Raw genomic sequence first — 72089 nt, 5'->3', positions numbered from 1 at the left:
AATCACTCTGTCACAGATAACATAGCGATCTTCCAGACAATTTTAGATAAATACACACTGGGGAAAAAACAACCTATCTATACAGCGTTCATTGACTATTCGACGGCCTTTGACCGAGTCGACAGACCGACACTGTGGTCTAAACTAAGAAGGATGGGCATTTCTGAATCACTACTACAACTCATAGTGAACTTACACAGCAATACCTGGTGTCGGGTTCAAATGGGGCGCGATAAGGGCCTGACGAAGAAAATATTGACTTTTAATGGCCTGAAGCAAGGGTGTCTTTTGGCTCCTATTTTATTCTCTCTGTATATAAGTGATCTTCCTGCCGAACTCCAACTAGGACGATGCACTCCTCCAAAGATTGCCAATGAGTGCATACACACATTGATGTATGCGGATGATATTGTCCTCTTTGACCTCACTCCGTTTGGACTCCAGAATCTCATAGATATCTTACACAATTACTCAAGGAAAAATTACCTTATCCCAAATATAAATAAAACCAAAGTGGTTGTATTTTCAAAAAAGAAGAAATGTGTAAGGTACGAATGGAAGCTAGGAGGAAAAAAATTAGAACAGGTAAACGAGTATACATACCTTGGGAGAATTTTTTCAAATAATATGAACAACACCAAACAAATAGAACATCTTAAAAGGAAGGCGGATCTGCATGCTGGGGCCCTGTCACGTTTATACTCAGCCGCTGGGAACAGACATTTCTTTGCACTATTGCAAGTCTACAAAGCGAAGATTCCACCACTTATGTCTTATGCCTCAGAATATATCCTTACAAAACAATGGGTATATATGGACCAACAAGAAGGCAAAATATTAAAAAAACTAATGAAAGTTCCCACATCTACACCGGTACAGGCATTGAGAATTGAATGCTCCATCACGAGTGCATATGCCACTTCAATAACAAGCATCATCAGGTGGGCTTATAATTTACTACATTCAAAAGAAGGAACTTTGAGATACTTGTTAAAAGCTGAAACATTTAAAAAAGATTCTGCTCACTTTACCTTTTTTAAAAATATGGAAGTTGCATTCCAGCTTGCGAAAACTAGTCTGGAAATTCTGTCAACCTGGACGCCGGCACAACTAAAACTCTTCTTAAAAAACTTCTCGCCCAAATTGAGCTATGAGCTAGACCATAACCATTGTAAAAAACTATCTGTGTATAGGACCTATGCTGACTCTCAGGAATACAAACAAAAACAGTTGTATTTAGGATACACTCTGGCACATGGTGCAAGGCGAGCGATCTTGATGCTGCGCCTAGGTATACTCCCAGTATTAACTTTTTGTTCTTCGTGGAGTCCGGATAGAGCTGTGATATGCACCCTCTGTCAAGGGGGCATACAGGATTTGGCACACCTTCTTTTTATCTGTCCTAACGAGAAAATTGTAAATGCAAGGTTATCATGTATAGAACCCATCTTCAGATCTTGTAGGATTGTTAACACTAAGGACTTCTTAACACTATGTAAAAATCCACCTAATGAATACGTTTGTTATAGAATTTTTAAGTTTTTGAAAATTTCGTTGAAAATGTATTAATTGTATGAATTTTTATTGTATTTTTATATTTTAACAAATTTGTGGTCCTCAATAGAGTACCGTAACAAATAAAACTTTTTGACTTTGACTTTGTAGACAGACATCCTGGCAACTGAGGAACTAGCAGTTATCTTTTGACAAAACCGTGTTTAACATGGTTGCAGTTCTATTAGATGGTTTGTAGAAAAAACGTTTCAAATTGCCTAAAGGTAACTCAGCAAGTAAGCCGACTACAAAATACAGGTGTTTCACATTTAAATCTGACACAAATGCGGTTGTATAACAGTACAATGCGGGCTATTACCACGCGTGCCATTACAACGCTGTTTTTACAACGCGATTCGTTACAACGACTTGCGATGTAAGTGCTGGATAGTAGAATAGTTTAATTTTCTATTCCAACTCCAGCCCACGTTACAGTAGGGAAGGTGTTGGAATAGAAAATTAAACTATTCCTTATCCAACAGCGCCCTCCAGCGCAAGTCGTTGAAACGACTTGCTTTGTAAAAGCAGCGTAGTAATGGCAGCGCGTGATAATGCCCGCGTTGTAAAGGCTGTTCCCCCACAAATGCTGTTTTATTGGTGATAGGTGTGTGCTATGCCCACACGTGTGCAATGTAGTCAAAGCAAACCTGCTTAGGTTTGACTTGTCTACAAGTTGTCTGATCCTACTGATTGTCATGTCCAGTTTGTCAGTTGTTTAGTTTGCTTGAGAAACACTTCTTCCTCTTTAAAAAAAAATGACATTCTTGTGCCATACCTTTCCGACTTCTGCCTCATTGTTTATTTGACTGCAGGATGTTGACAAATTAAGTACTGTGCCACTTGCATACATGTGTCGGTCATAAAACAGGAATTTTCGCTTAAGGCAAAACAACATTTAATATGCAGAGAGAGTGAAGCAAAGAAAGTGAACATTATAGCCCCAAGCTGACACATAGTAAACATGAAGACGAGCAGGAGGTAATACAGAGCTTGGGTGGTGTGATTCACAAGGGAAATCCTTCAATGTTCCCTCATGCCCCCCCATGCCAATTAAAGGCAAAAAGTGCATGTTGCCATCAGCAGATACGTACATATACATGGTTTATGCCACTTTTTTTCTTCATTGGTAGTAGTTACAAAAACATGTTTAACCATAGCCAGAGCTCAACGGGTAAAACCCAAGCAGAGATAAATTCAAAATAACTAAGCACAGTCAAATTTTGCTTCAGCAAAACAATTGCGGAATAGAATCCGTGAGGCGTAAATCTGGATTTTCTTAAAACGGTGGCGATAACACATTTACACTGTAGTGATAACAGAATAAATCTGTTTATTAGTACACATGTATCCATTAATCTGGCAGATGCATCAACGTAGCCTTTTGCTATTCCTAAATCGCGATTTTTAAGGAATCGCTATTTAGGAATAGCAAAAGCCTATGCATGTAGGAATCGCTATTCAAATAGCGATTCCTAAACATTCCTTAATTGCTACTCGCAAATTACTAGTCGCAATTAAGGAATGCTGTCCCATTCATTCCTATGGGCCTGTAGGCCCATAGGAATGAATTGGAGATTGCATGAGCAATTTGCGAGTACCAGTAGGTACTCACAAATTGCTCATGCAATTTCAAGGGTGCAAGGGTGTCAAAATGACACCCTGTTGAACCCCTGAAATTGATCTCTGCACATATGTTGCACACGCACATGCCCTAAGGGCATGTGTGAGCGCAACATGAAACTTTGAAAAATGCAAAAAAGTGCTTTTTTCAAAGTTTTAGCAAATTACCATGAAGTTCAACTTCATGGTAATTTGCTACTTCTATTAGCGAATTCGCTATTTTTTTGACTTTCATGCATTGCATTTAAGGAATCTCAATTTGGGATTCCTTAAATGCAATCGCAATTTAAGGAATCTCAATTTAGAGATTTCTTAAATTGCGATTTTTGCATTTGGGATGATGCATCCCAAATGCAAAATACCGGTCGCAAATGGGCAGATTCTGAGAATCTGCCCATTTGCGACCGGTATTTACTTTGATGCATATGCCTGAATATCTTTTATTATAGCGCTCTGCAAAGAGGTCGGAGGAAGTGGGAGAAGCTGTGGGCCATTAGTAAAGACAGCCAGCTAGCTAAGAGTCCACCGACAAAACAGGGGGTGCAGTTCGGGGGAGGCCCTAATGGGTAGAGAAAGGCAGGGTACCTGACAATCACCAGTGTACTGTCGGCTTAACAAAGGCAAGCATGAAGGAGGATCACCAGTGCTGCATCGCAGGTGGGGGGAGGGGGCTCAGAAGTTGCTACACTGGTTCCAAGACTTGTTAAAAAAATCTGTAGGAATGTCAAATAATGTTTTATAATGCGTGGCGTTTGACATTTCCTTCCATTGTAGCCACTTTATGTTTCGAGTGTGAATCCATTTCTTCATTTCCATTCGTTAGAATAAGAACATATGTACTACTACAGTAGCGGGTGTTCTAGATCCCACTAGCGGATTGGTTTTCTTAATTACAGCTCTGACAGGCAACATTAATGTGTATCGAAACATACCAAAAACACCACGATAAAGACCACTGGCCCCAAATGCCACTTCTTATGGAGAGTACTAAAAATGTCGGTTGATAAAATACACAAGATATCTATTTTCAGGATGTGTAAAACAGAGCAAAGGCTGTGTTCCGTTATAAAAAAAACTAATAAAGCATCTCTCTGCGGGCCAAAGTTCAGAGAGTGGTTTCACATGCAAAGCTGTAGACCACAGCTTTCCAAACTTTCCACGTCGGTGACACACCTTTTCGACAATCTTCATCTTGTGACACGGTAATGCGAGCGAGCGCAGCGAGCGAGCCGAACCTCCTACAGGGGGTTCTCTCTCCTCTCCGTCTCCCTCTCACTCCTCTCCCTCCTCTCCCTCTCCCTCCTCTCCATCTCCCTCTCACTCCTCTCCCTCTCCCTCTCCCTCTCCCTCTGTCGCTCCTTTCCCTTTCTCCCTCCTCTCCCTCTCTCACTCCTCTCCCTCCTCTCCCTCCTCTCCTTCTCCCTCTCCCTCTCTCCCTCCTCTCCCTCTCCCTCCTCTCCTCCCTCTCCATCTCCCTCTCCCTCTCTGTCTCCCTCTCCCTCCTCTTCCTCTCCCTCCTCTCCCTCTCCCTCTCCCTCTCCCTCTCCCTCTCTCCATCCCTCTCCCTCTCCGTCTCCCTCTCACTCCTCTTCCTCTCCCTCCTCTCCCTCTGTCTCCTCTCCCTCTCCCTCCTCTCCCTCTCTCTCCCTTCCTCCTCTTCCTCTCCCTCTCTCCCTCCTCTTCCTCACCCTCTCTCTCCCTCCTCTTCGTCTCACTCCTCTCCCTCTCCCTCCTCTCCCTCTTCCTCTCCCTCCTCTCCCTCTCTCTCTCCCTCCTCTCCGTCTCACTCCTCTCCGTCTCACTCTCACTCCTCTTCCTCTCCCTCTCTCCCTCCTCTCCCTGTCCCTGCAGTCTCTCTCTCTGCCCCTCTCTTTCTCTCTCTCTCTCTCTGGCTCTCTCCCTCGTTATCTCTCTCGCCCTCTCTCTCCATCCTTCAGTCTCTCTCCCCCTCTCTAGCCCCCCTCTCTATCCATCCTCTCTCTTTATCTCTCTTTATCTCTCTCTCTCCATCCTTCAGTCTCTCTCCCTCTCGCTCTCTCTGTGTTTCTCTCCATCGGTATGTCTCTCGCCCCGTCTCTCCATCCTTCAGTATCTCTCTCTCTCTCTCTGTCTCTCCATGCTCTCTCGCTCTCTCCCTCTCTATCACTCCCTCTATCTCTCTCACCCTCTCTCTCCATCCTTCAGTCTCTCTCCCCCTCTCTAGCCCTCATCTCTCTTTATCTCTCTCTCTCTCTCTCTCCATCCTTCAGTCTCTCTCCCTCTCTCCCTCTCGCTCTCTCTGTGTTTCTCTCCATCGGTATGTCTCTCGCCCCCTCTCTCCATCCTTCAGTATCTCTCTCTCTCTCTGTCTCTCCATGCTCTCTCGCTCTCTCCCTCTCTATCACTCCCTCTATCTCTGCTGCCCCCCCCCCATATCTCTGTGGCACCCTTTCGCCGTTCCCCTTCTCTCAGGAACTTCTCGCGTGAGCCGCCCCTGGAAAAGCATTGCCTCTGCTGTTTGTGCATTACAGGGAGCCGTTGGTTGTGATATTATTATTAAATACAACTACTGAGAAATAAATTCAACAAAATAGACAAATACAATGACGTAATGTTTATAAATAAATGCGGAGGTCATAAGATAAAAAGCCCATGGACCTGAGGCTGGACAGAGTCCCCACCTCTCTGCTAACGCCTGAGTTTTCTAATTAATAAGATGCAGCGCCTTGAACCAGTGCGCCAAGCAGAGACTCCTTTCGAAACTGCTCGGAAGCTGCCACTGCCAGGTGTACGACAAGGTCAAGGAGCAGGAATCATGTTCGCAGCAGCCGGTGCCCCTGGCTAAGGCTGGTGCTTGACAGGCAAGACTGGTGCCTGCTGGGCCCAGGGTGGAGGGAGGCGCTACAGAGCATATTAACAGCAGCAGACACCCCCCAGCGCAGAGGCGCAACTAGAGCCACATTTCAGGGGGGGGGCTGAAACATTTAGCAGTAGGTAGGGTGGCGCTGCAGGGGCTCTTAGAAGGGGTGAAACATCAACAACGCCTCTTTAACAAGCGCACGGTCTTTTAATGACCTGTGAAGTGCTCGGATGCGGCTGTGTGTGCGCCAGGGAGCTGTCAGAGCCCGGGCTGCCACACACGAGGGGGGGGGGTCATTGTCACGCGACACACCCACAGAGTGGAGGCGACACAGTAAGGTGTTGCGGCACACACTTTGGAAAGCTCTGCTGTAGACCCTGTAAATTCGAGTCAAAAACAGACTGGTAAGTGGGTAAACTAGAGGTCAAGAGGCGAGAGGCGGGCAGAGATAACAAGGAGCTGAAACTTCCCCTTATTTTACAACGAGCTAAAACATTTTGAGGGCCGTAGCAGGAGATGCCGGTGTGTCACGGAGACTTTGATGAGTTACTGCAAGAAGTATGCGATTTGTACAGAACAGTACATTTCCTCGCCACATTCCTGTAATACTTCCAATGACAGACGTAATCCATTTTATTAGCACAGAAATATGGCAAACAGGGATCCTGACCCTCTCCAACGGTCCCATGCAGTGGACGAGGGGAGACAGCTCCGAGCTCTTCGACAAACAAGCACTGGCCCGGGCACTGTCAAAAACCGCCTGTGAAGGAATCCTCAGCCGGTGCTGGCTACAGCCATGACGGCGATCTGGCAGTGAAAGAATACACAAAACTATGCAATGCTTCCAAGAAATGCAAGCCAGAACCGTATGTCCTGCTGAGACGTTCAATCGACTATCTGGAGAATGCGGCAGGGCTGCAGCAGTCCTGTCGATACTGTGAATGCTTCCGACAACCACCCTCCAGCCCCTATCCACCACACAGACTTGTTACTGTTTAGAACAGGGGTCTCCAACCAGTAGCTCGTGAGCTACTGTAGCTCTTGAGCTAACTCTGAGTAGCTCACCTGTGTGCAGCCCAGTTTATTAAATTAGAAAGGTTTTGCTTGGTTGAATTAATATACATATAAAGAAAGTTAAATTATACTGCACTAATAATATTAGTAGCTGTTAATGTGTTTTATTAAACATAAGTAGCTCTCAGTACAGAAAAATTTGGAGACCCCTGGTTTAGAACCTGAAGCATGTCAGTCAAGGGTCTCCCATGCAAGCAGGCCTCATTCCTCAGAATTCTGCTAAATGAGGGGCGGAATTAATGTATATCACACAAAGGCTTTGGGAGCGGTGGTTCGTGCAAGGCGAGTTTAGTGCCAGGAGTCCTTTCCGTACTGGGAGCGCACAAAGCGGGAGATAAGTGTGCGGCCGCCATGAATACAAAGATTGGCGTGCTGCCCTTTATAAAAAACATATACATTTTAAAACAAAAGCATTTTGGCGACACGCGCGATAATAAAGTTGCGCGGCCGCCGTATTCGCTTTATAACACAAGCTGTCCCCATTGCCAAAGCAGAAAGAAACTAGCGCTGCTGCAGGGATACTGAAGGAGCAGGGAACTGGCAGGGAAGCGGGTCTGTGACGTCGCCGGTGTGAAAAATATAGTGCGTCCGTGTCTCCCACCGTGAGTAAAGCATCCATTCCCCGCATGCACATCTTCTGTCCTGTCCATCAGCGTGCACATCTGGAATCCGTATTGATTCCAAAAGGCTCTCGCCATGCGCGCTGCTAACACCAGGCGAGACCTAAAAAAAAACATTTACAGCGCCATCAGCTCTAACTTTCATAAATGTGAAACTGATTGAATTGCAAATGCTTGTTCTAATTGTTGTACCAGCAGGAACATTGAAATACCAGTCATGTGTTTATAAAACCGGCCAGGTGGCAACCCTAGACGAGTCACTTGGTGTACAAGAAAATCACAGATGATTAATTTCTATTTAAAATAATTATTTTCAAACTATGATTATCTAATACTAGCAGTAATGAAAATTATCCACAGTCTCAGGTGCTGTACTTGTAAAATCTATATCTCCGGATCCTTCTGGTGGATCTTTTTTGTTTTGGTGTCCAAAAATTCATAATATGTTATTTTTATAAATTTGTGTTGGATTTCTTGAGTATCAAGTTTCTTGCTTCTTCAATTGTGTAGGTGCTGTTTAAATGCTTTACCCATGTTCCTTTGTTGAAGCCTGACTGCTCGAAGCCACAGCTTCACTGGGCTAAGCTAAGGTTTGACAAAGAAACCTGACTGGTTCTAGAAGGACTGGTAGTGTATTACACGGTGAGATCTCACAACCACACCTTATAGTTAAGGTTCCCAGTTTTCCGTTTTTACTGATTTTTACAGGAGAAGTGTGGCTCACTGGTTAGAGCAGGCAGACCCTGAAGCAGAGTTCAGACCCGGGACCAGGGTTCAATTCCCGACGCGGCAGGGTCTCGAGCTCAAATGTCCACGGACTCGATAATTCTCGCTTCGGTGCCTGACCTAATCATGGGTTCACACTCTGCAACTCTGGGCATTAAGCTTGCTTAATCTCCACAACTGCCCCCCGCGGCGGGATGCCTGGCTTTCACCTTGGGGATGCCCTGAAGGGGCTATCTCACAGGGAAAAGCCAGGACGGGTTCCCAAGGCAAAGCGCTTAGAGACCCCTGGGTTATAAGCGCTATATAAATCCAAACATACATACATACATACATACAGATAAATACATACAGAAAAAAATTGTTTTCTGTCTGTATTAATTTTTAAAAGTGAAATACAGAAAATTATGCTTTTTGTGGGTGACTCCATGCTACTTTTGTGCTTTCCAGTACAACAGCTGAGCAGATAGACAGCATGGGAAGTTAAAAAACAGGTTCAGATTTCCCTAAATACAGGCATATGTTAACATATATGTGTATTATAATGCTGATATTTACCTGTGGGTGTAATGTTTTGCTATATTTGGCTGCTTAATTTGCTAAAATTGAACAGGTTGCAAATTATGACTGCATGTTTATCAGTTAAATAAATGTGGAAATATACCATTTTACGACTCCATTTATTCTCAAAACACAAAATAAATATGGATAAATACCTATAAGGTGGGCAAAAAATAAATATGGATAAATACAGACGGAAATGTTAAAAAAATAAATACCATGAAACCAGGAGCCCTACTTATAGTACACCCCATTTCTTCACACATATTGTCCCTGACAGTTGGAACTTCTACTGACTTCTAGTTCTGGATATTATGCCTGTCTCTTTACTCTTGCTTGATATCAGGTAGCCTGGTGTGTGCTAATCACTTCATTATTAATCTTCATCCCTAATCACAAGCTATTAGTTTAGGAAATACATGAATTGTGAAGCTAACCCCCAAAAAATTGAATAAAACACCTGGGGTAACCATGATGATTTTTATTTTTTAGCCAGTTCGGTATGATAAACCCACCCTCTGCTCTCTGTTTGCAATTGTCAACAGAGTTAGAATTGCAACGTAAGTGTGCAGCAGAGTTACAGTGGACAATCTTTGTACACAGCTACCTTGTCAAACAATCTACAGATATCTATGATTATTAACTAACAACAAATAGACGCTGTCTCCCAATAAGTTTCTATTACGCCAGATTGTAGCGAATCTGCCCTTTCTGTGTGGTCATCCTATATTTTTTACCCTTTGCTGGACCCTATATTTTTCCTGGTTTTAGAACTCTGTGCACTTTAACCCTGCTAGCCAGGGGGTAAAGTGCTTGTGTTCTCCCTTTAAACGTGGTTGATCTGCAAATTCCTTATTAGTATATTTATCTTACCTATAAGTCCCTAGTATATGGCGCAAATGTTACCCAAGTCCTGTAAGTTAAATGTCACTAGTGGGCTGCAGCACATATTGTGAAATCCAATACAATGGGAAAAGAACTACAGTGACAGTGCAAAACACGGCTTCAGGCCTACCATTGTAGCCTGACTGTGGCAGTTTAAACACTGCAATCCAACCAGTCAAAATGAACCCTTTTGACAAGGTCTAAACCTCGCTTTTAAATATTAATAATTCACCTCCTGTAGGCTTTGTAATTTACCATGTAGGGTCCATGATATTTAAATGTAGGACATGTAGAAATTGAATGTAAATTAGTCCTTTCAGTGACTGACACCCACAAACCATATTTAACTATGGCAGGCCTAGATGTCCTTTATCGAAAACCACAATACAGATTAAAAATCCCAATGCTGTGTCTTGGAAATGAGACTAACTAGAAAAAGAATTAAAAAATAGTTTTTGATAGCTATTAAATATCCAGTTCAGTGGTGAAGTCAGATTTGTAATGAAGATTAAGGAAAAGTAGTTTTTAGAAAGCTACCTTTTCCTGCCCAAATTTCCTGGATGCTAATCTGAATTTGATTTTAAACTTCTCCCAGCCACAGATCAACATTTGAACAGGTATTAAAAAAGTGTGAAAGGCCCAACCCTGAACAAAGAATAAGCTGACGTAAAGGGGCGGAGGTGAGTCCTCTGAACCTCCCACAGTATGCATAATGTATCTGGGAGCATCCTTTTTGACATTGAGTGTCAAAACCTGATTGAAGGGTCTGCAGGACTTATATGCACCACTTTGGGACACACTTGAAAGGCAGAGAACAGGAGCCAGGACAATTCTTGTATATCCACTGTCTGATTGCTGAAAAACCCTACCTTTGTTCTATCAGATATCTGTCTCTAGGTTTATTGTGGGAACAGTGGCTTCCCATACTGGGTTTTAGTGTTAGATATGAGAAAGCACTAGGATTACTGTTAGAAAAGACCATCTTTTGCGTAGTGTTCCACCAGATTTTTTTGTTGACCATAGGAGTCTTCATATATTAGTCCTGCTAAACAGTGGTAAAGTGCCTGTCCTCTCGCTTTAAATACAGTAAGATTGGCATATTCCTAATTGACACATTTAATTTGCTTGTACGTTCCTAGCATCTGGTACTACCTATACACAGGTTTTGTAAATGAAATCTTACTAGTGGGCTGCAACACTCATTGTGCCACCAATTAAAGTAGCACTATAAAACATGTTTCCTGGTCAGGAAATCTCTCTGACCTTGTCAGTGAACTTCTTCCCTTCCCGCACAGCTCCACCTGGTAGCTGCTGCCCCTGACCCTTGCAGGTCCATGCGTTCAAGGCCCTCCCTGGTGGTCCAGAGTGGAACGCTGCCCTCTGTCTCTCTGCCCCTTTCCCTCTTTTTTCCTCTGATCACTTCTTTACCTTCTTTTCATCTTTTCTACCTTTGTCACTTTCTTTCACTTTTGTCACTTTATGCACCATTTCCTCTCTTTGTCCCTGCCGCTGCCTGGCCCTCGCGGCCCGCCCCACTCCAGCGACGCTTTCCCGCCTCCCAGCTGACCTGCCCTCCGCCTCATGCTCTCTCATTAGCCTCTCTCGTTAGTCTTTAACAGACTCACCACATCTACAGGAGTTATCGATCTCAAACTACAGATCGACACCCACAACAACGGCATCAAGAAGAGCAGTGTTATCCAAACAGAGCTTTATTGAGAGGGCCAACCGAAGCAATTGGCGAGACATTGAATACCTTGAAAACACCACTGTAGGAACTATGCAGCTAGGAAATGTCAAGAAATCTTTATCCACTGAGGAAAAGGGTAGGAGACAAAGGAGTGGTGTGTCCCTTTATTGCGAAAAGGCAGGACATTTTGTAAGAGATTGTCCACAGTTGATGGGAAACTCCAAGTCTCTGCCATGAAGTATGAATCCCATTTGAGTCCCCTTAAAGTTCAGAGGTTCGTCCCAATTGTCGAAGAATATAGAAAGGAATATTTCCAGCTATTCTCTACAACATACAAAGTCTAAAGCACCCTTAACCATATTAACTCTGATTGTGGGGTGTCAGGTTGTTTTATGGACCAAATGTTTCATAACCATCATTATCTGCATAAACCACCCAAGGAAACACCTGCTATTATGGGTATGGATGGTAAACTGCTTTTCTTGGGAAATGTTGTGGGGAAACTAATAAAAAAGGCAAAACCAGGTTTACCTTCGTGGCAGGGAGAGTAGCTATCTCCACACAGGCATACTGCTGGTTTCAGATTGCCGCCCGCAGGCGGCCACTTAAATAGTCACACAATATGTCTTACAACAGGTAAAATAATTGGTTACTCAGTCATTACATATTTGTTACAAAAACATCACATCACCTATGTCTTCAAACTCCTGACCTTTTCTCTACACATTCTTTATTGTAATTCTAACAATGCTTAACAAACCATTTATTTGCATCTTTTTCATGCATGTATGTTTTATTGCTCCACTCCCAAGACTTCTTATCAGATTCTGTGTACCCCGGATAACTCTACCTCTTGCTCTTATTCTTCTAGTCACATTTTTAATTTACTAAAAACACAGATTACACACTTGTTGCTGTGACCATAAATTCCTTTAGGCTTGTAAACACAGGGGTTTTCCTTTAACTAAGACCTTGCTGATCATGCATTCTATTTCCTAGTGAACTCTTCACCTGTCTTGCATCATTGTCCATTTTAGGCCTGCACTGCTATTTTTACCAATTATAACTCTGTGACGCTTTCTGCTAATGTCTGTGGTAGTGTAACTTCTTCACATTTAGTTTAATCTCTAACAGAAACACTGTGGCTATGAACGGCTTTAGATAATGGGCATGTAGTAACAATAAAGTTTGACCTCATTGACACTCCTGTGTTTGGTATGGTATTTAGAACTCCTTGACTTCGCAACCATAATACGTTACTCAACTAAAATAAAAGAGATACCATTACTTTTTCATCTGTCTGTTGTGCTCAGAAATGTTTTCCCCATGCCCTTCCTTGACCTGATGGGCAATTCAACCGGTATGCTGTCATTATGACAGAATCCCAAAGTGATAATGATGAAATACGTTTTCCATGATAATACAAAGATTTTAGTGGAAAAGATGTACTGAACTGAGTTGAATCCCAGGTCTGTCTTTTTAAGAACTTTTGACTGTCCTAGTATATTAACCCCTCCCATGCTGGTGACGGAACCGCTCCGTCACGCCCCTTGGGTGGGCTGTGCTGGTGACGGAATGGTTCCGTCATGGCCCGCTCGCCGCGCATGCGCGGCGCTGATTTCGCGCCTATGTGGCGCGTTCCATTGAGCGGGGGGGGGGCGTGACGGAACCGTTCCGTCACAAGCACAGCTCACCCGAGGGGCGTGACAAAGCGGTTCCGTCACCAGCGTCGGAGCGCCGCGTGGCCCCCCCCCCACCCCTTAGCACTGCGGCGGAATAGCCGCCGCAGCGAAAGGGTTAAGAAGTGCAAAAATAAATGGGTTTTTTTTTATTAGAAGTAACCCTAAAAACAAAACACGGTGCAGTCTTTTATAAGTCTATTGCAACTAGATAGTGTAGAACCCTTATCAAAATAATAGCATTTCTCAGTCAGAACATATGAAAAAGAAAATGTATTATAGAAGACAAGATGATGCAAATACGTGCAGCACGGAGGCAGTCAGCGTAGCCACTGAGTGTCCGAAGAGGGTACGTTTCTGACAGCTTTTATTGATACAAAGCACAAGAGGAAAATCGTCACTGTCCATGCAAATATTTTCAGTAAAAGTACAGGATTATTACACTTCTCAAGAAATTGAGCAAAGGGGCGGCTTCGGCCCATCAGCAGCAAGTATAGAATACTAGCCTAATCAGAAGAGGCCAACACTGCATGATACGTGCATGGTCTGAGGTAGTGTGACTTGTTGCTAACCACGTGATCTGTGTTCATGACATTTTGGGTCTGTCTAATCGAAGGCAATGTACCAGTAATGGTAATTTCTACAGAAGTGACTTTGCAACATCTGGTCTAGTGAAGTGCACGTAGACTGTGCTATTTCCACATATGGCGTGCCCAAGCGCTTGCGGCTAAGCCAGCATCATGTACTGTCTGAATGTGGTTCTTGAGCAAGCCTTGTAATTCAAAAGCATCTTTACTTTCAGCAGCTTCAGAAACATTTAATACATTCCTTTGTGTCAATGTTCTACAGGCCTTTAAAGAAGATATTTGGTATAACATTATAAAGGAGGCATCACTACATCCTACTCGCAGGGCCTCCCCAGCATCATGTTGATACCTCTAAATTTCTCCTTAGTAAGCAGGGTGTTGTAACGAGTACAGTTGTATTGTGCCCAGTCGGTGGTATTGTCCTGATCTCAGTTTAACCCACTACTCTGAACTTTGCGAACTTCCGGGAACTATTGCCACTGCAGTGGACTGCTATCCTGTGTACTCTTTTGCAATATGTTCTCTTTCTATCGTATTCTTTGGAACTTGTGTCCCATTAAACCAACTCATTTCTTAGCTATATTTGTGGTGTGGATTTTCCCGAATCTTTCCTAATGCTATATCTAAATGCTGTGTTCTGTGACATGGGAAATGGAACTTCCAGGTAGGTGTATCTATTCTATGGATGTAGATGACAAAATGTGATGTACCCAAAGACTCTATAGCAATTTTCCAATAGGCGCTGTTGGAGCAGGTGTGCACAAATACTTGATCCCACAATACATGTAACTTTTCACCACTTCCTTCTACTCATCCAATATGGTCTCTTTCCCACAGTGCATGCTGTACATTCTATTCTCCATTGCATTCCCAAATCAGTGGTAAATAGTTCAAATTCTCAATGTCATTTAATGTTCCTAGTTGAAGGTCTATAGGGGAATCTGCATGCACCCTGAGTGTTACAGTAGCACAAGTAACTGTTTGGTCTCTAGCAGAGGTGGCGGTCACTTGTGCCTCGAAGAATTGTAAAGAAACCTCTAAGTGGGTCAATCCTGTATCTTTTATTGTGCATCAGCCGTTACCAGTACTTTAGCAATCGGTAATCTAAAATAAAAGTGAAAGTAGAAATGAAGGTGAAGTCGTTCCAGCAGCATCTGTCAGCCAGAACCCTAGGTGGTGAAGGTGATCAATACTTGCAACTGCCTAGCAAGACCTACACTCCTATTGAGACAGGCGCCAGTAATTTTGTTAAAACAACGTTGGTGCCCCCTTGTGTAGCAACCACTATATGACCTGATCCTGTTCTTAACAGTCTGATTTGGATTTCTGCGTGTCCTCAGCTTACACAATTGTGTGCTACGCTAACAGTTATTTATATTCTTTACTGTTACCACGAATCCCTGTTCTTTTTTGTAAAAATAGGTTCCCCTAGTGTACCCACACCAAGGGGTCAATTAGGATGGCGGACCGATCGCCACCGCCATGCAGGCGGTGGCGATCCGTCCACCATCCTTGCCCGTCCGCCACCTATATCCCCCCCGCCATATTACAATGGCGGGGGGACCGTAGCAGACGGGAAGACCGTCCGCCGCATTTCCGCCGCGGTCGCCTTGCGACCGCGGCGGAAAAGCTCTAATATGGTGGCGGTGTCTATCAGACACCGCCAGCCATATTAGGATGGGCTGTGGGATATGCATTTCCGTGGCGGCAATGCCGCCACTAAAAGGCATACGGTCCTTGCATTGGGGGCCCATTGCGGGCCCCCAGGGTGAAGGGGGGGGTGCACATGGGGGGTACCTATGGTACCCCCCTGCAGTTGCATGCACAATGCGGCAGGCACCGCGCGGTGCCTGCCGCTTTGTGCATGCAAATTCGCAGCATGCATTTTTAACTTTGAGGCGGGTGCTGCTCAAAGCAGCACCCACCGCAATGTTAAATATACGGGATGTGACCGTCAGGGTGGCGGTCACATCTTAATTCCAACGTAGGGACCGCCACTGCCTCGGGGGTGCCTCGGGGGTGGCGGACGGACGCAGGTCCGTCCGCCATCATAATCAACCCCCAAGTTTGATGTAACCCAATGTTTCTAACAAATAAGGTGAAGAAGAAATATCAAGGAAAAATATAGAAAACATGTGAAATGAGGTATGGAGTGCCTCACGGAAGTAACACCATGGGAGCCCACTGGTTGGTTCTCACCTGTGAGCTCAGGTTCTCATCATCAGCACACCCATACCGTAACAAAAGATATGTGATAATGATAAAGTAAAGGTGAAAAGTAATAGTGATGCGAAGGCTAGGACGTGTCTCCCTGTGCCTGACCCCTAAACTAAAGGAGTGGGGTCTAATACCTTTGGAACCACCCCAAAAGGTTAAAACTGAGTTAAACAACCACTAGCTATTTAACTTTATTCATGCTGTGTCTCTGCTCATATTAAAAGACACTCTGTCGCCTTCTATCTCAGTAGAGGGCCCCCTTGTGTAGCGTCAGAGGTCACTAGTACTTTTACGCGCACTATGCACTTGAAGAAAACATGAAGATGCTTGAAAGGCAGGTATCTGGAGGCCAGGCCCGCTTACGCTCTTCTGGTTCTATGATGATGTGCAGCAGGACCAGCTCTCGTCAGCTCTAGCTTGTTGCTTTGTGAAGTGAGCGTGGAGTGGTGTGGCTCACTGGTTAGAGGCGGCAGACCCGGAAGCAGAAGTTGGCCCGGGACCAGGGTTCGATTCCCGACGCGGCAGGGTCGTGGACCAGGGTCAGCAGACTCGATAATTCTCGCTCGGTGCCTACTCTAACCAGGGATCACACTCGGCAACTCTGGGCATTAGCTTGCCTAATCCCCATCAACGCCAGGGATGCCTGGCTCCACCTTGGGGATTCCCAGCAGGGACCATCCCACAGGGAAAGCCAGGACGGGTTCCCCAGCGGTATACAGCACCAGGACGCCGGCTGGCAACAGTGCGCTTTACAAGTATACACATTACATTACATTACATTACTTGCGGGGTCCCCCTGGAGCTGCTGTTGATGCTTGGTGTTCACCTCTTCGGTCCCGACGCTTTTCCTGGTGTGAGAGCCCTTGGTCCAGGAGATCATCCCCTCACACTCAACAGCTGGACAGGTAGTGGGCTGTGGCAGGGGCCTTCACAAGAACAGGTTGCAGCACCAGATGGTGAAGGCTCAGCCATTAGTGCTTCTGATGGACAACAAAACTGGTGGCCTCTTATCGTACCTTCATTGTCTGCCTGTAGTTTGTAGGCATACTGCGCCACAGTTACTTTGACCGCACTTCCACACTTCCTGGGACTGTTTTGTGGCTGCGGAGAGGCACAAGCATGCAGCGGGGGCACTTGTAGTTCACTCTCATGGTTGTCTTTGACTCTGCGTTGCATCATGTACTGCTGCTGACCTTAGCACTGGCATGCAAAACATATGTCTCTGGTTCATTGCAAGAGCTTCAATGAGATGGACGAATCCAAACCACAGGGTGATAAGTCTCTCACGAGGGCCGAAAGGACAGTTCTTGATAAAGCAACCCCTCATCGTATGAGAGAAATCAGCAGGTATATCAAGAAGAAATCAGTTACATGACTCCTCCCTTGTGTGCACACCTGATCCACCCGTCATACAAAATGTGTGGTCTACTCCTCACCAAACACTCCATATCTATGACTTTTGCTAGGTGTGAAATCAGTAGTGGCGTATGAAACACATTTGCACCAGTGGAACGTCCTAACCAGACATGAGAGGGTGGATACGTTATCATTGAGCACATGCTTGCAAACATTACGTGAACAGGAGAACTAGTACGCAGTGTGACGAGACAAAGGAAAGAACCTGAAAATGATATTGTCGTCCATGTATAAGACTTCAAAACAACCATTATCTCCAAAAGCAAAAGAAGAATACATTTTTTTTACTATAGCTTGTCCCAAAAGCAAACACAGATGGAAATCTCTGTCACGGTAACACCTTTGGGAATCAAAATACTCATAGCTGTCGAACTGTGCCCATCCCTTATACCTGGAAAAATATTTGCAAACACCTCTAAAAACTGCACCTGTATACTAAAAGACATTTTAAATCTGTACACATTGTATCCTAAAAACATTATAAAACGAAGCGCAGTTATTCAATGCACACTATCCTTCTGAATAGTCATATACTCATTACTAAACCGCAATATATAAATATAAAATGATTACATATTTTCCATCCATTTTGGTCCCTGGCGAATGACTGCATCAAAATGCATTTTAGTGCATCCCCTTTACAATCTAAGCCTTTAGAATAATATTTCTGTAAGTCTGAAGGCCCTAGAAAAAGAAAACATTTAATATGCATACACATTTTTTATTTAGACACGTACATAAAATAGTACTTCTCGCACCGCTAATTAGGCAAAACCCCGCAAGAACTCAATATTCATAGTGCTATTCTATATGTGCTTGTTATTGTGTGCAAAATTTGGGAATAATTCAAATCTAATTTTGCCAAATCTATTTTCATGGTCACTGGGACGTGTGTGGAAAGGCGATCTTTCCTATGCCCCACCATAAGAGAGGGTGCCTGCCCCTTCAAGAGCGCCTTGTAGGCTTCCCAGATAGTCCAGGGAGACTGAACCGACCCCACATTTTCCTTAAAATAACCTTCAATGGATTTACCAATGCTGGCTTTGATAGGCAGAATTGTGAGGTACCATGGACTGATCGATATGGATCTATGCGTGGATTTCATACCCAGACTGTATTTTGCCCATAGTGGTGCGTGGTCCGAAATCCCCCATGCCAAATGTTTGATATCCGTGAAGTATTGTTTGTCCTCTGCTACAGTAAGGATGTGGTCAGTTCGAGACAGGCTATTGTGTGCCCCTGAGTGGAATGTGAATTGCTTTGTTCCAGGGTGAGCCTCACGCCACACACCTGCTAGACCAAGGGCAGTCATGGATTCAGCCGTAGTATTTCGGGTGCGTGGAGTGGTTTCAGAACTTCCCGCCTCCCCATCTTTGCAGAGTGCCCGTTGCCCATCATTCCCTGTAATGGAGAAGCCATGTGCCAGACCTCCCCTCCGTCCGCCCCCCAACTTTTACTGGACAGTTTACTACAATGACTATGTGAGGGCAGTTATTGAGATACTCATCCGCCTCTTCTGTGATATGTCGGCAGCTACCCCAGTCCTTGTCGAGACGTTAAACAGCATGCCGTATCCACAGTTCAACTTATATCCATGAGGCAACCCAAGTGTTCCCGGTAACCATGTTTCAGTAGCCTTTGTGGACATCTCAGTGTCTTTTGGGCCCAAATAGAGTCGAACTACGGAATGCAGATCTTGCTATTTTGGCTGGTGAGCTAGTCTTTAGTATTGGCGGGGTTTCTCTCTTTTTGACTAGGATCCGGTTAATTCTGCGTCTTCCCCAGTTGCCGCCCTCCTCTATCTGGGTATCTGGGTAATCCGTTTCGCCTACTCTCCGCCATCCCCCCAGCCACTCCCCGACATCCCCTGGCTCGGTGAAAAAACAGCTTTTACCCTCTGCCTTGACCCTCAGCTTGGCTGGAAACAGCATTGCATACTTCAACTCTTTCTCTCTGTGGGCTTTTTTAACTTCCAGGAAGCTGCGCCTCTGTCTTTGCACCTTTATGGTGAAGTCTAGAAACATTTTTATTGTTCTATTTTCGAACTTAAGAGGCGGTGCACTATGAGCAGCTTGGAGAATAATGTCTCAGTGTCTGTAGTTGAACACTCGTGCCAGGGTAGGCCTGGGGGGTGCGCCGGGTTTGGGTCTGCCTCCAGGTACAACGATGTGCCCGCTCAATAGAGAAATAGTTTGGAGAGATTCGAGCCGCAGATGTTTCTTGACCAGGTCCTCCACCAAGAGGTCTGTAGCTGGTCCCTCAACTCTTTCTGGCACCCCTAGTATTTCTCCTAGATCTGCCCTCCTAATCATCCAGTTGCGCTGCTAGGATTTTACTGGTGGCTTGAGGATCCGAGACTTGTTTCTCCAAAGTCTTTGTGTCCGCAACCAGACCATGGGATACATCCTCCACTTCTTTGACGCGCGAGTCAATTTTCCTCAAGTCTGCTCCTGATAGGGAGATGTCTGAAGATACCGAGTCAAAGTGCCTTTCTTAGGACGTACACACACTGGTGATGGCTGACATTATATCCTGCAACGCGGGGGAGCTCAGTTCAGCCTGTTTCTGCAGCGTCTCTTGTTCAGAATCAGGCTGCACCGCTGCCCCATCTTGTGCTGTCTGCCACGAAAATTTGTCAAGCTTGTGTTGATCCGAGCCGCGCTGGCCTCTACTGCCCAACATTATTGTGCCCGAAGTAATGCAGATGATGGCATAGCATGAGCTTTATATGTAATCAAGAGAGGACTGGCCTATCAATATGTGGTACAGGACTCAGAACTGTATGTGGAAAGGAACTTATTACGTTTCTTCATGAAGCCCTCACCCACCAACCTAGTTGGTGGCATGCTTCATCATCGGGCCCACCCAGTGACACCGAGTGTGTCCCGCGTGTGCTTCAACACCTGTGTTACAGCAGAGCAGGTATTTTTACTGAGTGTGCGGTGATAGTGAAGTGAAACGTGAAAAGGTTAAAAGCTATCCAGTGGTCCCAGTACCCACGGGGGTTCCTTTCCACATACAGTTCTGAGTCCTCTACCACATATTGATAGGCCAGTCCTCTCTTGATTACATATAATTAATTCAGGGGTACAGATGGGTTCTGTTACCTGTGCTGCTTGCTGCAATATGTTACAGATAAAACGGTCCTAGACATCAATTTCCACACACAATGTTTGATATTATTTCAAAAACATTTTTCAATTCTTATTTACCATGCGAAATAAATCCTGCAATGAAGAATTTTGGAAACAAAAACACAAACACAATAGCCCAAAAACAAACAGATGTCCAGTATACACACAAAAGATTAGTTCAATCGTTTTAAAAGTAGAGGAAAGAAGACTCTACAGTTTATTCTCAATAAAAAGTTCCTCCTCAAGGTATAGTACATGAATATACAATCATTGCGAAACAAACGGGGTTACCAGGAAAAGAATAAAGTGCATAGAGTGAGAAATTCAGTGCTCGTGTAAAGGAGAGAAAGGACCAAGAGGTCAGGGGATGATGAATTATACAATTGTCATTGAGTCCAAGGCCAAGGTGGTCCTTGGTTTGGTTCACAAAAGAGAGAGAGCCTGCCCTCAAAAGTTTTGCAAAGAAATGTCAATCTTTTTGTCTTTGCGACGGTCAATTCGCTCAGATCTTTGTATCTTCAGAGTGGGTGAATGGGCAAGGGCGGAGGAGATGCAGGCTCAATGTGGGGGAGATTGTCGACGTTTCGACCCAAGGATATAAAGGGCAGTTTTTATCCTCATGGACGGGTCTTCATCAGGACGGGAAAGGTGAAGGGAAGGAGCTAAGTTACATTATATACATGTAACCCCAACAGTGTGGGCGGACACCCTTTAATGGTGTGCCACTTTTCCAAAAAATCAATTCGGTATTATGAAAGCCGTCCAAACGTACTCTTGAGTACCTCGCTGTGTAGGGCGACGGATGATAGTTGGTTAATCAGTCGAACAGTGTACACGCTGTGTCTCCTCAGTAGAACTGCGCGGCCTATCAATGGGGCTCTGTCTATCTCCTCCGCCCTTGCCCATTCACCCATTCATGTACTATACCTTGAGGAGGAACTTTTTATTGAGAATAAACTGTAGAGTCTTCTTTCCTCTACTTTTAAAACGATTGAACTAATCTTTTGTGTGTATACTGGACATCTGTTTGTTTTTGGGCTATTGTGTTTGTGTTTTTGTTTCCAAAATTCTTCATTGCAGGATTTATTTCGCATGGTAAATAAGAATTGAAAAATGTTTTTGAAATAATATCAAACATTGTGTGTGGAAATTGATGTCTAGGACCGTTTTATCTGTAACAATCAATACCCAGGTCCTAGGACTTTCTTTGGGTTACCCCATATATCATAACGCTTGCTGCAATATGGCTCATTCACACAATAGAGTTGTGTCTGGGAGGTAAGTTTTTAGAGCTGCAGTGTTCCAGAAGTTTTCAGCAGTCACACTGGCCACAAGTGGATTGGCTGCCTGTGTTTGCCGCAGTGTGCCCAGTTTATGCCTTGTTTCTCTGCTAGGATCTTCTGTCAGACCCTTACCGGCCGAGAGCACCAACCTTGGTGCTTCGCTATCCCACTGCCAGCCTCAAGGACCGGTTCTCTTTGCATATGTGGTGGTGAGCAGTGGTCGCCCCCCACATCGGTGCCTTCGAGGGCGCTTCAGTGGTGTGACTCGGTCTGCCGTCACCGCGTTTGGCCAAGTCAATGTCACTCCGCTGCTTCACTAGTCTATCAGGCCTCAAATTTCGGGGGCTTCTGGTGGTTCCGAAAGTTGTTCATGTCCGCCGATGCGATAGTACACCACATTCAATGCCCCCACACTCAAGTGCGTGTCTAGTGTGAGCGCATTAGTGCCGCATATTAGGGGGAAAGCGACAGAGGAAGCCGGAGCCTCGTTAGTGTGCGGCCATCATCCATATGGGTCGCATGGGTAGCGTCCTTCTCTTTCATGGAATCGGCATTATCCTGCTCTCCATTTGAGTTTTGGCTACAATCTAAGCTCCCCTTGCCCAGAGGTTCTTGATTATTGAAGTTCACCGGTCATCAATAGGTGATCCCATAGATAAAATTAATAGGTTTTTCTCATTTATGCTTGAATGCATTTTTATCAGAAACAATACTGTTGCCCCACAATTCTCAGTATTAGAAAACTCAACTATGAAGGTCTCTTATCCTTGAGTATAAACATAACTGAGGAAGTGGATATCAAAAATAGAGCCTACAGGATTCTTTGCATGATAGTGTCCTATATACAAGAATTGTTAGTATGCCCCTGGTAGATTCACCCTGAGGAAGGTCCAAGACTGAAACGCGTTGGTGACATCGCTGTCTTTCAACCAGTGTTCCCATTTAATTTTGGACATTAACATCTATTCACAACTTTACATCCCAGGATCTACTGATTTACTATTGTTATTGTCAACAAACAGTTTTCCCCTTTTTTCCTTTATTTGTTGTTCTTATTGTCTTTTGTGTGGTTATACCTCATCATAATCATAGATACATCAAATGGAAAAAAACTTTTTTCGTTGATCATTTTTATTATTGCTTGATCAAATGTATTGTTATTTATAATTAAAAAAAATCTTTTTGATAATAACTATAAACCAAAGAAACAAAAACGAGAGAAAAAAATATAAGAATAATAAACAGAATATATTTTTGTATACTATGTGTGTTCAGATTAGTTATTTGTTTTGCATACCTATGATATAGTTGTCAGCACTAATGTATTAGTAGCACTTCTGCCCAGTACAAACCTTTTTTCAAAGAAGTTATTTTCCTTGTTAGGGTATTATCCTTATTTACATGGGCCCCATGCTCTTTTTCCAGAAAGCCATCTTCTCCAATTACTGGCAATGCCCCGTGGCTTTGTTCCTTTTGACCAGTTAGTAGAAGTTCACAGTTTTTAGTCCTAGAGTGATGTCACATGGGAAGAGCTCGACCGCACATTCGAATGTCGCTATCATACATTTCCCCTCCTCTCTTAGGGCTGTAGGTGTAAGGCAGACCCCCTAGCAGAGGGTCCATGGGTTTTCCTTCTTCCATTGAGGCAAGTTCAAAAATCTCCTTTTTCCTCAAGTCATGGGCATTGATGACAGTCGGCGTTGGTGCACTGCGTTATCCTTGCGGCTATCTGTTTTGAAAGAACTTTGTTGACTGATAATTTAGTTTTATTACATATACTACATTCTCACTTGTTTTGGAGAAGCTGTTTTTTACCAACTGGGGTGTGATCCCATCAACCTACAAGTCGCGATCAGAAGGTGATCCCTGCTGGATAGTCTTTTATTGATTAGGGAAGTAAAGGTAATTACTATAAGCATTTATTAAAAAGACAGACCTTATTTTTTTAAATAAGTTTTTGAGCCCTCTTCTACAAGAATATCTTTGGACCTATTCCGACATTGTGGCTCTGAAGGGTCAGATTAGTGTTAGGTATGTTGTGGAGTAGTCCCATGAGTTCAGAAAAGTAATAGGAGTGTGGCTTTAGCAGGGGTTTTATGGACATGACTAGTCTAAAAAATTGCCTCAACGGGTGGTACATAAGAGTACGTTTGCTAAGCAACCCCTTCCCGATACTATTTTCGTGCTGGGGGCCTCCTGTTTCGATGTTACCTTGCTTGCTGTGAGTTGTGTTTTTCAGTCTACATGTGTGCGTAAATGTGGAAAGAAGGGGTGTGCTGCTGTTAGGTGTGGCTGGTGCTTGCAACGTGCCCCGGGATCACGTTTTTTTGTGCATCACCCTGTTCCCGGCATATGGTGTGCTACGTGACCCTTCCTTTAGGCTTCAGATACCTGGCGTTGGCTGATCTCAAACCTGCCTTGTATTTGGAATTTTATTGTGCTAATTTTGGGGATTTTTTTCCTTTAGATTTGGGCATTTTCTTCTCTCTCATAATCTATTGTTTGCCTTGCCCTGCATGGAGAGGGTCAGATGCTGCTCTGTGGCTCCTCTCCCCCCTTAACTGCCTCTCTGGGGTCCAAAGTCAGGGCATACTGTTTTTCCAAAATTGGGCCTGCAAGGTTGGAGCAACTTGAGTGGACTATGCTTGGAATAGAACTGAGCCTGACAGGGAGGCACCCGGCACCCTGTGTTTTATCTGGAGCAGGGTCACAGGATTTCGACGCACCCCCCTCTCCTTTGGATCACATCCCGCTTTCTATCAGTATTTCTGGTGGGGCGCTGTTCCTAGCATTTTGAGTAGGGTGTCTAAAGTCATGGATTGCCTAATAAAACTGATGCACATCTTGTCGATCTCTGGAAAGATGAAAGGTAGGGTGACCAGATTTTGGAAGCCAAGGGCCATATGTGTGAAGAAAATTCGCATTCGCAAAGGCCGAAATTTGCAGAATTTCGGCCTTTGCGAATGTGAATTAGCAAAATGATATCTATGAAGTAAAATCTAGTGCAAAATAAAGAATTGCAAATTTTGCAATTCCTTATTTTGCAATTGCATTTAAGGAATCACAAATTTTGCGATTCCTTAAATGCAATGTATGAAGCCAAAAAAATTTGCAAAATGCCTTTAAGGAATCGCAAATTACCACCAACTTCTAGTTGGTGGTAAGTTGCGATTTCCTTGAAAAATGCACATTTCAGCATTTTTCAAAGGACCATGTGACGCACATACATGCCCTTAGGGCATGTATGTGCGCCACATGTGCACCCATGCATATTTCAGGGGTGCAACAGAAATTATTCTCAATTTGCGATTTTCAAATTGCGAATCGCAAAATTGGGAATACCTTCCCATTCATTCCTAAGGGCCTCCTGGCCCATAGAAATGAATGGGAAAGTATTCCTTAATTGTGATTCGCAATTTGCTAATCGCAATTAAGGAATACTAAGAATTCGCTAAAAAAAAGCGAAGTTGTACATACATACCAATTTGCGATTCTGAAATAGCGATTTCTTAAAAATCGCTATTTCAGAATCTCAAATCAGTACCTTCATACATATGGCCCCAAAAATCAGTACATTTCGCAAAAAATAGAAGAAAGACAAATTCAGCCTGATCCAGGAGGGCACAGAATGACGGCGCTCATCAGTATAAAAACACAGAGAAGGCACTTAGGAAAAAGATTTAAAAAATCGATTCTAGTAGCTAATACATGTATTGAGTCGCTGCTGGCTCGTACTTCTTTGTAACACAAAAATGTGTTCCTTCACTGGTTGCAATCGGCCCACACTGAAAACTGGGACCTGACCCAAAATTGCACAAATCTGTTGGGACTGCTGGTGGGAAAACCGGACTGCCTCAGCAAATCCGGGTCGCCTTGTCACCCTAGAACCCTTTACTGGAGTCTCGGACTCGCCATCACTCTGAGGCCTTGTAGTTTATTGACTCTTGTGTGTGTGTTCTGTGGAGCTTTAGGGTCTTATCATCCCAGATGCAAGAAAAACACGGTTGCTGATACCAAGGAGGACTTGGTTTATAACTGAAAGGGAGACCTCTATTGATTCGGAGGCTTCCGGAGCTTTTTGGGGCTCCGTTAGGACTATACTTTATGAAGAAAATGCCAAGCATGGACAGGATGCCCCAAAATGGGATTGTTGATTAGAATGCATCCCATTAGACTTTGGCTGCAAGACCTGGGTGTCTGCTTTTTAAACAGTTTTCTATACCACCCCCTCGTCAGACTGTCCTGCCCCTGGGGTGTGGCCAATGCTCCCCGCCGTGGGGGATCAGCAGCAGAGTGCGGCCTGTTTATTCTGTGCTACTGTGGGATCACCATTGATGCCGAACTAAGGGGCCCATTAGGATGGCGGGCGGATTGCCCTGCCAGGCTGGCGGTAGCCACCGCCGGCCTGGAGGGGCAATCCACCCGCCATCCTATCCAGAATGACCCCCCGCCATATTAGCATGGCTGGGGGGTCCACGGCAGACGAAAAGACAGTCCGCCGCTTTTCTAAGCTGATATGGTGGCAGTGTCTAATAGACACCGCCAGCCATATTAGCATGGGCTTGCAGACATGCCTTCACGGAAAGGCAGGCGGTCTTCACTTTGGGTCCCTCCTGCGGGCTCCCGGAGTGAAGGAGAGATGGGGGGTGCACACGGGGGGTACCTGTGGTACCCCCGTGCATTTGCATAAACAAAGCGGCAGGCACCACGCGTTGCCTGCCGCCTTGTGTATGCAAATGCATACAAGCATTTTTAGCATTGTGGCGGGCGGTGCTGAGTGCACCGCCCGCCACAATGTTAAAAATACAGGATGCGCCCGCCACAGTGGCGGGCGCTTCCTAATACCCCGCACGGGACCCCCGCCCTTCTGGCGGGCGGTCCCTCCACACGACAGGATGACGGGCGGACAAAGTCCGCCCGTCGTCCTAATGGGCCCCTTAGTGTGGACACCTGATTGACACAGCTCAGAGCAGCCCTGAACACCTAGAAGCAAGTAATTATTTTTGGACCCCTACTGCTGACTCTTGGTCATTTTTAATCTAATACAGTTTTTAGGGGGAGAAGTCGATGGATGCTGGTTGTCTTTATCATTGGAGGTGGACTTCTGAGGGTTAAGTCTCCGCCAGTATTATTATTTACTGGGAGGTCTATTTTACTGCGAAGTTTGGCTTTGTGGTTGCGTGAAGGCGCTGCCTCCCCACACTGTCACCCCTCCTTGCTAGGGTTTTGGACCCGGTACCTGTTATGCTAGGTTCCCTATCTGTGGTTGCTGCTGCCACATGCTTGCCTAATTGCTTGGTCCCTGCTGCGGTTGTGTGGAGAACAACGGTTCTCCCTGTGACTGAATGTACACTGTGTTCTGATTACCCTATGCTTGGTACTGCGGAAGAACGTATTTCTGTAACCTGCTGCTTTTGCTGCTCATTGTATGCCTTTAGCTGGTGTGCCTCTGCCAGGTGACCCTGGCTATGGCAATAGAAGCACTCTTCTAATGTCTGGTTGCAGCCAGCCTACCTTGCCCCTACTACCATGGCCTGTTTGAAACCCTCTAAGATTTTGCGATATAGACCCCATTGTGACCGGACCTATCTGTACGGCCTCAAGGGTAGTCTTTTTCAGCTTATGCTGCACACATTTTGGCCTGTCTCTTTGGGTCTGCTCCTGCCTCTCTCTATCCTATTCTTGCTTTTTCTTATTGTAGTGGAGTATATGAGATTGTATTTTCCGCTAGGGTTTGGTATCTAAACCAACTACTTAGTCCAGCTCATACTGTATCTCGATGAGTAACCCTTTCTTCAAAATATTATAGAAAAATTTAACTTGTTGGCCCACAGATGTCTGATTTCCTGTCCCCATCTTTCCCTCATTCTATTTAGGAAATCGTTTATGCTATCCTCTGGATTCATGACCTCTGCCATTAGCCCTCCTGCATCTGGGCGGTCAGAGACTATCTCTCTCTGGGCGGTCCATATCCGGTACCTGTACATATTGAACGTGGCCCGACATGCTGGTAATTTGTTACCGTAATTGCTGGGATGCGGGCTTGGGTGAACACCAACTTTGTCTACTCCCCAATTAGGCTGCTTAGCAGGCTCTTAATGTCACCTATCACTAGGTTGATAACTGCGGTGTTTTTCTTGAAGCATGTAATCCATTTCCCTGCTCTATCCAGCAATGACGGAAACTCTGTTGTTAACCCCTCTTTGTACATCTGAGCCAATGAGACGTATATAATCCCCGTTGCACCCTTCTGTAGTAACCGTTACATTCTCACTCTTGGTGATTCTGTGGGTTTCTCCCAGCATAGCGTTCCCATCTTACGAGGCATTGTTGCTTGTAGAGAAAGTCCCAAATGGAGATTCCTTCTGCATGCTTGATGCAATTATCTGCTACTACCATGTCCTCTGGCTAAAATTATCCTTCCTTCGACCATGACCTGTCATATTGGTCCCTATCCTAAACCCAATCTGTTAACAGGTGTCAAAACACATACACAAACGTCTTGCCTTCTGTCCTGGCTATTATCCCTTGGGGTTAATTTATCTTTGTTGTGCACACGGGCAGAGTAGTGCATATCCACATTGCAGCTCCCCTCATGTTCACGCACAGGGGCCTTTTTGTTTTTCCCGTATCATGGGTGGGTAAGTACCAGGCTGCCTTGGTCCCTTAGTTCTTGGTCAGCCCCTCTCTTTTGTGGACCGGACAGTGTGGCTCTGAGCCCTGCTGGTAGCCTTTCATTTACCTCAGCTTCTTCCCAGCACTGCGCCCTGTGCCTGGTCACACTTCCCTCATAAAAAGTGTGCGCTGTCCTGTGTTCTTGCTCTAACTCCTAGTTGCGTGTCTGCTCTCTCTCGAGAATCAGCTCACGCCTTATCTGACTTGAAATATTTTATATGTGCCTAATGCTAGTGATGGGTTTTCATTTAATCCGCACCTAGAATAGCTGATAAAACAGTGCAGGCTTGAATCCCAACCGCCGCACACCAATGTAGGAGGCTTGCTTAGTATATAGTGCACACTTATTATTTTATTGGAGCACCTTCCACTAATCCAGACAGCCCTTATGGTGATTTAAGTGGTCTTAGACAACCTTAGAAAGCTCCCTAAGTGGTAGCTGTGGAGAGCAGCCTTCAGGCTTAGTTCAGAAGGAGTGTGAAGTAGCTTGTTTTGGCAGTACCAATCATATAGCGTAGGTTTAACAAAAAGAACCACACAGTGTAGTTATAAAAATAATGTTATTTATAATACACACTCACTAAAACATTGGTAAATCTCCTGTCCGGAGATATAAACCCAATACACACAATATTTCAATACGAGAACAGGTAAGTAGCACAAATACACTGTGGCCGCCAGACCAAACCATGCACTAATAAAATGGAATGCGAACTGTTACCAAAGTCAAGACTGAAACCAGAAGACTTAGAAGCACTGGGGACCCAAGGAACCACCCATAGAGACTACCCAGGAACCCCACAGAGTGCAGAGTGAATACACAGCCGCGTACTCAATACAATTCATGAGGGAAGTCAGGGTTGCAGTTTTCAAGAAAAAGGACCCTTCACAGAGAACCCTGAAGAAACCCAGTGGAAGATGGAAGGTTGGAGAGTCACCCCACCGGTGGATACCCTGGGAACCAGGATACCTACACTAGGCAAGCTGGGTGCATAGGTGCACAGTGACGTCGGGAACTGCCATAGACCGCAATGGAGGACTGCAGAAAAGATGCCGCTGGCGAAGAAGGTGAAAGAGTCCGGTGGAATCCAAGGGTGGATTCATGAAGAGAGGTACCTGCAAGCAGAGGGGACAGAGGCTATGCCACTTAGGAGTGACCAGGAAGCACGGCAGACGAATGCCGAGCGATGTCGGAAGATGCAGGAGAGTTGGCCGCGACCTTGCTGCTGCATCTGTGCGGACCAGGCAATGTTGTGGAAGACCAGGAGCCATTCATGAGCTGTCCCACGTCAAATGTCAAGCGCCAAGGGGGTCGGTGTCGAGCGGGAGCACCAACAAGCCTTGGCAGCGGCAACAAACATGGCAGATGAAAGAGGTACTGTGTTAGGACAGCAAGGCCCAAGGGACTCACCAGGAGCAGGTAAGTCAGAGTAGGCCCTGGTCAAGCAGGGGAGCCCATGGAAGACAAAGAAGACCCTCCAGAGAACCCACCGGCCAAAGGCAGAGGAATCGCGAGAGGACCTCGAGCAGCTCACCAATGATGCAGGCCCATGGTGCAGAGGATGTGGCGAGGATGAAGATCTTGGTAGCCAAAGATGTTGGAGGCTGGAACTTTTTAATGCCCAAAGATCTCTGGTGAAGTGAGTCAACAAACCTTGGTAACGCCAAGTCAACGCAGCGCACAAGGGTGCTGCTACAGCGGTTCCTACGAGGTATACTGGCTTCAAACTCCGCAAGAGGACAGCGCAGGCCTTTGGGGGGTTGAAGAACCACCACCTGTGTTGCTGGACCTTGGAAAGTCCGGAGGACATCAGGAGCAGAAGAACGGTCAGCTCAGTTACGGTGCCTGCAGGCGCAGTAGAGTGACTCCTTTACTCCAAGGGAGATTACTTTTGGTGTCTTTGATGCCCCCAGGCCTACAGAAGAACCTGGATGGAGCACAGGCACATATGACCCAGAAGACTGACAAGACGACGAGACCAGGAGCAGCAAGATTCTGCCAGTTGCAGGCGAGGTTCCCTAAGCGGAGTCCAACGAAGTCCACAGTGCCCAGATGGTTAAATTAAGTAGTTTCAGATCTGAATCTTGTCCCACGATGAATCTGAAGAGCCACCCATAGGAAAGCCCTTAAGTACCCTAAGGAAGGGTTGGGACGATTCAGGGGCCTCTCCCAGAGGAAGGGCTGGACAGTGAGGAGGATACTCCCACGTCCTTTGTCCAGTTTCACGCCAGAGTGGGAGCCAATGGCTCCCTTAACTGGTACCAGCCGAGTATGCAAGGAGGGCACCAAATGTGCCCTTCAAAGCAGTCTAGTGGCCAAGGCAAACACCCCCAGCCCAGCCCAATACACTAAGTCCTGTCTAGGATGTGTTCACTCCTCCCTGTGACAGCAAACATATTGTTCTACCTTCTCCTGCTTGAGCTTGGCTCAGCAGCAGGAGGGCAGAACTGTGTCTGGGGTCGGCATCAGCAATAGCTTGCAGACAGACTCTGGAAAACTGGTACTGGCAGAAAGACACATATTGCTCCACATCTTTTGTCACCATGGGTCAGCAAAAAGACTGAAGAATTAGGCCCACATTATTCTTCCTGCCCTGGTGACTTGCACTCAATGAGTCATGGCACAAGTTTAAGACTGACCTTTGTAAATTGGATGTGGAAACAAACTCAAATAAGTATAATTTATTTTGTTCTCTGATTTTGATGTTTTCACACAATTATTTTGGTTTTCTTTGACCCATAGAAAGATAAGGTAGTTTTACTTTTTCACCCCCCAAAAAGTGAGAAATTATATATTTGGGAGTCAACAAGGTTTGTGGCTGAACCTCTAAATAGGAGGAATCTCAGTGAGTCCACTCAGTGAGTCAGTCATCCACCAGAACACAAGTGGACCCGGGAATATAGGCGACACCAAAAATTAACTAAGAAAAAAATTACCCAACTGGCTTATCCACTGTCCCAACATTGATATTTTTGCAATACCTGAAGATTTCAACGATCTCTTCTGACCTTGAATAGATGCTGCGAGCCTTGAAGTAGATACCTCCACCTTTACGGAGATGCCCTTACTCCATGCATGCTTCCCTCACTGCTAATAGTTTCCTTTCAATCTCAGAATAGTTCTGTTTAGAGGGTGACAAGTTTCTTAAATAATAAAATAAAAAATAGGATGTTCTAAAGCATCACCCTCTTGCTGTTGCAGTAGTACCACCCAAAGAGCTCTTTTGGAGGCATTAGTCTCCACCATAATTTTCTTCAGTTGACCTGGCTGCCTAAGTTCAGGGGCCATAGTCAAGGGTTTCTTCGAAGCTTGAAAGGTCAATCACTACAGCCCAAGCATCCCAGTGAAATCCTGAGTTTGTTTTTCTTTTTTAGCAGCCAGGAGATATTACAGGAGTAATCAGAGAAGTTATTTATAAATCTATATATATAAAAACCAAAGTATGTCCGTTTGTCCTTTATGCATTACTACACCATTCATCCGATCGGCATGAAACTTTGGAAAGTTGTTGAGTACACTCCCGCAAAGGTTTCTGCCTAAAAAAGAAAAATTGTTAAAAGTTGTTGAGTACACTCCCGCGAAGGTTTCTGGCAAAAAACAAACAAAAAAAACCCAAATTGTTAAATATCGGCCCCCCGGCCAACCAGGACCCTCATGATCTTCCAATACTGAACGTTTACACTTTCCGGTGCGACTCGCTTTTGCAATGACCATCAACAAAGCACAAGGACAATCGCTGCAAGTGTGTGGACTAGATTTGGAGAATCAGTGCTTCTCACATGGACAACTGTATGTGGCCAGCTCACGCGTCAGAAAACCTTCTGATTTATTCATCTACGCACCAGACGGAAAAACAAAAAATATTGTGTATCCACAGGCACTCGAATAAAAAAACAGAATTGAAACAACACTTTGAAATGTTTTCCATATTAAAATGAATAAGTTTCAATAAAAATGACACATTGTAAATTGAATGTTATCATAACAAATTTCCTTAAATTTCCTTTCTTCTGAGATCGCAGCAACACGCGACAGGTAAGCTAGTTGCCTATAAAAATTGAATAATCCGAGAAAGCTTTGGGGTTCTTTAACAGAAGAGGAAGTACGCCAACTGAACACTGCTTGAACCTTTCTTGGATCCATCGCAAGAGTCCTGGGTGGTATTATATATCAAGGGTATTCAAATTTAGATTTCTGAACAAGCACTTCAGGATGTCGTTCAAGTAAATTATTACATACAGATTATTAGGTCTGAAAAAATGCAAAGTTGGAAAACTGCGGGTCATTGCTCAAACTAAAAGGCATTACATGATATTCGAAAAGACCACGTAGAGTTTGAAAGTCTGTTTTCCATTCATCTCCAGCTTTTACTTCAACAAATGGTATGCCCCCCTAAGATCGAGCTTGGAATTAAGTGTGAGTGAAATTTAATCACGTTGGAGTAATCAGAGTAGTGTAGGCTGTTTCATGTTACGCTTGTGACTGAAATTACCAAAAATTACTTGATTACGCCTGTTTGCGTAATTTAGGGATAGAAAATGCCTAACCAATAGAGTAAGAACAGAGCGTGAGTGGCTGCTGGCTGCTACTGTTCCTTTTTAATTCTATTTAGCACACTTTTATGTATGCATCCTCGAGTTCATTTTGGATGCAAGGGTGCATTTTGCTCCAAGAAAATAGCACTAAATGCAGGGTTACGCTCCTCGAGTAATTCTGCATATTTTCGTGTACTTTTGTTGTAATTTCTCATAATTAGGCTACAGCAAATTATGCGAGTTAGTCCCACCCCTACTTGGATTACACCTGGGTACCTCTCAACAACTCCACAATATCCCTGATAACTGGTAAGGGATATCAATCTTTTATTGTAACCTTGTTCAGGCCTCGATAGTCAATGCAAGGTCCACATTTATTTGACTTTTTACAGCAAAAAAAAAGGAAGAACCCCAGCAGGTGACATGGATGGAACAATTAGACAATGCTCCAGGTTTTCATCTAGATACTGGCGCCATACATTCTTCCGTAAGGTATTTCAGTTGCGGATATCAGCTTAATGGTGCAGTCACAGTTTTGATATGGTGGCAACAATTTAATCTTGCTTTTCTCAAACACATCACCAAAGTCATGGTAGTGTGCGGGATCCAAAGAATGATTGGCGACAACTGTCACAGACTTTTTGAAAGAACTCTACTTACCTTGATCTTCAGTCTGTTTAGAACTTACAGTTTTAGAAACAGCACCAACCAGCGTATTCCGAGGATCACTGGATGATTAGATGAGGTTATCAAGTCAAACTCCAGGATTTAATGATGATTAAACAACACCCCTTGTAAAGTTCTGGTACTCTATCCGAGACTAGAGGAGTACCATCCACCATCTGTACAGAACCTGCCATCGCTGTCGCGTGAGTGGGGAAGTTGTTCTTTGAGGCCCACTCCTTGGCTATAAACATAGCTGTGGCTCCACTGTCTAATAATGCTAACATTGAGATAGGGGAACATCCAATGGCAATTGGAAACAAAAACAAATGGAAATTCTCCAGACTTCTTGGCATAGAGATAATGGCGCAACGTAGTAATGTTTTACCCACTACTTCCTTCTTTTCAATGGATGGACGTCTACACTTCCCGCTTCCTTAATGGACCTAATGGGGTATTGACGAAGTAAGTGACCACTTTCTCCACAATAGAAAGAGAGCTTCTTTAATTTCCAGCTTTGTCTCTCTTCTTCTGGTAAAAGACCTCAAGTAATTCCTATCTTTATTGGATATTCTGGAACTGAACCAGAAGCAGAAGCTTTGGCTCTTTGAGGCAAAGGAACCCAGTGGCAAATGGTTCACTCTGAACACCTTTCCATTCCTACTTACTTTCATTCAAGCAATATTTGATAGGTAGTGCTCGCCCAATTTTTTCATTTAAAGGTGTGGGACGAGGAATGTGGATTAGCTCAGCTTTGATCTCTTCCCTAAGCTTTTTTACAAACTCAGCAACGTTTGCTCCACCAAGTTGTTTCCGTTGCCAAACGTTTGACACGTGTTACATAGGACAGCGCATCCTGTGGCTCCTGTTGAATCTTGCCAAGGGCTTTCCCTGCGGAACTCTCCAAATCTGGCCTTTTAAACCATTAAGGCTAACAGGTGTGTGGAATAATCATTTCCGCTAGGCACAGCGGAGGTGTAGTCTACGCCAGGGCTGCTCCTGACAGACAACTGATAAGATATTTCACCATGGGTCTATCTTGAGAGACCTGGGCTGGTCTGAAGGTAAAATGGCTTGTCAAAGAGTCTTGGTGTTTACTTGGGTCCCCATCAAATGTTGGCCTCTGCAGGGACTGGTGGTAACTCAGAGGACAGCCTGACTGACAAGGCTTGGCACAAGATCACAATTTCATTGCACAGGGATTCCAACTCTGAGGACCACTGATGAATGGAATCCTATAAAGCTTGAGTTTGACCCATTTCCAATGAGTGACAATGACATCGTAATCTTTAAAGGTCTGGGTGCAAGGGAACTGTTTGTGTCTGAAGCTCCTCGATTTGAAGGTAGAGCGATCACCTCTGGAAACCACCTTGCCAGGCAGTGATAGGTACACGGGAGCTGAAAGGTGCCCTTTAAGGAATCCATCGAAGAAAACCCAGTGACAGACAAAACCTCCAAAAACTTGTCAACATCTGCAGCATACACGTATTAAGAAAATGGCAAGGGAAGGGATAAGAAGCTAAGGACACAGGAGAGAAACCCGACAAATACTTGAGAGTATTAAGACACTCAGGAATCAGATCCTTCATCTTGGATTGGGCTAGCTCCTTTATAACTTATGAGCAGGCGGTCATGATGAATTGGGTTGAAGACAAGGAAGTTATGCCCCATCTTGGCAACATTGTTTCCTTTTTCTTGGCTCCCCTTTTACTTAGGAGGAGTACAGGTGGCCCTCAGATACCCACGGCATCCCTCGTTCCGTCTTACCCCAACAATGTGCCGGAGAGAGAAAGGAGGCGAGACGCGAAGGAAAATGCGCACTACTGGTGTCTTCGCAGGCGCGTCCCATGGACACACCCGGCCATCACCAAAGGATGCTTCCAATGGTCGCGCCCGACACAAGGGTCCTGAGCACGGATGAATTCTTTGAAAAACATTTTATTGCTGTCTCTACCCTGAGGAAAACAAATAAACAGTACCTTTAACATTCGTAAAAAGTTAACATGGTTAAAGGTTGTGCTCCCTATTTTGCCATAGCTGTTTTTCCGACATTGTATGCTTGACAGAAACAACTGCAACATGGCTGAAACCTAGCCTTATCCCCTTTTTTCATGTTGGCCTTTCTGGTACATGTGAACAAAATATCCCTCCTCTGACGTCTTCTACAACCATTTGAAGACCACAGCCAACATCCATGGCAAATTAATGGCAGTGAGCAAGCGCAACGCCTAAATTCCACTTTCAACATGAGTCCCAGTGATATAACTTCTGTAAGCCTCCTAATGTCCAAAATCAGTAACAACTTCACAGGCGCATCTAGAATCTGTGTAAATAGTTATTACGTATTCTGTACCCAAAAGACATAGGGCCAGATGTAGGTAGCCCTTTACCGGTCGGTAACGGCCGAAAATCAGTATTTTCGTCCGTTACCGACCGGTATTGAGCAATCGGGGTGTAGGTGACCGAAATTCGCCTAAATCGGTAAATTTACCGATTCGGAAAAGTTACCGAATCGGTAAAATACCGAATCGGAATATATACCGAATCTGTAAATTTACCGAATCGCAACGGTTTGCGAATCGGTAAATTTACAGAATCGGTAAATTTACCGAATCAGTAAAATACCGAATCGGTAATTAAGAAGTAGTAAAATTGAAGATTGAGATGTAGGTAAGCTCTTAAATACCGATTTTGCTTCAAATTCGGTATTTAAGAGTCAGTATTTACCATGGATTCAAATCAGGTGGTAACCAGGTGCAGCCTATAAAAATTGACCCAAAATGCAATTCTGTTTGCACAATGGCGGCATTTTATGTCATTGCAAGACGGCTACGGCTACAGGAGGAAGGAGAGAGGGAATGGCAGAGACAGGAGCAGGTCTACAGGCAGAGGGTTACCTTGTTCATGCTCACAGAGGCAGAGATACTGCAGAGGTACAGGTTGGCCCCAGACACCATCTTGGAGCTCACCAGGGACCTCCAACCACTGTTGCAGCACACTACCCCAAGGGCACATGCTATTCCACCCCATGTGCAGGTGCTGTGCAGCCTCCACCTGCTTGTGTCTCGGAGCTAACAGAGCGTGGTTGCTGCGGTGGGTGGGGTGACCCAGAGCAGCCTCTCAAGGTTTTTCCACAAATTCCTTGACGCCATGTTACAGAGGATGGACCATTACATATCTTTTCCTGCTACCCATGCTGAACTGGTCCAAACAAAATCTGACTTTTACCAGATGGCTCGATTTCCCAATATAATTGCCTGTATAGATGGCACGCACATTCCCATTTGTCCCCCTGCTGCCACAGAATATATCTACAGGAATAGGAAGTCCACCCACACCATCAATGTGCAGGTGATTTGCAAAGCAAAGTGCGCCATCACTGACATTGTGGCTAAATTCCCTGGGAGTACCCACGACCCCTATATTTTTCAAAACAGCGGCATCTATGCACGGCTAACTGCAGGGGAATTTAGTGAAGGATACCTCCTAGGTAAGACACAGTGTCTGACCCCCATAATACCTATTGCAGTAAGAAGTACATGTATGCATGTGAGTAATGTATTCCCTTTTCCTTTTAGGAGACAGTGCATATGCCCTCCGCTCATTTATACTCACCCCCTACCCCAACCCCTCAACACCCAGCCAAAGGAGATATAACTGGGCCCACAAAAGCACACGGAATGTGGTCGAACGGACCTTTGGTATCTGGAAAAGCAGATTCAGATGCTTGCACAAGAGTGGAGGTGCAAGGCAGTATACCCCCATCACCTGCTGTAAGATAATTGCTGCCTGTGCCATGTTGCACAACCTTGCTGTGAAGAAGGGTACTGAGGTGGAGTTGTCTGACTACGAGGATCATGACGACGACATTGCTGTGCCTGAAACACAACCTGCTGGAGTGTCAACACCAAGTGATGGCAGATACAGGCGTGAGGAGAATACACTCAACTATTTCTGAGTAAGTAATGAGACACAGGCAGGTTGTGTGGGGGACCACCGTATTTTAATGTAGCCACAACGTTCAAGCACTTAAGTGAAACAAAATTAACATCATGAACGTGGGGACTGTATGTCCCGGGTTACTTCACCCATGACCGGCAATGTCACTTGCGCCCACGCTTCCCTGACCCACTGGGATGTTGGTCGCTGCTTTCAGCATGCCCTGCAGCCTCAGCTGGGCGCCTGCTACTCCTACGTGGCTCCACTACAGCGATTGCCATGCTGCTGCGGCTACTACTGTCTTCTGCCTCTGCCACATCCAGGGCAGGATTCTGTGCAGTGTGTGAAATCAGCATAGCCTCTAGTGCACTTGTGATTCTGGCCATGCCCCTGGTGACCTCGGCCGTGTTCTGTGTCAGGCTCTCCTGCATATTAATGCCCCTACGGCATAGCTGGGATGTGGCAGTGGCCAGACGATTGATGGCCATATTGTGGACACGGGCCTCCCTGCGCCTTGTGTGTTCCAGGCTGTCTAGTTTTGAGCAGAGCTGGGTAATCCCTGCAGCAATGTCCGCATTTGTTTTTGCAACCTCCTTATTGGAATCAACAATGTCACTCATGCCCTTCTCCATGTCTCCTATTTTCTCATTCAGGATTCGGAATTGGCGATGGTAGGCCTGAATGGATTTTCCCTGCATCCGTTGTATGCGCACCATGCTCCCCTCCAGCCCATGGAACACAGTGCCATCTCCACGTCCACCTGCACTGCTGGGTCTGCGTTGCCTTCTGCGCGAGGTGACTGGGTCATTGGTGGACTGCAGTGCAGCAGGACTCACATCTACAGTGACTTGAGCTTCACCCTCTGCTGCCTCCATTGCTGGTAGTGGGGCCACGACACGCCTCCTGGCTGGTGGGGTTGCAGGAGCGGACAGGAACAGTGTTGGGGAGGTTTCTGGTGAGAAAACCAGGGGAGGGGATTGTGAGAGCTGTGGGGAGTGCATCAACTCTGGGGTCTGTACTGTCTCATCTTCATGAGAGATGCCAGTCGTGTCACCTTCCTCCTGCGAGGCTTGTACTTGGCTTGGCTCTGCTTCCTCACTCTCCTCCCTCGCTGGTGCAGTCCCTTCTGTTTCTGTGGGTCTACTGGCTGATTTTGCACCTAGGTATAAATAAGCGTATATCAACTGTGTGCTACTGTGTCACAGTCACTACAATAAATGCTTCACACATTTCACTTTCATTTATCTGCATTACTTTCAGTGACTTGCTGATGTCTGCGCAGTTACACATGGTCTTACATTTGCTGACTACATTTCCCATAATGCATTGGTCCTGTGTAGTGATAGCAGTACTGGACTGGGGTTAGCTTGTCCACAAAGGGTAAAGGGAAGCAGGTTGATATGGGGTGTCATGCTGCGCATGCGTCTTACCTTTTTTAGTTGCTCTGGCTGAGCTGTCCACATCTCCGAGTCCCAAGACGCTGTCTGCCTCAATGGTTGAGGCCACCAACTCCTCCAGGTCAGTCAGGGGAGGCGCTGAGTTCCTGCCTCCACCGGTGACCACAGCCTGCTTGTGTATTTCAGACATCTTCTTCTTGGTGAGGCTCCTGATATCATAAAATCTTTATTTCAGATGCTCAATGTTCCTGGGTGTGACTGCCACTGCATTAACTTTTTCTGCAATTGCCAGCCAGATTTTTCGTTTGGCAGACTCAGGAACAGTGAGGGAATGCCTGCCAAATAGTTTGCTGTGCACTCTCACAACCTCCTCCACAAGTACTTGCAACTCCATGCTGCTGAACTTAATCTTCCTTTTCCTTTCAGCCTTCTGACTTTCACTGCTGCTTGCCATTTTTGTTTTTGTAAAGTTTCAACAAAACTCTCCCTGCTACTCTGTGTCTCTGCTCTGCTCTGACTGCCTCTCCAGAACCTTCTAATTAGTTGCAGCTGCCTGTGTAGCCACTTCCTGGTAGGGAGGGGGAGGGTGGTAGCACCTGATTGGCTGTTTTCTTAAGTTTCACTTTTGCTTGCTTGCCGATTCGGAATTTACCGATTCGGTATTTACCGAATCGGTAATTACCGATTCGGTATTTCCCATTCATTCCTATGGGCCTTTTGGCCCTTTGGCCCATAGGAATGAATGGGAAATACCGAATCGGTAATTACCGATTCGGTAAATACCGATTCGGTAATTTCCGAAAGTCGGATACCAATTTTTACCGATTCGGTAAAAAATACTGATTTTTTCCCTACATCTCATTTACCGATTTTTGAATACCGAATCGGTAAAATTCGGTATTTAAGAATCGGTAAATGACATATACCTACATCTGGCCCATAGTCTTATTAAGTCAGCCCTATTATAGTTGCAATGTTATGTTGTGGGTGTGGCTGGACTGTTGCAGTGTTTGTGTTGCAATTGTAGTGGCAGGTTTTTCCACACTACTGTTATGTTGTTGAGGTAACTTTTTGATGTGTGATGTTGTAAATTCTCAGTGTGGTTTTGTGTTGTATTATTATAGCTTTGAGCTCTAGTGTTGTAGCAGTTTTGGTTTAGGGTTTACTTGTTGCCTTGTAGATAGGCAGTTGCTGTGGTGTAGTGTTTCAGTTGTAGTGTACTAGTAGTTTTTTGTTGTGGTGTTTGTCACGTAGTGAGGGGCAATCCTAGTGGCAGTGGTGCTTGCAGGTAAACGAGAAAAGGAGACCGAGTCTGTATGGCGTGTAGTGTCTCAGCTGATGAAGTCTTTCTTCCCTTGCACTCTGTAATGCTACAGCAGATGTGCTGAGACACAGAGAGCAAGCACTTAGCAACAGTGACTTGGGTTGCCTTGGAAACAACCAGAGGAAGCCTTCAACAGCTGATGGCTCACACTGCAACTATAGTCATCCATACATCATACGAATAATTCTGATTAGAATCTTTAATGCCAAACCTAAAAGAGAATTCCCTGTGACTCAACATGCAGTGGCAGTCTGTTAATAGCTCTTCAGCTCTGGCTGCACAGTTTTTAGATCTGTGACTTGTCATAGGTTGTAAGGACAACAACCATGCATGGTAAGAAGAACAAGGAAATATGTGCCACCCTACACAGTTGTCAGTTGACTCTTTCTGCCATGCCCGGTGCTTCTAAACGGGATACGCAAGATGCTTAATTTTTGCTGACATTCCCAAGCACGGCATAAGACTTTGCTGTCTATGGTTTGCCTTGAAAGCATACCCTCCAGCCACAGTCAAAGGTAGTGTAGGAAGCTGGCTCTTTATGTGATATATCAAACATCTGACATACTGTGTAAAGAGTCTAGGGGTTCCCTTAGTCGTGGACAGGGGCTTGCTATGCAATCCCAAGTTAAGTGGCAGTGTGGTGAAGCAGCCTTAAGCTTAACACGGACAAGTGTAAGACATTTGCAAATGCACAAAATGATCAATAAATGACACACATGACTCAAGAAGGAGATCCACAGCAATTTATAAAAATAGGAAGTATCTTTATATATGTTTAGGCATCAGAGAAAAATCGTTCAGGTAAGTACGTTTGAGAATATAAATTATTTTCACTTTAAAGAGTAGACTAATTTTGCAATGTCATCCTATGGAAGGAAGAACAAGTTCTGCCAACAGGTTTGGTACAACGACTTACAAGGCCAGTCTCCAGGATTTAAGGTGAGCGGTAGGCAAGGTCCAAGGCAGCACCAACAGTACACCACTAGCAGCACAGGGGCGTCTGCATGCAAAACAGCATCCAGAGCCCAATGTATTTTCTTGGAGATCGGTCACTAGTCATGGTTGAGGGAGCCTGTGTGCAGAGGCTGCAGGTGACGTTGGGAAGTTCCGGAGAGGTGAACCCACAATGAACTCGAGCTCTGGAAGGCTGGGGGACCGAGTTGATAACGGTGGTCACTTCAACTCTGTCCATTTGCGATGCGTGCAGTGGTGACTTTGGGTGTTGGGTGTTGGGTGTTGGCAGTTCCGGAGGCCTCGGTGTCTTCTCTTTTGGAGTTTCTTCAGAATAGTTCCCCTGTTCATGGGAAGTCTTGAGTCTTTTCAAAGGCCGGCAATCCTCCCAGGATTCTGGAGTCCGAAGCAGGGCGAGGCGACTTTGGCAGTTTTCAACGAGGGATGCAAACGGGCCAGCAGGGTTGGTACCAGGTCAGCTGCTTCTCCTCTCCTCTTTGATTTTGTGGGTCTTCGGTGTCCTCTCTCTTCTTAAGTCATCAGGATCTGCTCTTCTGGTGCCGGGTGTTCCCTTAAATTTTCAATTCAGTGTTGTTAGGGGAGTGTAGGGTAGTAGCCAATGGGCTACTGAACCTTGGGGTCACTATGCCCCCTCTATGACCAATTCCTGTGGGAAGTGAGCATAGCCTTGTCCCACAATTCCTAAGTATGCCATCATAAAGATGGCTACTTCTGAGATATTGTGTCCCCCTCACAGTAGCCGACCTTAGGTGTGGTACTAACCTGGAGGTGAAATGCCTACCTGACTAGCTAATTTTCCTGCCTGTTCAGGTGCACTCCTGTACAAAGGAGTTGGCTTCCGCTCTTGTTAGGGGGAGCCAAAATTGCAATTCAAAGGCAGAAGCCCTTTGAGGCTTTCCGCCCAAGGAGGGCTAATCAGCAGGTCACCCTGCGGGAGGGCGTGTTACACCTTCTTCCTCGACAGGCTTGTGTTCTGGGTCTCCTGAGAGCAAAAGGCTCTCACTCTAGGAGGCCAGAACAGCGTATTTGGTGGCAGGTTGGCAGAAACCAGTCAGCAAGAACACCAGAGGCTGGTAGAGTTTCATGGGGCACCTCTAAGAAGCCCTCTGGGTGCATGTATTGCTAAATCCAACACTGGCATCAGTGTGGGTTTACCAATACAAGATGTTTGATACCAAACAACCCTATTTTCAGTGAAGCCATCATGGTGCTGGGGAATGTGTTTTCACCAGTTTCCAGCACATGTTTTAAAATGGCTTCCCTGGTCACTTGTGCTGGCAGTAATATAACCTGCCAGCACAGGGGCATATCTGCTCATGCAGGAACGCCCTCACATGTAATATTCAGCACCCTGACTTAGGGCTGTCAGGCCTGCTGTAGAGGTGACTTACAAATATGACATGCAGTGTTAGGGACATGACACACAGGGGTTTGTGACATGCTGTGTTTTCACTTTTGTTTGTACCAAGACAAGCAGCCTGCAATGGCAGTCGTGCATGTGCTTGGTAAGGGGGTCCCTTAGGGTGGCACAATTCGTGCTGCAGCCCTTAGGGGCCCTCTTTAGTACCTCAGGGCCTAGGTACCAGGGGGAACTATTTACTAGGGACTTACAGAGGGTGCTAAAGGTTTCGCCAATTGGGGGGGAAATGTTACAGTTTTTAGGGAAAGAATGCTGGTACTTGGGGCCTGGTTAGCAGGAACCTGTACACTTCAGTCAAAGTTGCATCAAAAAGTGTGGTGGGGGGCTACTGCAACAAGAAAAACTGTTTCCTACAGTTGGCTATACCCCCTTAAACCAAGCTATGGGGAGACTGATGGTTGGTGCAGCTGGTTCTAGATTTAGGGGCGAAGGCCCTTTGACCTGTTTTCCTGATGGGAAGAATAGCTTTTACCACCCCTGCTAAAATCCACTCACTCCTTCGTAACTGGGGACCAAAGTATTTCCCAGTGTGTGTATTTGTACTCTGTTCTCGTGGAATGTTGTTCCACATATGTTGTGTGGCTAGAAGGCCATGGGTGGGGTAAAGAATGAGCGGTAAATGTTGCATAAAATGGTGGTTAAATTTCAGGTTGTCTGTGTCATCATGACTAGATGAGACAGCCTGCATGCTGCTGTAGCTGCCTGTTTGTGGAGGGAGAATTCTTACACATTCTAGCAGATATGTGCAATGTTCTCATCATCACTTGAGCTCATCACCCCCTTCCCACCCCTTGTTTTTCTTGGTGGTGCCCAGCAATTGAAAGACTTGGCCTTGACTCCCTTCCTAGCATCTCTCTGGAATTCATAAATTCTGAGCCCCTGTTAGTCAAAAAACATGTTCTTCTTCATTGATGAGAAAATCACCTTGTCACTTAGCCAAATGTTAAAGGAGTGCAATTTGGGATTCTTCAGTATAGTCTGTATATATCAAGTAGTTTCCAAAAGTTGACTTTCTTATAGTTAACTTTCCAAAGTCCTTCGATGTACCATCACAGGCTATCCAGTTCTTATAGACCATTTTGATCCTGGGACTAACAAGAACTTTCATTTTCAATTCTCGCCTCGGTGCCTATTCCAATCATGGAGTCCCACTCTGCAACTCTGGGCAATAGCTTGCTTAATCTCCACAACGGCCCCCGCAACGCTAAGGATGCCTGGCCTCCACCTTGGGGGTGCCCAGGAGTGGACACCTCACAGGGAAAGCCAGGATGGGTTCCACAGCGGTATTCGTACAAGCGCCTTGAGACCCTTGCGGGTGAGTAGTGCGCTTTACAAGTATCAATTTACATTTCATTCACAGAGGGATTTGGACATTTTCTTCAAACACGGCTCCATGGAAGCCTGCTGATTCCAGATGTGCAGATGCTTAGGGGCTGCTGCTGGTACCCATGGATGTCTGCCTCTCATCTCTAACTCTGTAGAACCAGAACAAGCTCAGAACCCACTCCAGCTGATATTAGGGTTCCTGAGCCCTTGTACAGCTTGCACCCAAATACCCAGGGAGAAGGAGAGCCCCCATATAGATAAAGACATCTATGAGAGGAGACAATATGTCTGTTACATGGCTATTTTTTCTCAGATCAGACTCTGAAAAGTTACATACAAATTGTAAATTCAGACATAACATAACGTGTTAAGTTTCATTTTTTGTGTAGTAGCTTGCCTACTTGTGATCTGGTGTTTTGGGGATTTGGAATGAGGGGAAAGGTAGGATAATTACCTGGGGCCTGCAGTACTGGAATGAGAAATGTGCATGTTAGAATCTACAGGTAAAAAGAGTCCTGGTTCACACAATATACGCTTGGGAGACTTAGACAAGGTATACAATGCTTTGTTGAGGTCACAAATGGTCCAATATGCAGAATTGGGCCTTTTTTGACCACAAAAAAGCCTTTTTACAGTGTACAGAAGGCAAATTACGATTCTGTAACTTGTGACCGACTCACAATTTGCAATTGCTACTAAATACCAATTCAGTATTTGGATGGGGGACTCCCAGATTTCAGACTTCGTTATCTTGCGGGATTGCTGCAATATGCGGCACAGGGCCGCAATGTAGATAAAGCATTACTGGTGGACTGGGGCAACAGGACAAAACTGCCAAGATCTCTCATGATGGGCCCTCGAACCCCTGGGGAATGCCTGCACCTAATCCAACAGGTATTAGAAGCCTGGGAGCAAGTAGTTACTCTGGTTATCAGCAGGGCTCCATACGCTAACTCACTCCCATTCCAATGGCTACAGGGTTTCCACCAAATCCAGTCAGTCATTGATATTATGAAGTGGTATAAGGGGGATGCCCAACGGCTGGGGACATGTATATGAACAGGACCTTCTTAACCTTCGACGAGGCAAGAGAGAGTTCACAAGTGCCGGACAGTCACTTCTTACAATATGCAAAAATATCACGCGCGGTTCACGAAATATGGACCTCGTTTCCAGACAAGCGGAAAGAGTCCCACACATAAGCATTGAGGGCTAATTTCACACATATGTAAAGCTCTGAAAGAATTTGCGCAGTTGAGATATCCATGGTAAAAGACAGATGGACAGCGGGCTTACCATCTTCGCTCACAAGGGTTGAATGGACAAGGGCGTTTGCACAGATCCGCGAGGTAGCCGGCAATGCAAGGTTCAAACTCACTCAGTTCTACCTACACTGCCCATACCTGGAGCCTCAGAGATTGGCATGCTTCCTTTCTGGGCACTCCTCCGCATGACCCAGATGTGGTACGGACCCCGCCACATTTATTCATATGACCTGAAACTGTGTCCACCTACAGACATATTGGCAATACGTGATCCAGGTGCTTCCTACAGCTACGGCAGTGCGAGTAGAGGCATCCATCAAACAGACGCCAAAAAAGGGGACCCGCAGAAGATACAAATTAACACTCTTAGGCTTAGTTCTGGCTAAATGTCATATGTCAATACATTGGATGAGAATGCAGAATGAGATCTGGAAGAATGGTGGCACATACTCAGGGCCAGACTGGCCATAGCGGGCACTGGGCAATCCACCGGTGGGCAAGATGGGTGGGGGTGGTTTTGGGCCCCTGGGGGCCGTTTTTGTTACAGGGCCGTTTTTGCAGCATAGCTTTATGTGCAGGGCCAGTTGTGGTTCCCAGTCCGGCCCTGCACATACTGGAGGGATTGCAGTCAACAGCAGACCAGAATAAAAGGGAGGAGGGCTCAACACAAAAGTCAAATCATACCACCCCAAACCCAGAGTATGGAGAAAATCCATAGTCCCACATGTAAAAATAGTCTTTATCGGAGGGCAGAAGACGGTACCCCCTCTCCGCCCTGCAAAAATAATATTGGATTCCCGATAGCCCTGCTCTAAATGATCTATATATATTTTACTCACAGGACTGGGTTCTGCCACTAGTCTCTGCCAAGGTTCTTTTCTTTTTATTATTTTTCCTTTTTTATTAGTTCTGATAAGTATTGTTGCACGCATTACTCCTGTGTGGGAAGGACTTTAAACACTGAAATAGCCATTATATGCCCAGCAATGAAACACTGAGTGAGACATATGGGCACGCTAATAGATTGCTATGATACAACATGTTAATAATAGCCTGCATATGATACATTGTACAATATATGGCGAATATGTAATGTGATCTCTGTGCAGTGTTGCAATAAAAATAGGTTTAAAAAATAAAGACATACACGGTGGTCCGCAGACCCCAGCAGCCCACGATCCATGTGATGGCAGCAAGTCCTATTGGGTCACAAACTGCGACTTACCTCATTAATGTTCATAAGATAGGTCAGTTTGCAACCTATGAGGAATCCTTATTTGGAAATTTAAAGTTTCACACATTTGGATTACTAATTTCACAATTAGGAAATCAATGTACATAATGTTGAAACATCTGGATTATAATCCTGAGAGCTAGTTCTATATATTTCCTAAATACAGAAATAAAATGATTTCTGAATCTTTTTTTATTTTAACCAATGTTTAATGACAAGCAGACATGATACAACAGTAATCAGAGTTATGCATGCAGACAGTAGGCAGAAAGGCAAATCCGCACAACGTTGGGGCAAAGGTGAGCCGTGTATGCGCCGCCCACCTGGATAGCTCGGTGTCCACTGCAGCGTGTGGTTTTTTTTTTTTACAGAATCAAAAATGAACTGAACACAAAGAAAAAGCAAAAACAACAATGATCTCCAACCCCTGGAAACTCCACAATGGGCCTCTTGTGCAGGCCAGTTGGTGGGCTGTTTTTTTTCTATTAAGGACTCCACCATGGTGGCGTGAAAGGTTTTTGTTACAGTCTTAGGGGCATATTTACAATAAGTGGCGCATCCCTGCATATCAGCAGGGATGCGCCACTTATTGTGCGCCATGACTCCGCCTCCATGGATGCGCCGCATTTACAATGCGGCGCACCATGGGGCAAAAACGGCACAGATGCGTCACGCATCTGTGCCGTAAAAGTGACGCATTGCTGGAGTTTCGTCGCAAGCGCGACGCAGCTCCAGCAAAGCTCTGGGGGGCCCTATCTTGTTAATGCTGCGTCAATCCTTACGCCTGCTTCAAGCAGGCGCAGGGTTTTGACACAGCATGGGCCCCAAAGTGACTGAGTGAAATCTTGTAGATTTCACTCAGCCACTTTTAAAAGGCGTTCCTGCGCTGGAACACCCCCCCCCCCCCCTGCGCAGGAACGCCTCCTTCTGGCGCAGGGCTTTACAACGTGACGCATCTCCTAGATGCGTCTCGTTGCATATAGCCATGTCTGAACTGGGGTGGCAGAGTGAGCTAAAGAATGGTGATGGATTAAACCCAGATCTGTTGATTGGGTGTGAGTGTTTGATTGATTCAGGTGCTCCGTCCATCACCACCCTCTTTTGTACCACTTGTCAACACTGGCACTTACGACAGTCTGCCACATGGTGGCGCTGTTTGTCTGATTTAGAGATGAGCACAACAACAGTTGTTTACTATTTAAGTATACCTTAAAAATGGGTCTTATCTGCGGTCCAAGTTATTCATATAGCTATTGGGGCCTGGAATAGTCTGAACTGTCCCACTTGCAGGAGTGTGATCGTTAGTTGTGATGGAACTGTCATTGGCAGAGCTGGCAAGGGCAATGGATGGTGCAAGCTGTAGTGGCCACCTGACCAGAGCCCTGGCACTTAAGTTTTTTACAAATAAAGCACTGACACAGGGAAGGCCACTTCACCCGGCCCCTTCCGGGGAAGGGAAGCTGTGCAAGGAGACCCTCCTAGGCCTCCACCCAGGGGACCCCATTTCCTCTGTGTGACAGTATGCCAACCACTGGGTCACCCGCTGGAACTGGGCGGCCAAGTACTACTGCGTGGAATTTGGGGCACCCATACCTCTCCCTGCACTGGGCAGCTGCAGCTTGCTTAGTGCCACTCTTCATCTCCCGCAGCCCCAGATCAGATCCAAGAGCATAAGGCGCCACAGGGTGCACTCAAGGATTGTCACTGGGAGTTTGACAAAGTGGTATAACAGTCTGGGGAGCTTCACCATTTTCAAACAGCTCAGTGTCCTACAGATATTTCATAATAGAAGATCGCCTGTCGTGTGGTATATTTGTATCCCCAGATATTTAAAGGTTTGCGGGGACCACGCCAGGCACCCGAGCCAACAAAGACGGGTCTCTCAGGAAGGTGCTCTGAAAGAGGGAACACAAGAGATTTAGTATAACTGATTTTTTAGGCCCGAGAGCTCTCAGAAGGCGACCACGATAGCAGATAGGACCCTCAGGTCGCTGTAGGCATCTTGGAGATAAAAGTTCATATCGTCGGCATAGAGGGGTACAACATGTGTGGGCACCAAAAGGGATACCCCAGCCATTACCTCTGCCTCGTAGTTGTGCTGCCAGCAGCTCTAACGGGAGGACGAAGGATGGCACTGTTGGGTGCCCAATTGGAGGGAGTCCGAATCGGAGATATGACGGCCCGTTCTGGTGGTACGATTTGTATATAAGAGGTGGATCCACCCAAGAATCTGCAGGGCAAACTCAAATCGCTGGTGGACCCAGACCATGTATTTCCATCTCAGCGTATTGAAGCCTTGTTCCAGATCTGAAGATAGATATGCTGAATAGGGCCACTTCAGTGAGGCACTTTCCATTTTAGCATAAAGGGGTTGGAGGTTCAGCAAAGTGTTGCGCCGGGGGATGAAGCCGTTCTGGTCCCTGTAGACCAAGTCAGGGAAGAGGAGGAGGAGGATGAGGGTCCCCAGAATCTTGCTGAGGATCTTATAGTCTGATGAGAGGCGGGAGATCGATCTATATGAGGAGGAAGTGGGTGAAGGTTCCACGCCTGGTTTTGGTTTCGCCACAACTTGTGCCGCTCTTAGAGAGGGGGGAAGGTTGCCCGTTTCCCTCGCCACCTGAAACATCCACATTAGTCACTGTGGCAAGGAGGCCGCATATGTTGCATAGAATTTGAGGGGTAGGCCGTCAGGGCATGGCGATCGGCCCCTGGGAAGGGCTCTGATCGATTCCTTGGCCCTCAAGGGTTTCTCGGAGGTCTCTGGAGATTTGCGGCAGTGGGAAGTCTGCCAGTGCTCAGGAATCTGCCGCCAGGGGCGTAACACAGGCCGCCGCAGCCCTCGCAGTGCGGGGGGGCCTAAGCTGCAAGGGGCTCCCCCAGCACAGTACTCAGGAATGAGAGCGCCGGATTAAATCAGGAGTGGGGGTCCCTCTGTGTACCTTGCAGGGTGGCCCCCTAAACTTTCATTACGCCACGGACTGGCGCCACAGCAGTATTTGAGCTTTAGAGGGAGGAGTAGTATGCACAGAAAACCACACTGATCCTCTCCTCAGTGTTTTGCATTGTGGTTGTAGGTTCGTATATCCTGTGTATTGGGGTCTCTGGGGGACAGGTGCTGCCAAGCGGGCTGGGGTCTGCCATGGTGGTCTGCCTCTGCATGGGTGTGGGCTGTGTAGTCTGGACAGTCTAGACATCGGAGGCGCTCTAGCAGGACGGCATGTGCCTTTCTCACCTTGGCCAGCTCCCTCCGCATGTGCTGAGTCCATTCTCCAGGAACAGACAATACTGGAAGGCGGGAATGTAATCCCCATCTTTAATCTATCTAATTCCCAATTAAATGAATCCAGCATCAGTCTTCTATCTAAAGGTCTTTCCTTCGTCCCACACTATGGAGTTAATGTATTTGAATTACACAGTGATATAATCTCATTTTTTCGCAAAATACGCCTCAAGAAATTTTTCCAACGTGAGGCTCAAGATTCGCTATCTCAAGAACCAACTAGCCTTAGACTGCCCTCAACCTTCAGCCCGTGTCTGGACCAACTTGGCCCCGAAGTAGCTGCTTTCGAGTTGGTTGTGTTGAAAAAATTAGAAAAATTCATTCAATTTATCCCTAAGCCGTTATATAACATCAACAAATCTGAACATGATGCTCTTAAAGCATTAGCTTCCAATAACTCAATCACGATCAAGAGCAGTGACAAGGGAGGAGGAATAGTTGTCATCGATTCTACTGCTTACGAACAAAATATGATAAAAATGCTGGATGATCCTTCTTTCTACTCTGTCGTCACACATAACCCTGTGAAAAAAGTTATTAAAGAGATTAATGCCTTAACCACCTTGGCACTTGAACAAGGAGATATCACTAGGAAAGAATTTGACTACCTTAATTCAAATGCAGGAAAAACAGCCTGTGTTTATGGTCTTCCAAAAATCCACAAAGACCCTCTCAACCCCCCTTACAGGCCTATTGTTTCCACCATAGGAACACCGACCGAACCCTTATCCAAGTATGTAGATTCCTTTTTATGTCCTTATATTCCCAACATACCTTCTTACATAAAGGACACTGGTGCAATGATCAACAAAGTTGAGAACATCAGTTTCAATCCCTCCTGAGATCTTCTGGTGACTCTCGATGTCGAGTCTCTTTATAGCAATATTCCCTTGGTTGAAGCAATGCACACTGTGGATTGGTTCATTGAGCTCCATATGATACCATGCCCGAAGACATTTTTGTTAGCCTGTCTCAACCTTCTTCTCACCGAAAACATTTTCGAGTTTGGACCACGCCTCTTTCGTCAAATCAAAGGGGTCAGTATAGGGGCCTCGGTTGCCCCTTCAGTGGCAAATATCTATATGGCCGCTTTTGAAGCCAAGTTCATTCACAATGACATCGCACCCTTTTTTGAGTCTATCTCCCATTGGTCCAGATACATCGATGACATCTTTTTTGTCTGGACTGATGGGAGGGAAACTCTATTTGAATTCCTAACATGGTTGAATGCTGGAAACTCAAATCTTAAATTCACTTCACATATAAGTTCCAGTAGAATCGAGTTTTTAGATATTTGGATATTTCCTGAAGATGGTCACCTGAAGGTGGATTTATTTGTGAAACCGACAGCTAGAAACACCCTATTACATTTTCAGAGTTTCCACCCCGTTGCCAAAAGCAGAGCATCCCCTTTTCTCAATTTCTGCGAGTCAGAAGAAACTGTACTAATATCGTTGACTTTGACAAACAGGCAGTTGATATGAAAAAGAAGTTTTTAGAAAGGGGCTACCCTCACAGGCTTGTGAGAGAATCCTATAAAAGGGCCCGCTATTACGATCGAGATCATCTATTGAGAACCAAATCAAAGGATGATTCGAAACAACTGGTTTGTGTCACCCGGCATTCAACAATAGATGCCAAGATTAAAAAAGTCATCAACACTTCTTGGCACATTTTAAACAGCAATGGAATTTTGAAATTAGAAAAACCTCTCTTTGCCCATAAACGTAACAAAAATATAAAAGATCACATTGTACGTTCCAGACTTCAAGGCCCTCTGAACTCTGAACGGTTGGTGCAGAAATCGCTACACATTAACCAGGTTCTGAAGGGAACCTTTAAATGCGCAGGCTGTAAATCGTGTGACAAGATCATTAAGGGAGCCACCTTTACTCATAATGGCTATATGACCGAAGCCAAAAAACATGTGGAACTGCAAAACATCCAATGTTGTTTATTTCTTACAGTGCCCCTGCTCCCTGGGGTACGTGGGGGAAACTGCTTGGCCCATCCACGTACGCCTCACAGAACACCGTTCAGCAATTAGAACCGCCAATGGTCAAACATTTCACTGACCATGGACATGGCCCAGATGATTTCAGTTGGCGCATATTGGAAAAGAGCAATATGCCAGACGAAAGAGGTGGCGAAAGTATCTGGAAGAAACGAGAGGTCTTTTGGATATTCTCTTTGAATACTTTCCGTTTAGGCCTCAATAGCGAAATTCCATGGGAAAACGCTATCACATAATTTGGGCTAATGTGAGTATTAATTTTAGTTACCCCCCTTCTGTCTCCACAGTATTCTGTGCCATTATACCATCTTTGGGCTCCAGTATAGCAAGTACAATTGCTTGTTTTTTATTATGTGTACTAGTTAGTTATTTTATTTCATGTCCATTAAAATTTCGTTTTTCACGGTTAGGCTTTTTTTCATGTTTATTATCATGAATATCTCTTTCCGAATGACAGCAGTAACCGTGCATTTGCCAGTCCACTTTCTATCTTCACTACCAAAACACGTAATTGTGTCATGTGACCACTTTTGGGCATTTTCACCTGTGTATATATAGGTGTGGGCTCTTGGTGCAGGCTGTTTAGGGGCTTTTAGCTGAATCCAGAGCACTTTGCCGGCCCGCCTCCACACGCAAGGACGCTGCGCGCCTTCGGGTCTGTTGAGAATCTTTTCGAGCTCAGCGCGCTTGACATCAATAATCGTTTTTGCTAGTTTGCACTAATCCGGCGGCCCTACTCTTTCTTTTCCACCCTAGGACTGGACCGTAAATCTATTTATTTTATCCCAGTCGAGTTCGGCCAGATCTCCTTTGAGCGAATTAATTATTCTTCATAAGGTATGCCTTGTCTGTTTGTTGTTTAATTGAGGGTTGATTCTTGATACCTCTCCGTGTTTGAGAATGCACTATCACAAACACGTTTCCTCATTTCTTTTTCTAGTAATTATCTACATCCAGATATTGTGAAGTCAGAACATTCGTCTGACACAGAATCCAGTTTAAAGGAACATCCGTGCTATTAAAGCACCTTAAAACGTGGCTATTTGACCAATAATCACACCCTCCTGAAGGGCTGAATTTAGCAGATACTAGCGCCGAGATGCCCACGGGCCTTCGCTGCGCTTTATAAGTGTTTAAGTGTTTAAATAAAAATTATTGGGTATGGAGTGTTATCAGTATAGACATAGTGTATCTTGTGCAATATTGCTCTCTTTACACCGTCACACAAATATTGAGGATTAAATTCTGCTTATTTTTTTAATCCTTCAGCACCATTTTACTACAAGCTGAACTGCAGATTAATTTGTCGGGTTGTCAGGTGGAGGCGTAGGCATGATCAAGTACTAATTCAGGTACTGCCCGGGCTGTGTTATCTAACTGATCCTTACACTTTATTTTTATCCTGTTAAGATTAATCACCTGGCGCTCGACTTTATCATTGTGGCTGTCTCTTTACGACGAACTGCTGCCCTGATTGTTTTTACTGAATTTAGGCCTGAGTGTGACTACCCCCGACCGCTATCAAGGTTTACGGACACGTCTATCTCCACAAGGTATACAAATTAAATTTTACATATGATTACTGACCTTAAGAGGATTACTGGTTGTTTTCCCTTTGGTCTTAAAACCTGTTATTATTGTGTTAATTACAGCTCTCTATTCCGTTACTGTAACCTTTTAACCAGAGCACGTTCTACACTGTGTCCCCATATATCTTTGGTTTCGAAGTGACGGAATATATAGGCCTTTTTTTACAGTAGTCGATCCACTCGATCATTAAACATAACAAACGTTTTTTTGTGAAACCACGCTATTCTTGTTCCCCACAGCTTCTCTCATCATTTCACTTTATCAAGAAGTTTACTCTTTTATCCCCAAAAAATATACTTACCTAAAGTGGTATAACAGTGCTGTAACTCAAACATCTATTGAAAGCGACATTTACAGATTTCTGTAGCTTGGAAGTAAGTATAGTCCCTTTTAATCCTTTTACATTTTTTCAGGCGTCATAGAGAAATATAAGACCAGAAATAATTTTTGTTTCCAATACGGTTCATGGCCTGCACTCTAATTCTTTAGACATGCAAACAAGATAGAGCATCCACCTTAAGAAACAGGTCAGTTTATCATATAAACATAAGACACCAGTTCAGGCTTTCCCTGTGCCTATCCTGTTCTTTCAATTCTGGCCTCTATGCCTTTATTACTGTATGTATGTATGTATTGCGACTTATATAGCGCACATATCACCCGAAGGTATCAAGGCGCTTGCTTAGGGAACCCATCCTGGTATTCCCCTGTGAGATACCCCGGCAGGGTATCCACAAGGTGAAAGCCAGGCATCCCGCTGCGAGGGGCCGTAGTGGAGATTAAGCAAGCTATTGCCCAGAGTCGCAGAGTGTGACCCCGTGAGTCGAGTAGGCACCGGAGCGAGAATTGTCGAGTCCGTGGAATTTTTGAGCCCGAGACCCGCCGAGGCGGGGAATCGAACCCTGGTCCACGGTCGATCTCAGCATCCGGGTCTGCCACCTCTAACCACTGAGCCACGCTTCTCCACTTACTTTAAGGACAAGTGATCATTGACTGTGCCTTTGGACAATTTTCCCTTGCGATGTGTTCTCTAGTTACCTTGAGCACTGAGGTTTACCTTTGGAATCCCCATAATTGGGACTCTCTTGTTAAATATATAGGACTACCACCTCCCCACCTCCTATTATTGTGCATTGTATTTATGAATTTATGACTGTTTACATTTTGCTTGAGTATTATGTAATGATTTTTATCGTGTTTTTTCCAAAAAAAAGGATACAAATTTATATTTTGTGTCACTAATTGTGATTTCAATTTTAGGTATTTGAGTTTCTGTCTTGAAGAAGGCGCTGGTCGCCGCAACGCGCGTCGACAAAATACTCATTATATGTTTTTTATAGAGAGTTTATATGTGTCTTTTATGAATTATTGTTGCTTTATGTATTTTATTTTTAAAGTATTTTGCTTCATATTTGTTTGATCCTATATTGTTATGTGATGTAATACACTTGCATGGTCCACATGCCTTTCAATTTTATAATTGTAATTAGGTTTTTTTAACTTATGTCTAATAAAAATTGCCTTTAACTGGAAGTGGATTGTTCGTGTCCTACCACTATTACGTGGGCAAGTTTTTTACTACTGCCTAGGTTGATACCTTCACTCTGGGTCCATTCTCACCTTTCATTCACAGGGGGCTCAGGTTTCCCTCTTTGTCCGCCAGTTGGTGGTCAAGTGTCCAACAGGCCTCCTCCATGATCCTAATGCATGCCCCTTGGAGTACAGCCTTGAAGGCCTCCCACTCCACGAGGGGGAGGAGGCGAGCCCTCATTGTGTGTGAAATAGGAGGCGATGGTGTCATAAATGGTGTATTTGAGTGTCAGATCTAACTATTGGGGTTACAGCCTCCACATAGGGATAAGGCTAGGCACTCTCCTCCAGCACACGTCCACGTAGAGCAAATTATGGTCTGAGGAAGTCTTACCGAGGTATGTCACGTTTTTGGTGTGTGTGACAAGGTCCGTGGAGCAGAGTAAATAGTTGAGGTGGGCACGTAGGCGGGAGGGTGGGGAGAAAAATGAATAATCACTATTGTGTGTGTACTATGCCTACGAGACATCTGAGAGGGTCCATTGGGACAGTACCACAGCGCTGCTGGCAGTGGGGGTGTCAAGGATGGGAGATGCGAGTGGCTGAGGGCAGTGTTTATCACACAGTTAAAGTCTCTACCCAGGAGGCAGCTAGAGTCTACCCAGATCACCAGGTGTGGCGAGAGGTAAATGAAACATTGGGGTTGAATGCTCCGAAACGTGGTATTAAGTATAGGTGTATGGCGCCACTGGGTAGAATCACACAGCTAATTTAGGATCTGTCTATTTGTTCAGACGGTGCTGCAGGGTATGGAGAACCGCCAAACTCCACAAATCAAAGCCTCAGCTTCACACAAAATACAATTCACTCCCCAGCACACGTCAACTTTCAATATGGTTTCCCTATTTTAACAAAACCAAACAAATAATAATTTAAGTATTTCTTTTTCAAGTTTTATTCTTGTAGGCTTTCACATCAGCTCGCAACAGCCAACACGTGTTTCGTCGCGTATGGGGTGTTGTCCCGCGACACCCCATACGCGACGAAACACTTGTTGTCTGTTGAGAGCTGATGTGAAAGCCTACAAGAATAAAACTTGAAAAAGAAAAGACTTCAATTATTATTTGTTTGGTGTTGTTACAATAGGGAAACCATATTGAAAGTTAACGTGTGCTGGGGAGTGAATTGTATTTGTGTGAAGCTGAGGCTTTGATTTGTGGAGTTTGGCGGCTCGCCATACCCTGTAGCACCGTCTGAACAAATAGACAGATCCTAAATTAGCTCTTGCATTGTAAATGTGCTTTTTGAGTAATGTCTTAAACTACTCACAAAAATTTGGCAGATTAAAATTCACATGCTTCTACCGCAAAATAAAGTGGTACAAAAGGGGGTGGTGATGGACGGAGCATCTGAACCAATCAAACACTCACACCCAGTCAAAAGATCTGGGTTTAATCCATCACCGTTCTTTAGCCCATTCTGCCACCCCTTATCAGACATGGCCATATGCAAATCAGTCTGACCCTGTGCCTCATGGGAACAGTCCAGCCCGAACTGCCAAGCCATGCCTTCCCTGGACCGGAAACAAGCTTCTGAGGACCGGTTTCTGGCATTACAGCCGTCTTCAGCCCGGCTTGCTTGAATCCAGTGGCAAAGTGAGCAAGGGGCTCATGTCTGAGTATACCCTGCCAACTTATGGCGAACAAAGCGGTACAAAAGGGGGTGATGATGGACGGAGCATCTGAACCAATCAAACACTCATACCCAGTCAACAGATCCGGGTTTAACCATCACCGTTCTTTAACCCACTTCCGCAAAATAAGGCTTGCAGATAATTCTCTCAGATCCAAGCTGATAAGGGGTTTTCTCAGAACCTGGCTCACAAATGTCTCGCTGTGGAGTAGGCTAAAGGGGATTCTTCCTGGGCCAGGCAGGCAAACGGTTCCCCCAGAATCAGCCTTGCAAGTGGGTCTATCAAAAACAGGCTCACAATCAGTTCTCTCAATGCACTCACTCTGAGAAGACTCATAAAGAAGAACATTCAGTTGAATTTATGGCCAGGAAAATGTCAGCCGCGTTTTCTTTTCGGAGGAATTCACCTAGTGAGAGAATTGAAGATCTGAGTATTCTCACCAGTCCAAAGATCTTACAGGTAATAGCAGAGACAGGCAGTGAAGACCACAGAGGTTGGAAATCTACTGCACAGTATAGTAATGTGCACACAGACAATGGTGAAAGTATGTATTTCCATAATGCACATGACTTGGTCCTTAGCTGTACTTGCACCTCCATCAATAAAATAACATTCCCAGACACCTTTGTGTCATTCAGGACACCAGAGACAAGAGTCCTTTTACAAATCTTTGTTTTCAAGTGTGGTAGTCTAATTGATTCAATTGAAATGAACCAGGACCGGGGCGTGGCAACGCTGCTGTTATGTTATGTTAAGTGTCATTTATAGAGCGCGCTAACACCGAGGCTTCATGGCGTTTTAAGACTGAATGAGTGAGGGGGAAACATGAGTGAACGCTGTTATTGACCAAGGGGTGGGAAAAGGTGAGTTTTAAGAGATTTTCTGAATTGCAGGAGGGAGGGGCTGGATTTAATAGAAAGAGGGAGGAGATTCCAGAGGACTGGAGCTAGGTGGGAGAAGCGGCGACCGCCAAATTTCTTGGTTTTAGCTTTGGGGGTGACTAGCAGCTGGAGGTGGACTGATCGGAGGTTGCGCGTAGGTCGATAAGGGGTGATGAGGGATTTGAGGAATGCAGGGCCGGTGCAATGAAGGGCCTTGAAAGTGAGACAGGCCACCTTAAAAGCTGCCCTTTGGCCAATTGGTAGCCAATGCAGGCTGTGAAGTAGAGGTTTTGCCGATTGCCATCTGGGAGTTTTGTGAATAAGACGGGCCGCTTGGTTCTGAACAACCTGAAGACGGAGCAGTAGAGATTGTGGGAGACCATGATAAAGGGAGTTGGAGAAGTCCAGGCGGGAGAGTACTAGTGAAATGACAACCTGTGTGAGTGCGGCGGGCGGAAGTAGATGGCGAACTTTGCGGATCTTCCGGAGCTGGTACATCCAGGATGAGATAACCGCACCCACTTGGGCTTTGAGCGATAGTTCGGTGTCGATAATCACACCCAAGCTCTTCACTGATTTAACCGGGATTGGGGGGGGGCTAGCTCAGAGGGCCAGAACTGTGGACCCCAGTGGGCATGGCTGAGTCCGGGGAGAAGGAGCTCAGTTTTCCCAGGATTTAGCCTTAGTTGATTCAGGTTCATCCATTGTTGGATGTGGATCATGACAGTGTGAAAAGTGTTGATAGCATGGGGTGAGTTAAGAGGAAGGACAATCTGCAGATCGTCGGCGTAGTTATAGACATTAATGTCCCATTTCTGAAGTGAGTGGAGCAAGGGCCGGAGGTATAGGTTGAATAGGAGTGGGGAGAGGGACGAGCCCTGAGGGACTCCGCAGGTCGTGGGGGTTTTGGTTCCAGTATAGGGGCCCAGGCGGACGGCCTGTGTTCTTTCGGTCAAGAAGGACTCTACCCATTTAAGGGCAGTGCCCTGGATGCCCGCCTGTCCGACACGGTGGAGAAGGATGTTGTGGTCCACCGTGTCGAATGCGGCCGACAGGTCCAGGAGCACGAGGGCTTGGGGGGGTCCCTGCGTCCGCATTACTCCTGAGGGTGTCCAGAACTGCCAGAATGACGGCCTCAGTCGAGTGGGCAGGTCTGAAGCCGGCTTGGTTGGGCTCAAGGTGGCAGGAGGATTCGATGAAGTTAGACAGGCATCGGGTGACGTGGGTCTCCATTAGTTTGGAGAAGTAGGGGAGGAGGGAAATGGGGCGATAATTGGATGGTTCGGCGGGGTCGGCGCCAGGTTTTTTGAGAAGGGGCACTAGGATTGCCTCTTTGAAAGAACTAGGAACGATGCCACCGCTGAGTGAACCATTAAGCAGGGTAAGGATGCAATCAGGTAGGTTGAGGCAGATGTTCTGTAAGACAGGAGGTGGGCAGCAGTCGTAAGGGGAGCCCGATTTAACACGCGTAGTAAGTTCTGCTAGTGAAGTAGGGTTCAGGGCCGTGAAGGTAGTGAGAGTCCGGGGGTTATTAGAGGAAGTGTCCGGAAAGTGTGACTGGGGAGGGAGGGGGATAGAATTTTTGATCTTTAAGATTTTTTCCACAAAAAAGAGGTTAAGAGAATCGCATGCCTCTTGAGTGGGGGTCTGGGCTGGGAGGGTTCTGTCGTCGGTGGTAAGTTCGTTCATGACTTTGAACACCTCCTTAGATTTATTAACCGCAGACGAAATCCTATTGGAGAAATGTGCCGATTTTGCAAGGAAAATTGCGGTTTTGTATTCTTTGCGTGCGGCCAGGTAAGACAACCTGGCTGAATTAGAATAATCACGTCGCCAGGTGCGTTCTAGCTGGCGCGTTTTTAATTTATGATGCTTGAGGTCCTCAGAGAACCACCTGTGGGAGTTGGGATGCCTAGTGCGGGGGAATTTGGTGAGGGGGGCAAACTGGTCACTGGCTAACCTCAACCTAGAAGTGATGTTGTTTTCTATAGCGTCGATGAAGATGGCTGCTGATGCTGATGCTGATGCTGAAAACAAAATACATTTGTGTCATGGATGAGCCACTTTAGAAGAGCGCCTGGTCACAGGATATGCAAGGTATTTAAACCATCTCAGCTTGAACTCATTATCTGAGATGAAGGAGGCTATCAATAGATCATAATCTTATACATTTTGTGTATTATTATTTCACAGACTACTGCCTGTCAAAGTCCTGAGGAGAACCTCGTTAATCATAGGAGGTTCAAAACGCGTCAGCCAAAAATTCTTCAGGACTATCTTGCATGAATAAGACAATTCCAGTAGGCATTTGTACAGAATAATTATACCACAAATGCAAAATCATTTTGCAACTCCCAAGAGTCATTATCAGACAAGAGGTTCACAGTTTTCAGAATAATAGAGATTGGTTACCTCTGTCCTTAGTTAGGTTACTGGTTGTACGAGTACTTTCTCAGGTCTTGTATATTAATGTGAATGAAATTTGTGATTGTGTTTGTATTTTTAATTTTTGGATAATTTGTCACAGGATAATATGTTAAATGTTATCCATTTTGAGCAATGATTGATTCAGCAAAGTTCTGTGTTATATGGTCATGTATATAAAGAAAATAAAGTGTCCCCTCAATGACACAATGTATGTTGTTCTACATTCTACAATGATTCTGAAAAATCATGAATAAATACAAGGGCCCAGCCAAATATTTGCTAGACCCTAGTTTGAAAGTAAGTTTTTGTTTGAAGTAACACAGCTAGAGCTATTTTTTGCATAAACTTTCTAAAAGTAGAATTTTCAGAATTGTGACTTAAAATTCGACTTTACTATTAAAGAGCATTTTAAATTACAATTCCTCAGACACCAAACATGACTTTCCTACCTGCTCGCAAATACAAGTTATTACTTAATACATGTAATAAGGAAACCCAATGTTATCCTATAGCTGATGTAGACCTTGCAGTAGTGAAAACAAATGTTAAGAGTTTTTCATTACCTAGTCATGTAAAACGTAAAAGTACATATACAGCTTCTAAAATACTCTACACCCTGCCCCATGGTCCTACCCTAGGGGTGACATATGTATTAAAAAGGAAGTTTTAGGCTCAGCAAAGGGTTTATTTTGTCAGGTCAAAATGGTAGTTCAAAACTTCACTCACAGACTGCAATGGCAGTCCTGAGACTTATTTAAAACAGCTTCTTAAGTGTGTGGCACAATGAGTGCTGCAGGCCCACTAAAAGCATTTAATTTACAGGCTCTGTTTAAATGAAGTACCACTTTACTTGGGCCTTATAAGTAAATTACATGTGTCAATTGGGTGTGAGCCAGTTCAACAATGTTTAAAGGCGAGGGTACAAGATCTTTAGCAGTGGTTGGTAGTGGTAAAGTGCACCGAGTTCTAAAAGCCAACAAAAACTGGTTCAGAAAACAAGAGGGTGAAGGCAAAAAGTTTTGGGATAACCCTGCAGAGAGGACCAAGTCAAACAAAGTCCTTTACTACTATAAGCAAAGAGTTCCAGTTGAGCAGATCACAAATGTTAATTTGGACACATCACAACTTACTATGACACATCTTTCTGACTTTAACTCTTTAGAGTCCAAGGTGACAAACCTTTAGATGGCATCTCGAGAATTTACCACTCCTTGATAGGCAACACTCCCGACCCTGCAACACAAATTTGAGCCAGATGAGAAACTGATGTTGGCACGATTAATAAGGATGACTGGAGAGAGGCTAAGATGGCCACTGCACACTCACAATCTCCTCGCACCCCTGCCTCATTTAATTACGAAATGTGCTATATAGCCTTTTCAGCTGTAGCTCCAAAGATTTGGAACTCTTTGCCTCCGCATGTCCTTTGATTTCGCCTACTGCCTCCTTAAAAAAAGAAGTGAAAACATTGCTGATGAACATGCTTTTGCCCTAAGATCATACCTTTTGTTTATTGATTGTATACCTGCCTGTTATTAATTTACTGATTTTGTCTGCTACCGTGATAATGCTCTATAGAGGTAAAGCTTATTATTCTGTTTATTCTCAATGCCTGTTCCTCGCTCGTATATGTGACTAGTTTTGAACTCACACCTACATCTTACCTCCCCTTCATGTAAAGCCCTCTGATACCCTCTAAGGTCATGTTTGTGCTATATAAAACTTTATAAATAAATAAAAGAAATGAAATACATTTACTCAGGATGTATAATACCCCTGATAAAGTATCCAAAACGCATCCTGGGTTGTCTCCTCAGTGCACTAGGTGCCACGGAGGAAGAGGCACCCTGATTCACATGATTTGGGACGGTGAACTGCCATGTAGTTCCTACCAATCTATAGGTCCTGGGCATTGTTTGGACTTCATAAACTAAGGGCTTGGTGTCAAGACTGATTCCAGACACCCCCACAAGACTCCCTTCAGGGAGAAGGGATTTGAAATGGCAGGCAGAGGGTGCCGGACCCTCAAATGGTGTGCTTACCCCCGAAGGATATGTTGCCTATAGACCAGCTAGCTCACAGTGCCACCGTAAGCCATCCTAACCTACCGGGGAGCAAATGGTTTCTGGCAATCACTGAACATGACAACCCTGATTCCTCAGGAATTATGGACACAGAACTGAACCTTTCACTCAGTCACTTGTGCTCACTTGTTTTCAGAAAAATATACAGAGAATACACAGTGGGACGTTTTCAATATTATTTATTGAACTAATGTTATTCTTGCATAAAATGTGTGTGCTGTAATTATTAGGAGAGAGAAGCAGATTAACGTAAATATGGTTCTACCATGGTGCTAAACAATTGTATATATATGCAGGCATATAAACAAGGTAGTAAGCTTGCAAACTCCTACTATGCAGACCCTAGTCTTAGTTTACCTAGAGTGTGTGTAGGTATAGAGCCAAGACTCCCCCAAAGGGACGATTCAACCCCATTACCTGATAGAATAGAGTGGAGGTCCCCGTCTTGGTCTTGAGTTGGACACCGATCATGGAATGGCAGACCGGTGCGTGGTGGATTCTCAGCATGTACGGACCCTCAGTGTCAGCGGAAGTACCTCCTCTACCAATCTATTGGGATATCTATTATTTATAATTAAAGGCGTACTCACGATGTGCATGTTAAATTAGTGGTATTATGGATATGAAAATAGCCTTGTCACCTCGTGTATGAAGATAGGACGACTTTTGTACACAGTGCGTTTAGAGGCCTAGTACATGATGTTCAAGGAATCATGATAATGTTGTGCGAAGCTGGATGTGTAAACAAAGTAGTTTCAGAGGAATTAATCCGACATTGTTGTGCATGGAAATGTGTGCAAAAGTTCACAGCTGAAATGTTATTTTCTAGGGCAATTAAGAAATAAACTCTTTTGAAACATGGGCCTAACTCGGGAATATATCAAGACCCTATTGGGCAAATATCCAACAACACCATAGAGTCAACTGGTCAAACAATAGACTTAACACCAGGTTAGCTCTGCTGGGAATCATGAACCATTTGGGCAGGAATAGAGCAGCACCGGATTGAACTGGTTTGGGCTGTCTGGTGGTCAAGAGATGCATAGCAGGACGATGGAGGGCAGAATCTACTCTCTGCTCACAGGAGTTGAAATGAGGAACGGATCGATCTGTAGCTTTAGAGTGCATGGTATGCTTTGCAAGTCGATGTCCTCGAAAGCTTGACAAAATATAGGCAGCATGGCTGAAGATGGCCTGGGGTTATACCATGTCCAACATGCTATATGTAAATAAAGGAGTGCTCCTAATGGGACATTAGTTGCATCCTTGCAGGCACTCTATCACCCCTCAGCGTGAAATGAGGGTTCTGAACACAGTTTATGTTTCAAAGTTTTTCCATGTTTTACTTCACATAGTATAATTGCAAATATTTCTCATATTTTTCATTTCATTCATTTTCTTATTTCAATGTTATACATGCGGCATTATTTGCGTCAAATCCAATGCATTTCGGGCATAGTAGACTGCCCTTCTTCAGGGTACAATACTAAAAAATAAAAGAAAACATAATAAACATATTAACTATATATCGTAAGGTCTTGAATGTATTGGTAAGGTTTGTGTAACCTAATATTCTGTGTTTGTTTTTGTGTATTATTATGTCACCTCTTAATCAAAATACTCCAGTGGAGTCCATGAAACACACTCTATATAACATGCTGTCGAAAAAAAGCTGTACTACGATCCGTTCGTGAGTCTACTATGCCCGAAATACATTGGATTTGACGCAAATAATGCCACATGTATAAAATTGAAATAAGAAAATTAATGAAATGAAAAAAATGTGTAAGAATGTAAAATACCAAATCAGATCAGAAAGACATTGAATATCTGGCAATCTCCAGTGAACAGAGATAAGAAAAGAAGAACAAGCTTCATAAATTGAGAAAAATGTATAGATAGAAAAGGAGAAAAAAGTTTACCAAGTGGTGTAGTACGAAGGCTTAAAAGAGGAAAGAAGAACGATTGAGGTAGGAACTTTTTTCTGTAACACCTATATTTTCTACTGAAGGATTCCATACTCCTGTAGAATTCCACTGCCCTAAAGGACTTTACAGAAGAAGAGCCTGGTGGCTTGGAAAAAGAGGAGAGAGATTCAAGCTACAGACCATAAAAGAGAGAATTCCTTATTTTAAAGGATTAATATGCAATCAAACATTCTCCTGACCAGGAACTGATACTTGTTCGTACACACTAGTCTTTTCCCTACACAACATCGGCCTGTTTCCCATAATTGGCACTCTTGTAAACTGAGTAAACTTCTCACTATTCTCTTGGCGTTGTATGTTGGTATTCATCTTGTTTTGTCCTCAGCCTTGTTCTACCCTCTTGCTATTGAGATCTGTGTGTCTGCCCCAGCTCTTTCTTGTTGTTAAGTTACCTGTTTCCTGTACAATTAATTCCTGACAAGATCTCCCCCTGCTTAAAAAACCCTGGATGGACAGGAAGCAAGGGGATAACCAAACTCTGTGCCCTAGTTGGTAAAGAGGAGCTTGTCTGCAATGGCAGTAAGTAATGAAATCTTTTATAGGAGACGTTAAGTAAATGTTACACAGTCTGCTCCCCAGTCTGTGCGTGTACCTTGTCTGTGGGTTGTACCAAGTTCTGGACTGAAGGCACTGGATGCCAGATGGCAAATGTGGGAATGGAAACCGAAGGAAAAAAGAAGACTGTCCTAACAAGGAATGAAGAGCATTGTTGCATGAAAGGCCTGCCACAGGAATCCATTTTACCCACTGTTCTTGGTCGTTCATGAGGAAGCAGCATAGGGACTGTTCAATTACCTTAATAACTCTGTCTTTCAAACCATCCATTTGTGGCTGCTAACTGGTAGAGTGGTGATTAATAGTACCCACTAGTTGTAAAAGTTCCTACCACTACTTAGCAACAAATTGTGTAACACTGCCTGTGATGATGGCACTGGATAAACCATGTAACCTGAAGATATTCTGGAGGAAAAATAATGTCAACTGATTCGCTATGGTTGACTTTATTATGGGAGCAAATTATCATAGTTTAGTATAATAGTCCACCAAACGCATATCACTGTATGGTGTCCTAATGGTGGAACTTCAACTATAAAGCCCATCAATATGATACCCTAAGGTCTAGATTGTATGCAAAAGCTGTACCAGACCTATTGTTAGCTGATGACCCATCTTGGAATGCATGAAAACGGAGCAAAATGACAAATAACCCTATGCACGATTGTATCCCTGTGCACCAAGCATCTTGGTTCAATAATTCTAATGTCTTTCTCTCACCAGGGTAGCATGCTACTGGGAGCGTTATAACACCATCTTAGCACTTCTAGTTGTAATAAGTGACAATGGAAAAATAGCCCCTCTCTTTAAAACAATTATTAGCTCTTGTATTTCTAGGTTGTTTTTGCAGCCATTCAGCTTGATTTAAATTTTGTTGTGCTATTTCAAACATTTTCAAGAAAGTATACTCACCCGTGTTTGGTATTGCAGCTGAAAAGTTCAAAGCTGACTGTAAAGGATCCACTTATTTTTCCTGTCTGGACCAAGCATATGCCTTTCCATGATATTTCTCTTGTCTATAAGATATACTATCATTAAAGCGTGAAAAAAGTGACCATCTTGCATGTCGAAGATACATACCAGAGACACCACATCCCTCTTCTATGTCAGAAAACACCAAGTCATCTAGACAGGCAATGAATGATGTAAGTGCAATAAATCTTGGAAGACTTCGGGATTAAAATATTGAAACATGGCTGGAGTACAGCATAGTCCAACTGGAATCATGAAGTACGCATAAAGCCCATAAAGAGTGTTGAATGCAGCTTTCCATTTGTCGCCTTACTTATTCTGACTATGTTATATGCCCCTCTCAAATCTAACTTAGAAAAAATATGGGCATCCTTAAACTGATCCAGAAATATAAAAATCAAAGGAAGAGCATTGTAGTTTGTGATGGTAATGACATTGAGCTTTCTGTAGTCAATGCAAAGTCTAAAAGTACTATCCAACTTGGGGATAAAAATAAAATAGGAGCCCCTGATAGAGAGCTAAAATGCTGTATAAACTCATTTGCCAAATTCTCTTCCAAATATTATTTTAAGACTTCATGCTCCTTGACTGTAAGACAGCAAATTTAGCCATGTAGAACATCAGCCCTATGTATCAGATTGATGGCACAATTGGTCAGCTCCCTTCTTGCTGAACACATCCCTCAAGTCTTGGTAAGCTAAAGAAAGTGGGTTCTGCCACTTTGGAAAACAAGACAAAGTTTGTTCCTTGTAAGAATTGGTATGCTTACACAGAAAGCAATGTTTATAACAATACGCAGAGTTCATTTTGATGTCTTGGGGATCCCATTTGATGTATGAATAATGCAGCCTTAGGCAAGTAGTGCCCAATAGCGAATGGAATGTTGGAGAACTGATGAGATCAAAACTGATTTCTTCTATATGTCCATTTTATGTAGCTATAGGCAACATTGGTGTTTTGAAGCATATTGCTCAGGAGGTGCGTAGAGTCGAATTAATACCATTAATTTTCTCGGCTTCTTTTTTGTGGACTCTTGGACTTTCGATTCCAGCATGAAAGCTGATATCCATGAAGCAACCAGATGGTCTGCTAACAAACAAGGCCCGTAACAACAAGTGTCCCTTACTGGTCGCCAACATAGTACGTAATAAGTAATGTCCCCTGGTGATGACGAATCATCTATATACTGAAGCGCCCTCTTCTGTTCTGTCATTCAATCGGATGCTTCTTGTTTCCATGTAGCAAAGGACAATTGCAAGAAAAAGTTTATTTTTTATTTGTCTTTCTTTTTTTCCCAAAGTTAAGGTCTTTATAAAATATCCAGTCTGCATTGGTTCTCCGGAGGAAACGGGCACTGTAAGTGGTGGAGGAGGAGAAAATCTCAAAATGTACATCTAAATTTTCCTCCTTTTTAGGTCTCGGCAACGAGATCTATTGTCGCCGAGTTCGCTCGCAAGGGAATACAGAGCGGTGCACGAGCCGACCAGGGTCTGTGGACGCGCACACACCCAGGCAGGCAGGCAGGCACGCGCCAGACACACATAGACAGACAGACAGACACACGCACGCACACACACACACACACACACACACCCTCCCTCTCTGCCCACTCCCTCTCTGCCGCCCCCCTCTACCCCCACTCACCGGGCTCTTTCCCTCTTCAGCGGGTCAGTCATGGCAGCAGGCAGACTCGGTGTCTTCTCCGGCGATCTTCAGCTGATGTGCACGCCCACGCTGCGTCTCGTGCGCGCCCACCACGCTGTTTCGCGCCCGTTGATCCTCAGCTTGTTTATTGGTGCTCTTTGTTTTTAGGATGTTTTTGTTATAATTTCCGGGAACTGTTAAAGCGCTGTGCTGTGTATCGTGCAAAATCCTTTAGAAAGTTCTTACTCTGCCAAGTCTCGCCGCCCCTCGGTCTATCACTAGCTGTAGTGCCCGCTCTCTTGCCCTGTCCTCGGCGGCTGTGTGATCACTGCTAAGAGTAGGGTCCGATTTCTGTGTTAAAGCCGGATGGGTGCGGTAGTGACTGCAGGCCTTAAACCCAAGTCTTGCGTGAGGGGCCTGGGCATGGGTTACAGGACATTCCCTCCTGGTCCGTGTTCCCCAGAGATGCACCCGGGCGGGCTTGTGAAACCCCTTCAGGAGGGGCGGCTGGAGGGGTGTAGCGCTGGGTCAGGCGAGGACACATCGAGGGAGCCGCCTCCTAGTGCAACAGGCACCTAGTGCAACAGGCGCGGCTACGAGCATCAGCAGCGCGCCTCAAGCCACCTAGTACCGTGCAGGCTACGAGTGTAGGTAGAGCCCTGGCCTCTGGCAGCGGGCCCTACTCCCGGGGCACAGACCCAGGCGCGCCTGGCCCCACCGGTGCAGTGAATGTCCGCAGCGAGGGGAGGTGCGAGTTTACATATCACGCTCTCTGTTTCCGTCTGTATCTGCAGTGTATGTGTGAAGCCCGAGGGCACTGGAGACACGGAGCGCAGGGAGGCCAGGAAGCCCCTGCAAAACGGACGACTTGCTCTCTGTTGCCACGTATCATCTGAGCTGTGCAGTTTTTATGTCCAAGCTTAAAAACAAAGGCTTTCAGCCAGGGCAGAGTGAACTGTGATTACCTAAGTGATCACGGAATTCTACCTTTTCACCCACGGTTCTTTGAGTGTACCTTGCAGGCATCATCCAGGGGCTGCACCTTCTAATGAAGGTGTGGGCGCTCGCATTAGGGGCATTGTGCGCTCCTTCGATTGCAACCTTTGAAATCCTTAACTTTGGTGCTGATTCATGAAACGTAAGCAAAAGTGGAGTCGTAAACATGAATTAGACACTAGAGCGTACCACAATGCTCTGTCAAATGGGGTGGGGGAATACTAATCCTCCCCCCCCACCCCTTATCGATTCCCAGCGCTGTTTGGTGTATATCTCATTACACTGCGGGGTCACCGCACCGAGCAGATCTCCCTCTCTCTCTGACACAAACAGCTGCCGCATGTCGGAAGTCCGCATATCTGCCATTCCGAGGGCGGCGAAAGAACGTGGCGTCCGTGCGCACCACGACGTTCCTCTCGTGCCACAGAGGGCTGATGGTGAAGATGTGCGTCCCTGCATGGTGCGTCAGCTGAAACCTTTAGAAAGCCTGCAGTTATTTCCCAGTCACTCGGCTTGAAGCTTTCATTAAGGTCGGGACCCAAATGTTGACCTATTTCAAAAATTCACATTTTTAAAAACTACATTTATGGGACAGGATAAGGTCTGCACCATTCCCTGCCAACATTCCTTTGTTCCAATTATAAACAATGTGTCCTATGTTACACCAGACCTAAAGGAAGAATTATCAAAACATGCTGCTGCACACTATCTGAAGTCATATGGGGGGACCCATCCTCTGTAATATTCAGTAGAAGTCAGATTTTCCACGGGCTGATCTGGCACGCTATGCATCTTTGTGGACCCATTTATCAAGGAATTCACCTCCGTACCAAAACACAGACCAAAGGCGGGTATATGCAAATTTGTGCAGGGCGAGCAGTGTGTGCGTGTGCAGGGCTAGCAGTGTGTAAGTGTGCAGGGTGAGCAGTGTGTGAGTGTGTAGGGTGAGAAGTGTGTGAGTGTGCAGGGCTAGCAGTGTGTAAGTGTGCAGGGTGAGCAGTGTGTGAGTGTGCAGGCTGAACATTGTGTGAGTGTGTAGGGCTAGCAGTGTGTGAGTGTGTATGCTGAACATTGTGTGAGTGTGTAGGGCTAGCAGTGTGTGAGTGTGTATGGTGAGCAGTGTGTGAGTGTCCAGGGCTAGCAGTGTGTAAGTGTGCAGGGTGAGCAGTGTGTGAGTGTGTATGGTGAGCAGTGTGTGTGTGTGTAGGGTGAACAGTGTGTGAGTGTGTAGGGTGAACAGTGTGTGAGTGTGTATGGTGAGCAGTGTGTGAGTGTGTAGGGTGAACAGTGTGTGAGTGTGTAGGGTGAACAGTGTGTGAGTGTGTAGGGCTAGCAGTGTGTAAGTGTGCAGGGTGAGCAGTGTGTGAGTGTGTATGGTGAGCAGTGTGTGTGTGTGTAGGGTGAACAGTGTGTGAGTGTGTAGGGTGAGCAGTGTGTGAGTGTGTATGGTGAGCAGTGTGTGAGTGTGTAGGGTGAACAGTGTGTGAGTGTGTAGGGTGAGTGAGTGTGTATGGTGAGCAGTGTGTGAGTGTGTATGGTGAGCAGTGTGTGAGTGTGTAGGGTGAGCAGTGTGTGAGTGTGTAGGGTGAACAGTGTGTGAGTGTGTAGGGTGAACAGTGTGTGAGTGTGTAGAGTGAGCAGTGTGTGAGTGTGTATGGTGAGCAGTGTGTGAGTGTGTAGGGTGAACAGTGTGTAAGTGTGTAGGGTGAACAGTGTGTGAGTGTGTAGGGTGAGCAGTGTGTGAGTGCGCAGGGTGAGCAGTGAGTGAGTGTGCAGGGTGAGCAGTGTGTGCATGTGCAGGGCTAGCAGTGTGTAAGTGTGCAGGGTGAGCAGTGTGTGAGTGTGCAGGGCTAGCAGTGTGTAAGTGTGCAGGGTGAGCAGTGTGTGGGTGTCCAGGGCTAGCAGTGTGTAAGTGTGCAGGGTGAGCAGTGTGTGAGTGTGTATGGTGAGCAGTGTGTGTGTGTGTAGGGTGAACAGTGTGTGAGTGTGTAGGGTGAACAGTGTGTGAGTGTGTATGGTGAGCAGTGTGTGAGTGTGTATGGTGAGCAGTGTGTGAGTGTGTAGGGTGAACAGTGTGTGAGTGTGTAGGGTGAGCAGTGTGTGAGTGTGCAGGGTGAGCAGTGTGTGAGTGTGCAGGGTGAGCAGTGTGTGTGTCCAGGGCTAGCAGTGTGTAAGTGTGCAGGGTGAGCAGTGTGTGAGTGTGTATGGTGAGCAGTGTGTGAGTGTGTAGGGTGAACAGTGTGTGAGTGTGTAGGGCGAGCAGTGTGTGAGTGTGCAGGGTGAGCAGTGTGTGAGTGTGCAGGGTGAGCAGTGTGTGTGTGCAGGGTGAGCAGTGTGTGAGTATGCATGGTTAACAGTGTGTGAGCGTGCAGGGTGAGCAGTGTGTGAGTGTGCAGGCTGAACATTGTGTGAGTGTGTAGGGTGAGCAGTGTGTGAGTGTGCAGGGTGAGCAGTGTGTGAGTGTGCAGGGTGAACATTGTGTGAGTGTGCAGGGTGAACATTGTGTGAGTGTGTAGGGTGAGCAGTGTGTGAGTGTGTAGGGGAAGTGTGTGAGTGTGCAGAGTACGAAAACTCGAACTAAGTCCACCACACACTCACACACACAACACCACACACATAATACCACAAACACCCACCACATGCACAACACCACACACACACAACACCACACACACAACATCACACACACAACACCACACACACAACACCACACACACAACACCACACACACGACACCACCACACACCACCACACACTCGTAAGTGTACGCTTTCACCGGGCACAAACACCACCAGCCATCAGTGCATGCTTCCACCAGGCACACACCAGCAGATGTCAGTGCACGTTTTCACCAAACACACACACACCACCAGCCATCAGTGCACACTTTCACCAGGCACACACACCACCAGACGTCAGTGCACGCTTTCACCAGGTACACACCACTAGCCGTCTATGCACGCTTTCACCAGGCACACACACCACCAGCCGTCAGTGTACGCTTCCACCAGGCACACACACCTCCAGCTGGCAGTGCATGCTTCCACCAGGTACACACACCACCAGCCATCAGTGCACAATTTCTACAGGCACACACACCATCAGCCATCAGTGCACACATCAATTGTTAACGCACCACAATTAAATATTGTAGAAATCGCAGTATGGTGCACTTTACTTTTAAACATATTCATCTAAAGCGCAGCATGCCACCATTGCTACAATTCCAATCCAACCCACATAATTCCACTACACACCACATGCATACACTCCATAACACATGGCTAAAAGACATTGCCATTTACAATGCCATTAGCTCTAACTCAAATAAATCCGAGACCTATTGCATTTCCAATGCTTGTTCTTCCTTGCACTGTCTATTTATGCTTCAGTCTGTAAAGCCAGATTGATAAGTGCTGTTGCAGTTGGAGAATGGTTTACAACCATGGATAATGCATCCTTTATTTCTTCATGAAGTCCGAGCTAAAAGGCTTCCACTGCCACTTCATTGGTCCAGGAATCTTCTGCATTTAATTGCTGAAATGCACCAATATAACTCACTAAATCACATGGCTGTTGTTTAAGGGTCTATAACCCAGATGTGCAGTCTCTGTGGGTTGTGTCGTTCCAAACATAGCAGAGAATTGTTTTATAAATTATAAATTCATCAAAATGCTCCATCCACAGACTTAGTTTCAAAATGAAAGGGGAGGCCCAAAAATGGCATCTTTTGTAAAGTACAATAGCATGGAAGACACTGTAGCTCCTTCTGTAGTAAACTGCTGGTGCTGAGCTTTAAATT

Source organism: Lissotriton helveticus, chromosome 12 (assembly GCF_964261635.1).
Source record: "Lissotriton helveticus chromosome 12, aLisHel1.1, whole genome shotgun sequence".
NCBI classification, from domain to species: Eukaryota; Metazoa; Chordata; class Amphibia; order Caudata; family Salamandridae; genus Lissotriton; species Lissotriton helveticus.
This window is presented reverse-complemented; position numbering follows the sequence as displayed.